Source organism: Manis javanica, chromosome 4 (assembly GCF_040802235.1).
Source record: "Manis javanica isolate MJ-LG chromosome 4, MJ_LKY, whole genome shotgun sequence".
Taxonomy (NCBI): Eukaryota; Metazoa; Chordata; class Mammalia; order Pholidota; family Manidae; genus Manis; species Manis javanica.
The window spans coordinates 99,304,827-99,365,774 of record NC_133159.1 but is presented as its reverse complement, the minus strand read 5'-3'; the positions used below and the strand labels follow the sequence as shown (position 1 = coordinate 99,365,774).

Sequence of the window (60,948 nt, the reverse complement as noted above, 5' to 3'; positions counted from 1 at the left end):
AACCCATTCTGCTAACAGGATCTAAGGCCTATGATTCTTAAAAAGCAGATATACAAGTTCCTTGAGGTAGGTGCCTTACCCTTCAGCTTTTTCACCTCCTTCCTCATAGACCAAACTAAAGCATTTAGTGTTACATAAATATTCCTTTTGGGTTACCGTATCTTTGCCACCGCCACCCCCTCTTCTTGGAAAAGGCACAGTTCACACAATAAAACTCTGTTTACTAGTTACATACTTTTCTATCTGGCAAACATTTATTCAGTGCCTACTATGTGCTCACACTGTTTTAGGTGCTTGGAATACATCTGTAAATAAGAAAAAGCTCCTATCCTTAAAGGGAGTATGCTAGTGAGGAAGACAGACAATAAAACACACACACTCACACATATACTACATGTCAGGTACTGGTTTAAGTATGGTGAAAAACAACATACATGCATACTCTTCTATCAAAGCTCAAAGGCTGAAGCCATGTATAATTCAAAATATTTGTATTGTTATAGTACCTCATACATATAGATGCTTTATATTTTTGAATAAATAATATTCTGGAGGATTTTTGATACTGTCAAATATTAAACTGCTAAAGACCAACAGGAGCCGTATACAAATTCAACAAAATGAGGTCTTCTGTGCCTGTTGTATGCTATTGTTGAGAACTTTAAAGGTGGAAGAGAAGATAATGTCCTTATTCTGTAATCCCTTAGCCTACACTACACAAATGCCAAATGGAGCAAATAAGAGCACCTCCCATATAGAGTAGCTGGTGAGAATTAAATGAGTTCCTGGCATATAGTAAATACTTAATGATGTTAGCTATTATGTTGTTATTATAGGGTAGGAGTATGCATATTTGTCTTAAATATCCATGGACACTTCTGTGAGGATGTATGTATTTCAGGAAGCTTCTGCAAGATGAGAGAGAGTAATTTGGAGCAAAGATCTTTAAAAAAAAAATTACAATGTGATAACTGAAAAAAATGAACATCACCAAGAGTTTAAAAAATCCCAAGGAGATCCAAGCATTCCTCCAACCAGATTTATTGAACATAACAAAATTCTTTATACAAAATGGCCTGGACCTGCTGCTTTAAAACATGATCCTCACTTAGTAATATTTTCATATGTCAGTCTATGGTGTGTCAAAAAGCAGCATGTGTACTCTAATATTAATAGAAAAGTACCCAATGCACACAAGATAAATGGCTGACCTATTGCAACTTTAATAATTCTATAAGATAATTACATAGGTAGGCTTGAGTCCCTGTGACGGGCTGCTGGAGAGAACTGAGAGGAAATGTCATGAGGCCATTTTGTGCACTGCCACTGTGATACCATCATGTTTCTGGATCATGATGTTCCTAAAAGGCAAAGCAGAAGATGTTACGAAAAATGTTACAAATGGGAGTCAATGTTTAAAAAGATGCTTTAGTTGAGGATATACCTAAAAGAAATATTCACCCTTTTTCGATATATAAAAGCAATATATAAATACAAGAAAACATTGTGGAAATACAGAAAAGTACAAAATATAAAAATAGAATAAAACCTATAATCCTACTTCTCAGAGACAACCTCTGTTAACATTTTCCTATTTTTTAAAAAAATTTGCATGTATACTATATGTATTTTCTCTTTTTACAAAACTAATAATACTGTGTAAAATTTTGTATTCTGATTTTGTCACTTATTTTGAGGACCCTCACTTTTATTGAGAAATAAAAGTATTTCTATTATTACAGAAATAGTTTCTGTTCTTTGGTTTCTTTTTTTTTTTAATAGACACCTCTTACACTTCATGTCAGTGACACAATGTTACTGTTTCTGAAAGCCCATTAGCTTCAGAGATCAATCTATCTGCTCCTGTAGTTCACAGGGTGGAGAACCTCATTCCAAGTACTTTGAATGAGGAATCACTGATAAAACACATGGGAGGCTCAGTCAAGTTTCCCAGAGATTTTTAGGAACAAAAACGAAAGGAAGAGATCTGCTGACATCTACTTACCCATTATCTGATTCTAGACACACCACAGGAGTATCAGTGGGGTCTGAGGTTAGCTTAGCTGCTTGCTGAGCCAGGACAGATACCACCCCAGCATGCTCATCGGACAGGGTCCCGCGGCCTGAAAGAGATGATACCACATTGCCTGATTGTCCAAAAATGAGTAGAGAGCTACACAAGTTACCTTTCATAGAATTACTCACAAAAAGAAGGGTCCGTTCATGGTCTCTTATGTTAGGTACTGACACGAAATGACTTTTCCCTGATACTCAGCTGGTTACATCAGTGAGAAAGCCAGATAACAGTTCTTAAATCAATAAAGCTGTAACAGACAATTTCCAAAGTCCCATCACCATCTCTAAGGAAGCTGTAATTTACGTAATTCTGAAAGTTATAAATCCATTTTACAGGGACCTTGCTGAAACCAACAAATTCAGAGGTGAGATTGACAAAAAGCTTGGGTGTCAGGTACAAAAAAGTTAATTACTAAGTTTACAACATATTTCTGTAGATACAGGTAACATTAGCCAACCTGCCTCAAACTAAATCAGGTCACAGACATGCCACCATGGCAGTCAATGGATTTACTACTGTCATATAAAACCCTGACCAGACAAATGCAGTACAGTGTTTGGGCCTTGAAGGTTTCTTGAAGAAACTCATGAAGTTTTTGATTTCCACACTTGAATTTCAGCCTTTCCATTAGTGAGCCTGCAAGCATCTCAAATAAATCTGCTTTTTTCTCACAATTAAATGGTTTTGTATAAAGCCTGGATTACACAAATTACCTCTTTTAGTTACCCTCCTAGCAAAAACTTAAAAGCTTTAAAAATTCCTGCAGTAAAGAGGAGTAAGGAGTCCTGGGTTTACTAGTTTGGACATTAATTAGCTGAAAGCTTTAGTTATTTACCTTTCAGGGTTTCCTTCCTCATCTGTAATTGTTACCACTTATTGAGCATTATGCCTGGATTCTGTGCTGTTTTGTACATATTATATAATATTGTGATTAAGAGGTTTTAGAGCCAGACTCAAATCCTCGCTCAACCACTTACTAGCTGTCTGAGCTTAAGCAAATTACCTCTGTGCCTCAATTTATCTGCCTCACAGGGTTATACATGTTATGAGGATTAAATAACAGTATATGTAAAGCGCTTAGAATGCTGCCTGACACATAGTATGAGCTCAATAAATGCAACTTATTGTCATAATTAACCCAGTAAAAAGAAACTAAGGCTCAAAAAGGCTGTTTTTAGTCCAAATTCATGCTACTAGCAAATGGAAGGGCAAGGGGATTAACCTCAAGTGTGTCCAATTGTGAAGCCCTGTTTTACTGTCTACTTACTTGTTAAAGGTAGGTGGACTGAAAATAGCACCACTCATCTTGCAGGGTGACTGTGAAAATTAAAGATAATGTTTACAAAGCCTAGCAGTCCCAGCATGTGGCATCCATTCAATAAATGGTAACTGCTGTCATTATCTGAAGTCCTTTCTGGCTCAATTTAGAATGATTCAAATACGATTGTAGTAGAAACAACTGTATAGTGCTAGAACCACAGGAACATTTCTACCTTTTTCAATACCAACTGAAAAGTTTCAATTTTTTAAGCTTGTTATTTGGAGATATTTCTACTCTCACAAAAGTACCCAGAAAGTGGCAAGGTAAAAGAAAATAAAAACTAGACAATAACAGCACTCTAGGCTCCTAGTCAACATCAAATAGAACACAATCCACCAAATGGTTGATGCGAGATACTTACAGCCCAGATTAAGTCCTTGTGAATCTGTGCAAAGGACTCCAACAATGGATGGGTTCTTCATTCTAATTCCAGGAACACCCGAAAAATGAAGCAGATGATGTGAGAAAATAAATTTAAAAGACTGTAAAAACATATTGGTTATTACCAGGGATTGTTGCGAATGCTTTTAATCAGTGTTTCTCAATTTTCATTGTTGTCTCCAAACCCTAAGAAAAATTAAATTATACTTAACTAAATTAATAGTTAAATCAGCTCAGTTTCTCTCTGATGAGAAGAAAACATTGTATCAGGTACTGTTGAGATTTGGGGAGCCACAAACATTGCCATATCTAGGATTTTGCCGCCCTCACTAAAAATGCAAGTTTTAGCATACTAACTCATTTAAAACAACTGTTGAAAACTCTTAAATAACACGGGTTGCCGCCTGGATAGTTAGTGGGAAACTGAGGGGCATCGTTGCGAGGGAGGTGTGTTCCTGTATGTGTCGTTCTCCTCTTCGTCTCCGACCCGCAGATAAAGGAGGTGACACGATGAGATATCGAAGACCTGAGTAGGCTGGCCAGGGGACTCAAGGCATACCAGCTCAAGAGTGGTGCTGAGAGGGCACCTCTCGTATTTATTAGTCACACAAATACATCCAAGGACAGTTGGTGATCTCATGCATACAACCATTGGCTCGTTGTGATCTCAGTGCACAACTCCCTCCGCAATGTTCCCCAGCACAACACAATAGGGGAGATAAACTATGTTGCAGAAACTGGCCTTGGCCAAGATACGATGTTCCTAAGGCACGTATCACTAACTGCAAGGAGAACAAGCAAGCCTTTGAGCCCACATGAATGCCTTCTTATACTTTTCCAACTTTGGATTTTACGTAGATATTACTTATTGGAATATTTAAGGAGTATCTTTCGTCTTCTTAAGCACCAAGTAACTGTTACACACGGAAAGAACTACGTTTTTTTATTACGTATACATTGCAGGGCTCGACTTTGCACACCTGGTACTTCCTTCCCCCAAATTAACCCATTTCCTCAAACTCTTGAAGAACGGCCTGCACACCGACAAATGCAACATGCCCGGTGATTTGGGGCGTGGCTTGGGCCGAGGAGATTCGTTCCGGGAAGGAATGTTCGGAACCCGACGCGATTTTAATTCCGGGTTACTGCCTGCTGCCCCAGGAAGGGGCTCATCGCCTCACCCTGGGGGGTAGCACAGTGTCCCTTAGACGCCCGCCTGGCACGCGCGTTCTTTGTTCCGCTGAAGTGCCCCTGCCGCGACTACTGGACTGGCCGAAGAGGTCGCCCTACTCACGTGTCCTCCAAGTGCTGCTCTAGGGTTGCCTCCATCCCGCCCGCCGTCCGCTCAGCCCAGGACTCCACAGCTTACCGCGTCCTTCTCTCGAAAGGGACCTGAGCACTTCTCCGTCACATGACACCAGCGGGGCGCAGATCCGGACGGCGCCTCCAAAGGGACAAACTTCGTGGCGCAACGTCCGCGTGTGTCCAGGAAGGCATCACGCCGCCCCGCCTCACCGAGCGGGGTCTGGGGTTCTGCTGGCTGCGCGGTGACAGGCGAGGTTACCCGAGCCGGGCTCTCTTCGGAACCAGGCGGCGCGAGCTGTTCCCCCCAGCAGTGAGGTCTGCACCCAGGCCTCAGGGCCTCGGTTCCTGGCCAATCACTTTGTCTCGGATGTAAATCACTGGATTCCGTTCGACCGACTTGGAAATATCAGGCCAGATCTTGAAGTTTTATAATAATGCGCCCGTCAGGCAGTGTCTCATCCAGGCGGTGGGACAGAGGCAGAGAAGACAAGAGACACCGGACCCTGGGATAGGGGCCCACAGGCTTGTAGGGGAAAAGACTTGCATACAATACAGGGACCAGAGGAAGAGGTGGAACAAGGTTAAGCCCCAAGCTATGTAGTATTGGAAGAGTGTCGGGACTCTAACGTTAAAGATATTGGTTCTGCCTTGCTAGGGCTCAGGAAAGTTCGGGAAAGAGGATGTCACTTGAGAAGACTGGGTAGGACTACCTAAAAGTAACTTAAAAAATTAATTACAAAAACAGTTATACAAATAAGGAAAGAAAGCTACCTGTAGCTTTCAACATCCAGAGATGACTGTTAATCCCTTGGAGAATATCCTCTCAGCCAATTCTTTTTGCCAATGTATGCTTTTAATGTTTTTTTTTTAAAGCGAATTGACACACATACTGGACATGCAATTCTGTAACTGACCTTTTCCACAGAATTAAGCATAATTGTCTTTCCATGTCAGTAAGTGCTCATTTACATCCTTTGTAGGAGTTACAAAATATTCCATGTTATTGCTGCACCTTAGTTGATTTAACCAACCCCTTATTAATGTGCAGTTAGGTTGCTTATAGATTTTATTTTCTTTCAATTTTTTGGCTATTACAAATGCTGGGTGAATATCCTTGCAGTTAAATATAGTTTAAAAATTTCTTTATAATAAGTTACTAGAATGGAAATGAATATGGACAGTTTTTAAACGTTTGCTACACAGTTACAAATTGCCTCCCAGAGAGGTGGTACCAATTTAGGCCCATATTGGTAGCATTTTTATGAAAATGAGAGTATGTCCATAGCTCTTCCATCCCCCATAAGCCTCTACCCACTCACTGTGCTTAAGTCTTTCTAACATCACTCCTGGATTAATATTTTCTCCAACCGCTCACCTCCAGCTTTTACTTACGGTCCTCCTGATGTGGGGTCCAGCTTCAGAGCTTTTCTAGATTTGAATTCAGAGTCCCTCTTCAACCCCTAAGTGGGACAGTGACACTTGCACTTTGCTGAAAATTCCAGTCTTGAATCCTTTAATTCAGGAGTTTTGAACCCCTTAGAGAATGTTAACTCTCTAGGGCAGGGGTCCAAACCCTGCCCTTTTATGATAACTTAGGGGTAACACAATATGGGACTCTTAATTCTAGAATAAGTTGTTTAAAACTACCTTTAAGAGAGAGTATTAGGAAATGCAAGGAGCCAGCTTGCTTCCTGCTAACGTCCCTGCCAGAGGCAGCTCGCCTCGACTGCACCGCCCCCTTGTGGTCCCATGCAGTTGTAAAGCTTTGTTGGGCTTGGGCTTCTCAGCTCTGGCTGTTTGATTTACCGGGCGGCACAGAGCAATAGCAATGTAAGTGAGCCACGTCTGTAGTTTTAAGTGGTCTGGTAGCCACACTAAGAAAATAAAATGGGTGGAATTAATTATAATAATATATTTTATTTATCCAAATAATATGTCCAAAGATGGTAATTTCGACATGTAATGAAATTAAAAAATAGTGAGATATTTTTCTCCCCATTCCCCACCCAACCCCCACCCCCAGTCTTCGAAATCCCGTGTATATTTTTCACTGAAAGCACATTTCAGTTCAGACTGGACATATTTCAAGTGCTCTTATAGCCACGTGCAGCTAGTGGCTACCATATCGGCTAATACAGCTCTAGGGTATCTCTGATTATCTCAAAGCCAGATTAGTGATTAAAGAACCTCAGAAGTGCAGATAATCACTTTTTAAACTTGCAAGGAAGGCCTCTCAAGGGAAAATGAGCAAGTAGGAAGAAAAGGACAGCTGGCCCCCACACCCTTGCCAATTGGAGGTGGGAGTGCAGGCTGATCCACACCACCCCCTTCCTCTGGCCTGTTGCTGTTTTGCCCTGTGCTAGTAAGGCAGAGGGAGCAGGGTAGCTTGTATAAACTGGGGAAGTGCTGGGGTCTGGTGTGATGGTTGGAGGTGTCTGACCCCTAAATGTTTTCTTCTTTCTTCAGTTTGGGTATTTGATGATTCTTTATTTTCAGTTTTGAGAGAGAACGATTCCTGGGGTGACAGGAAGTCCCATGACACCCATATTATACTAGTTTTCTCATTGCATTGTAATTTTTTATATGTTTACTTATCAAATGAAGAATGTCTTCTCCATTTCTGCATCCTGAATGTTGCAGAGCACAGTGAGAATTCAAAAAATATTTATTGAAGAATCTTGATGGGTCTTTTGAGAAATGATTCTGTATAAAGAACATTTAAGTCCTGAACTTTAACTACCTTTATCCTCTTCTTTCTACCCTCCTCCAAAAACAAGCTCTTGGAAAATGAAAATCCCAGGAGGGTGCAGCAGAGAATGCCCATGCCCACATGTCCTGACTGGGAAGTCAGAGCCGGGTTGGGGGATTCCAACCTTGTCTGTCATCTCACGCTGTTGGCCCCAGAGACCCTAACCCCTCTTCCTTGACCTATCAGGAGCAGAATCCTGCTGGGGGTCCTTTTAAGAAGTGCAGCCCTGTAGAGGGGTCTAGCTTCCCTGGGTGCAGAAGGCTCTACTTCTCCAGGGCCAGCCCCCTTGTGTATTCGTGCAAGTGCGAAGGTCATGGGCCTACAATGGAATGAGTCTGAAGCCTGGCGGGGAAGGGCCCTCACATGCCACTAGGGGGCACCATAGCCATGGAAAACCCTGCCCAGCCTGGAGGATTCTAGGTGAGGGAAAGGGATCCAGTCTACAGAGCCGGTAAGGTAGCACTGGGCAAGGTCGGTGCCTCAGGGTCAGACAGAGGTAGAAGTGAATCCTGGCTTGGCCATTGCATGTGCATGTGACCTCTGAGCCTCAGGGGCCCATCTGTGATGTAGGAGTACAATTACTTGCCTCATCAGGTTGTGGGGAAGATTATACGAGATACTTTATGTAAGAGGGGCTGTTGTGTTGTATGAGTCAATAGATGAGCTTTGCTAAACCTCAGTAAGTTGTCTCATTTCTTTCCTGCAGTTGCTTACAATCTAGGTGAGGACACACATGAGAAGATAGTGAACGGTTCAGTGACGGTAACAGCCAAATGTACCCCATACATGCAGCAATCTAGGGTTTGTGTGAGAGTGAGACCGCAGGCCTGGATTGATATATCTGTTCTATAAAGCTGCGTTAGATGAGATAATTAGACATGCTATATTTTTGTGTGGTATAAAAATTATACAATACAGTGAGAAAAAAATCACCTGAAATCCCAGCCCTAACCCTAATGACATGAATGTGCATGAGCTAAATAGGATGGGATAGGATTTGGATAAGGTGGAGGTGGTGAAAGACATGCTGCAAGATTCACAAGGGCCTTCCCAGCGAAGGCATCTCACTCCATGCAAGCTACATTGCGGGCGGGGTTTGCTTGGTATACCCCTGCCTTCTGATAGCAGACACCACCTTAGAGCTGATCCACAGCCTGACTCCTAATAATAACAGCAGTTCATGTACATGGAATGACAGCTATGTGCCAGGCATTTCACAAGCCTTAAAAAGTCCTCATAAGCATTTTTGAAGTAGCTACTGTCACTATTCCCGTGAGGCTCAAAAGATCCATACTTGCTCAAGATCATTCTGCTTTTAGGCGGTAGGGCCAAAGGTGTTGATAGTTGCTGTACTGCCCCAACTTCCTTCACTTCATCTATATCACAATCTTGGAAAAATGAGGGGGCTTTGGAAGCCTAGTACAGATCTCTTATTCTCTAGAGAGAAATCTGAGTCTCAGAGAGGGGAACTGGCTAATTTGAAACTTGTACTTTGGATCCTTAACCCCCTACCTTGAGTTCTAGCCTAATTGTGCTGCTGGAGTCTGTTTTAGAGCTTTAGGTAAACAAACTTAAGAGACATTCATTGTTATGGGTTGAATTGTGTCCCCAAAATTCATATGTTGAAGTCCTATTCTCCAGAACTTCAGAATGTGACCTTATTTGGAAACAGGGCCTGTATAGTGGTAATCAAATTAAAGTGAGGTCATTAGGGTGGGCCCTAATCCAGTACAACTGGTGTCCTTATAAAAAGGGGAAGCTTGAACACAGAGACACTTACAGGGGAAAGACTGTGAACAGAGGAAGAAGATGACCGTCTTGGGGGGCCTGGAGATCCTTCCTTCACAGTCCTCAGAAAGAACTAATCAATCCATGCCTTGATTTTGGATAGCTAGCCTTCAGAACTGTGAGACAGTATGTTTCTGTTGCTTAAGCTGTTCGGTTTGTGGTATTTGTTATGACAGCCCTTGGAAAACAATACATTCATATAGCTGTAAAGTCTACAAGTGATATCACAGACATTGGGCAGCCCTTGAATTGGCAGAATTCTATCCTTTTGCCAAAAAGAGCATATAATCTTGCCAGCTTGCTCCCAACCTTGATAGTTACTTTATTCATGTTGGATATTGGCCAACAGTGGTCACATGACCCATTTGACTGTGACCTTCTTGAGTCTCTTTTATATCCCTGAGCCTGGCCTATAGAAGGTCTCAGTAATGTCCTAATTAATTAATTAATTCAATGCTCAATGAACGTGTGTAGAGGGAATGAGTGGGAGAGTGGCTCCTGGCTGTTCTAATTCAAGCCTCTCCACACAATGAGTTAGTTGGTCAGGGATGGAGGGTGTGGGCTGTCAGTGGGTGGAAGTTGAAATTGGGAATTGTCTCCTAAAATTCAACTAAGCCCCAATTCTGGAAGACAGAGGAAATATATTTTAGACGATTGAGGGTGGGCTGAAGAAGTGCCAGCTCAGGAAGCTATTTTCTTGCTGCTGCATTAATTCTGTTGCTGAGGATAAATGAGATGCAGACTTCCATATCCAAGTGTTCATTAGATGCCCAGTTAATGCAGCCAAGACAAATGGAAATGAAGCCCTTATGAATAATAAAAAAAAAGATCAACCAAGCATAAAATATTGTAGATCAGAGAAAAGAAAATTTAGAAGAGCTGATAAAATATCATATCCTTAATTACACTGTTTGCATCACATATCAAATCAGGCTTAATGCCAAGATTTATTGGCCTTGGAATGGTGTGAATAAGTGCCTGTAAACGAATAGAAAAGAAATTACCTGTATTACAGTGTATTGGTGGTGAAGCCTGTGCATTGGTGCTTTTAGAGAAATGCAGCCCTTTAGCTGCTTTTGCTGTACATCACTGTCTACCCGACATGCATCCCCTCAGCCCCAGGTGGGTTTCAGAGAGCATGCTTGTGGGGTAACAATATGTTCCATTATCAGTAATTTCTGCCATTGTCCTGGAAAAGCCCTTGTTGGACAGTGACATATCTTTGTGTCTGTTTCACCATCTGTGAACATAGTAAGGTGCTGCTGGTCCTTACATTGGAGCAGAGAATGTTCTGAAGACAAGATGACTTACCTGGTTCTGCCCATCCCACCATGGACAGCAGAGTAAAAAGCTTTCTTACTGATCACTGCCTTCTATCCTGGAATCCATATTTACCTTCAACAGAGTATCTACTGTCAAAACATTTAATCACCCTCTTGTAAGACCTTGGACAAGTCCTCTAATGCCTGACATCTCAGTTTTATCCCACTACCAGTGAAGATAAGAAAGCATCCACCTCACAGTGGTGGTATGAGAATTCTATGAGCCAATGAATGTGAAGCCACTAGCTGGGCAAATGATAACTGCTGTCTTTGCTAGGACCTCAAGAAACTATAGCTGGGGCAAATTTGAACTAGACTATCCTTCAGGGTTCTTAGTTGCAAGCAACAGAAGCTGACTCTTTTGGAAGTAGGAAAGGAAGTTTTAAAATGATTGCAGCCCCAGGGATTGGGAGGGCTGGAAGGCTCAGTCTCAGTTTCCATCAATAAAACCTACAACCCCTCAAGGAAGATGCCCCTGCCGCTGGCCTGACTGCACCCACAACAGTCGGCAGCACCAATGCCCTTCTGTGTCAGAAACCTTACCCTATAGCCGCTGCACCCCTGGAGCCAGACCCCTCTACTGCTGCCCTTGCCAGCAAAGGGGAATTTTCCCAGGACTTCTGAATCAAAGTCCTGTGTAAGTAAATTGTAAGCAATGAAGCCTGGATCACACACCAGGCTTTTGCAAAGGAGGATAAGTTTTTTTTTTATAACTGTTTTGGAAGTGCCCCTAACATAGCAAAGGCATTCACATGGGACTGGGCAGCAAGAGAACATTTCAAGTGTCTCCTACAGGGAGCTTCCTGCTTTGCATGGGGGAGAGCTCTTAGGTCAGCACCCACAGTGCTGAGCAGATTTACTGGGGAGAATGGTCCACTTCCTGGCAAAGAGGAGGGTAGTTCTTTCTGCCTTTTCTTCTACATGAGCCCAGTATGTTTGCAAAGAGTTCGAGAGCGTTGGTCATTTTGCTTTATGCTTCTAGAGATAAGGGCAGTCTGTGTGTCTGCAGATTACTCAGTCTGAAAAGCAGCCCTGAGAGCTTGGCTGTGAGACCACTCTGCCGTCCTTCCACTCCCTCAGTCATTCCCTGGCCAGCCCCTTAGGGAGTCCCGCTGACTCCCTAAGGGGAGGTGCCCTTCATGAGTTGTAGAGGCAGAGCCAAGGCTGAGGCGCAGGGGTGCTAGGAGGCCTCAGTCAGAGGTCTGGGGAGCTGGAGGGGCAAGCCAAGACTTTGGGTCCCAACAGCATGCGGGGTCAGATTCTGGTGAGGTGCTTGCTGGTTACTGCTGTGCATGAATCTCCATGGAGGGGAGAGGAGGTCAGCTATAGTCTCTTGAAGGTCAGAAACTGGGATGGCCAGAATGTCCAGCCACAGTGAAGGTTGCCGTGGCCACCTGCACTGAGAGCCAGAGAAAATGCCATGGCCACGGGTTAGGAAGGCCTGGAGACCATGACAGTGTGATTGGAGAAAGTCAAGAAGGAATGTGCTCACCTGAGATCCTTAGAAAACACAGGTCTCAGTGTTAAATTTTTACCCTTTGCCTCAACCAGGATCAGAAGCACCTTCCAGAGTGGAGTCCCAGCCCTGGCTGGGGACACTCACTGCCAAAGCAAACATCACTTGAGGTCTGCAGTTCTCATCCTCTGTGGCCAGAAGTCAGTTTCCTAATCAACACCATGTTGGCTCTGACAGAGGTGGCTGCTCTGTCTTGGGCTTGTTTGCCGTTTATCCCTGTGATCGATGGTGGCAACATTTGGAGTCTGTCAGGGAGATAGTTCATGGACGCCCCATGCAGTGGGATTGAGGCAGCCAGGGAATATGATTCCCCAGTTAAGGCAGAATTGGAGATGAATCTGAAGTGAAAGAAAGGCCCAAGGTGGAGGCTGGGGCTTGGGAGGTGCTGCCCTGACCTGGAGCTGGAGTGGGGACCTGCTGAGAACAGCAGATGGGAGAGGCAGCTTTCTCCTGGGTTTTCTCATGCGGAAGTCTCAATCTGTGTTAGCCAGCAGACTTGGCTGGCTATAAGACACACAAGAAAGGAAGCAAATAGGAAGGAAAGCATTGCCCTACTGTTCCTAAGGTCTTTAATGCCTACCTCAAACCTACTCGTACTTACCAAAAACCCACCCACTAATCATAAGGCTGATCTCAAAAGTGAAAGGTTTTGAATCCTCCAACTAGAAGTGATCTTCACCCTGACACCCATAGTACTTTGTAGGCTACTGTCAAAGCATAATGTTCAAACATTTAAAAACATGGCTCTCATAAAATATGGAATGGGCTGGTGTCAAAGATTCAGTAACTCATGAATGAGGGAACCAGTAAGATGGTGAAGCTGGTTCAAAGAGCATTTTGAAGAACAGGGTATATATAAGTACTTGAAAGGAAATGTTTGAGTAAAATTTCTAGATTGAAAATAAAACTTGTTGCCTTCACATATATGGTCAAATCATTCTTGACAAGAGTGCCAAGACCATTCAATGGGGATAAGATAGTCTTTTCAACAAATGATGTGGGAAAATTGAATATCCACATGCAAAAGAATGAAGTTGGATTCTCACCTTAACACCATCTGCTTCTGTTTATTGCTTTGTTCAGTCAACACCAGATGGAAATGATATCCACTTCAGGTCAGTGAAGCCCAGGTTGACCAGGTGCTTGAGCAGGCGAATCCTGCAACTGTTTGCCCTGATGCCCCATCAGCACTGCATTCAGAGCCTCCTGAGTATGTTTTTCCCAAGCGTTTACATGGCTTACCCTGTGTAAGGAATTGTGGAGCTCAGTGCCTCTGCTGAACAACTATTTGCTTTCCCGTGGCAGCTCACAGGCCACAGTCCTCTGGTAAATCTTTTGTTTTTTTAATAATAGCAGAGCACAGAGGGAGCAGGAGGGCTGTGTCAGCCTTGTGTGTTTATTAGCTTTAACAGGTGTCAGATTCCCAGCATGAGAAGGTGAACTGGTTGCATGTTTCCGAGAGGTAAATGGGACTGGACTATCTTGCAGAGGTCTAGTGCACACCCTACCCTCACCAGGGACCTGGGCTCTGCTCCACAGCTTGGTGGGATGGGACCTTGACACCATTTGCAAGTACAAAGGCTGCACTCAAAGAAGCTTTTCATGCTAATTATTATTATAATGACCGACCATCCAGATGACATGTACTAAATATCCCTCTGCAGTAGTCCACTCAAAGCACACCTGACTATGTTCTTCTCCTGCTCAAAGCCCTTCAGGGGCCCCCATCACTTTGGACTTGGTTAAAAGTCCGTTTGGGCACTCAGGTCTTCCATGAGCTCCTGCCTGCTTACTGACCTGATCTGGTCTCACTCCTTGCACTATATTTTTGCTTTAAACACTGAACTAGGTTTGTCTTTGCATATCACAACCCTCCTCACACCCCAGAAATCAGGCTCTGCTCATTCCCAGAATACTATTCAACTCCCCTGCCTCCCAACCTGCCTAGCCTCTTGTAGGGATGATGGAAGTTTCATGGCCAGGATCCTCAGCTGATTCTAATCTACCCATTGTGTACATGCCATGATGTAATACTTAGCCTACTGTGCAGGCACGTGCTTGGATACCTGTTGGTGATAAGTCATTATTGCCTGTGTTGCTATAAAAAGAGCTCAGCCAGGTGCTAAGGCAGAGGAAAGCAGAACAGAGCCTGGGTGGAGACAGAGTCTGGAGCGGAGGCAGCGCCTGGGGTAGAGGCTGAGTTGGGGGGGGTGCGCAGAGACAGCTAACAGACTGCCCCAGAGGTAGTGGGATTCTAGCACTCCACCTACTGCCATGAGAATAAAGCTTGGTATAAGCCCCTTGTTACCTACAGTGTTCCTTTGTCATTTTATGGGCTCCCCAAGTCCAGAGTGAACTTGCCCATAGCTGAAATCCCCTTCAGTCAGGAGGTACACCCCTCCACCTACTCACAGCATTCTGTGCTGAAAGGCCATAAGAGCTCTATTAGGGGGACTGTCAGGCTTTTCCGGGTGACTGTCTTTCAAACACAGAGACTGAGCCTCTTGTCTGGAGCATGGTAATCCTCAAGAAGTGTCCATCAAGGGGATGCAGGGTCTCATGGCCAGTACTCAGTACCTCCTTTACCCCAGGCTGTGTTCTACCCACTGTTGGAGCCTACTAACCAATCCCCACTTCTCAGGACAGCTTCTATAATATTGTTGATTCACTCAACCAACAAGGACTGAGCATGTGTTGGCCTAGATGGGCTGAGGGGGCAGATGTGCTCACACTTTGATGGGAGGCCTGTGGAAACAGTGACAAGAAAATCCTGAGAGAAGAGGATGGAAGTGCAGGAGGAGCCAGAGGAGGCTGCTGCAGACATTCTCCAGTGGCCCTTCCCCGGCATCCTTCCTCAGCCTCCCCAGGTGTCCCAGTGTCTCTGTCCCTGCTATGCATTCTCTAGGAAATGGAGCCACCCCAAGGTATCTACCTGTCCACTGATGACTCCCAAGTATTCAGCCCCAGCCTCTCTATGAGCGTCAGAGTGGTTAAGTAACTTGACCATGGCCACATAGTAAGGAGCAGTGAAGAAGGGGCTTTCTCTGGCATGGCGCCTCACTTTGCCAAATCTGCTCTTTTCTGGGAGTGCACATTTGCTCCTCAAGTCCACTCCCCACATTCTCTGCTCCTGGAGGCTGACCTGTGGGACTGGCATTGTTGGGCTCCTGTGTTGACTGGCCTCTAGTTGGGTTTGGCTAATGGGGAACTCTCAGAAGCCTGGAGGAAGTGAAACAAGGCATTTCTCCTGCTGATATGCTCCTGGTAATGCCACTGGGGCGGCTGTTCCTTGGCTGAAAGGGCACAAATCCTCTCAAGAGATTTCCTCTTCCAGGCTCTCTCCTGTCCAGGTGACTGTTCTCTCTCTCCCTTGTCTTCTGGCCTGGAAGTGGCAAAAGCCTGGGCATGCTGCTGTTTCTAGCCCTGGGTTCCTGCATTAGCCCTTGTATTTACCCTGCACCTGCCCACACCTTTGTGAAAACCCCTCCATGCATTATCCTCATCTGAGTGGGTCCCCTGTCTCCTGTTGAGACCCTGACAAATGTATGTTCCTTTTCCTGCATGCCCCGATTGTCAATAGCATCGACATCTACACGGTTCTCCCCAGCCTCCCTCTGCTGCTACTCTTCCTTCTCCCTCATCTGGCTGCAGGTCCCCCAGGCTTCCAGAGCCTGTTCCTTCGGCCCCACCCCACTTCTGCTGCCTCAGGCTGGACGCTTTTCAATCTCATCCCATCTGTTGACATAGCCTCCTAGCTGGCCCAGTGTCCCTGGACTGGACCCCACTTATCCATCCCCCCCTTGCTGAAGGTCTCCTTATACACAGATTCCTTCAAATGGTTCTTCATCACCCACAAGGAGAAACCTAAATTTATTAGCTCAGCAGACCAGAATCCAGCCTCACTGCCTGCTTCTCAGCATTTCCAATCTCTATCTGTTTATTGCTCCCTAATGCCCTGGGCTCTGCCTGTCTTTCTGGCTTCAGAAACACTGCTTATTCTGGCCCGGGTGCCTCCATGTCTGCTGGGTGAACACCGCTCTCCTTTCAGCACCAGCATCCCCTCCTCCGTGAAGCATTCTCTTTCATCCACCATAGGACTGGTGCCTCTATGACAGTCTGTGTATCCTGGAATGAATCACCTGTTTGCCCACTAACTTCCCCAAGTTGAATCTAAGAGCTGATTGCCAAGCTTATGTCCTTTCTACTCCTTTGTGCCCTACTCCCCACAAGGATTTTTTCTTCGTGGGGTTATTGGGGGTGGTGCCTGACACATAGTAGGTGCTCAATAAATACTGTCATGAGTAGTGATCAGGCTGGGAGCCCCCTGCTTCATGTCCCATTTTTTATGTATTCCCTGGTCCCTCTGGTCTCCTGCCTCCCAAACCTAGAGTATGTTTCTGGTGGTTACAGATTGTTGAGGCTCCAGTTAGAGATGAGAATTGGAACTGGGTTCGCTGTCAGAAAGCCTGGCTTGTCAGGTCAGAAAATTAAAATGTTAGTGATAGACAGCACTTCTGGCATGTGTGTGTTTCAGCAGGAGGATTTCGTCAGCACGCTGAGGTGGTGCTGTCCATCCGAGCAGGAAGATGGATCTTGCCCCCCCAGTGGTCTTGCCTATCTGCTGGCCTCATTCAGCTCTATTTCCAAATGCCCACTTTCTTTGGAAATCTCACATAGACCCTCCCCAACCCTATAACATATTATGTTTTCTTTCTTTCTGAAATAGGGTGCCTTAATTCCATGTCTCTACTTGCCTACCCCTGAGAGATCTTGGCTACATAAAAGAATTCATTTATTTCCCAAATACCTGGCAAAATTTCATTTTAACAAAGTGCCTCTCCCCACACAGTTTTGTTAAATTGTGGTGGAATTTCATTTTTAAGGGAAATGTACTGACCCCCTGGACTTTCCTCTCCCAAGGACCTGCTATGACCTGCACAAGGGGGAAGAAATCTCTCCCAACTGCTTGTGGAGGGGGTTCCAGCCCACTACAAATTCCTTTGTTCTGGGCTTCTGATGTTTAACAATTGCCCTCCTTGCCCTCCAACGTGGGGGCATCTTCCCACTTGGCTGGGAGTAATCAGAGTGCAGGAGGCTAAAGTCATCCGATTATCTCCGAGCCCTTCCTGCCCTGCCATTAGCAAGGCAGCACCAGGGCTGTTTATGGCCATGCCACTTCAAAGACATTGCCAGACTCCCTTAGAGGGATGGCTTTGACATTTATAGGGAGACAATGAATTAATGAACCAGAGAGGTTTCCGGTGCCTGGGGGGTCCTCTTATGGGACAAAGGAATCAATCCCAGGGAGGAATGTCCAGAAATTCATTGGAAATATTCAGCCAAGGGCACATACTAACCCCATGCTTCATTTTGATGTGATCTCATGCCTAGATGGGCAGAGGGCTCTGTGCATATCCTTGGAGTGGAGGCCCTAGTGATGTGGCCTCAGACCACAGAGCCCCTTAGATGGGGCTCCAGCTCAGCAGGAGTGGCTAGGGGCCTGGGCTCTCCTTTCTGGAACTGCCTCTGGGTTCTGGAGGGAACATTCAAGACCAGTCTTCCAGAGGTCTTCCCACAAATCCGAACACAGTTCCTTTGAGAAACTGAGCTCACATGGAATTCCAATACATACAGCAGCTGGAGATGGTGCTGTGCTGTGAGAACAGCCAGGAGCCTGCTGGACCTCACCAGTGAGGGAGGCTCTTCTCCCTCCCAGGACAGTCCCTGAAGCTCAGGGTCTGAAAAACCCGTATTTTGTAGAGAAAGGAAATGAAGTCCTAAGATGTTGAGTAACATCTGGGCTTGGGGTCCCCAGCACAGAGCCTGAGGAAAGGCTTGGTTGCTGGTAGTTTATCTGGAGGTGATTCAGGAAATCAGAGGAAGCAGTGGGGAAAGGGAGGAAGAGAAAGAGGGAATGCCAATAAAGAATGTGTTTTCTACGTCGGAGTCTGGATTTTTCTAGGGCCTAGGCTGGAGCATTTATCTACGGGCTCCTGTCCCCCTGGTTGACGGATCCCCTGGAGTGGGGTCAGGTGAACTTCCTGCACTTGCAGACTGAGCTCCTGTAGTGCAGAGAAGATCCAGGGCCTTCAAGCGGGAAGGATGGCCTTCTGTAGGCAGACCCTGTCGGCACAGGTAGATCTGAGTTCACGTGGAACTTTCCACTCCATCTGCCCCTGCAGTCAGGGATGAATCCAGGAGACATGATGTCGTCGGGCCTGAGTTGCAGCTTCTACAACGGCCTTACTCAAAGTCCAGAAAGACACTGATCTGGACTTGGTGCCTAGGGCTCCACAGAGCAAAAATAATGTAAGAGATTTATGCAAATGTTTGTGGATATATATGACCTTACACAGACATAAAATCACAGTCACATTCACACACATACACCCTCATTCATTTGACTCTTAGCAGTTGAAAGGATTATGGAAAGAAACAAAGACCACATGAGAAATGCACAGGCTATTTTCAGGGCTTGCTATAGGAAGGGAGTCAGCCACCGTCGCTTGTGTCTTGGCAGATACTCAAGGTGGGAAGAGAAGTATGAAGCTCTTCAGTGGGAAGGCTAAAGCTGTGCCCTGAATGGAGGCTGTTAAATGGGGAAGCTGGAAGCTGGGTACCTAGAAGAGGGCATCCTATGTGATTGGTCAAGGGTACTTTATTTTTTTGGTTGCTCCAAGATGTTAAGTAAGAACAAAAATTAGGGAAGCTGTCAGTTATGAATTTAGGTCCTGACTACTTGTGCCTGATTGTTCACAGGGGCTGTTGTTTGGCTTCCTAATTGTTACTAGAGATAGCAATCTGACTTCTGACAAGCCTGACTTCTAGCGGGTGGGCTTTTGGGGCCAGTTACTATAGAAAAGGGGCTGGTTTCCTGGGCTGGTTGCTGCAGGTTGTGGGTCAGAGCTCTCTTCTGATACACGGTCTGGCCTTTGTCCATTTGTGTATTCAGTCTCTTAAAATCTTAAAAGCTTCCAAAGGCTAGAATCACCTCTATGGCCTCCCTGCCAGATGGCAAGCCAGAGGGCCTCTTTTTTTTTTTTTTTATTTAAATAATGATGCTAGTAAAATTTTTTAATGAGAAAAAAACATATTGCAGTACAAAAAGGCAGTGGATTAATAATTTTGAGTCATATTAATGGATTTAAAAATTTTTTTATCCTACGTATTGGACTAGCAAAGAAATGAATAATATACAGTTTTTTTTTTGTTTTTTTTTTTTGAGAGGGCATCTCTCATATTTATTGATCAAATGGTTGTTAGCAACAATAAAATTCAGTATAGGGGAGTCAATGCTCAATGTACAATCATTAATCCATCTCAAGCCTAATTCTCATCAGTCTCCAATCTTCTGAAGCATAACGAACAAGTTCTTACATGGTGAATGAATTCTTACATAGTGAATAAATTCTTACATGGTGAACAGTACAAGGGCATTCATCACAGAAACTTTCGGTTTTGATCACGCATTATGACCCATAAACAATCAGGTCAAATATGAATATTCATTTGATTTTTGTACTTGATTTATATATTGATCCCACATTTCTCCCTCTATTATTATTATTATTTTTATTTTTAATAAAATGCTGAAGTGGTAGGTAGATGCAAGATAAAGGTAGAAAACATAGTTTAGTGCTGTAAGAGGGCAAATGTAGATGATCAGATGATCAGGTGTGTGCCTATGGACTAGGTATTAATCCAGGCTAGACAAGGGCAGCAAGCCATCCACGGATGCAGAAGATTTCTCTCAAAGCAGGGGTGGTGAGGTTCTGAGCCTCACCTCTGTTGATCCCCAAATTCTCACCTGATGGCCCCCATGCGACTGTGCCTGTCTTAGGTTGTTCCTCCCTTGAGGAATCTTACCCGTCTCTGGCTAACCAGCCATCTTCCGGGGCCATACAGGGAAATGTAAAGTTGGTAAGTGAGAGAGAAGCCATATTGTTTGAAAAGGTTAGCTTTTTACTTCTTTGCAGATTTATGCCCTGTGGCTTCTATGCCTAGCACTTGTCTCGAGGTATCTTTACCACCTGGAGGAATTATGATACTTGGTAAATTCGATATGAGGCACGAATTCTATTTAAGGGTTGTAATTAGGAAGGAAGAAGAAAAGCTATAGAGGTAGCATATGGAAGGAAACATGGGAGGATTGATTATTTCTTTGACATATCTTCTTGTAGAGTACCTTAAGTATGTATAGGTTTTAAACTACTAACTAATTTGCACACACATATTAACATAATAGGAATACGGTGACATAAACAAAGCAAATCTATAATTACCATCCATCTCCAGTGAAGCCAAGAAAACCATTTAGGCACCCTAGGCATTTGTGAAAATTTATCTATGATATGATGGATATTGTCCAACTGTACTTGAACAATCAGACAAATTAAAGCAGCCCATTTCTGGGATCTGTTCGCATCCCATATGTTCTTTTAACCGTAGATAGTCTATAGTCATGAGATTTTGGAGTGCTACACCTTGCACCCCTCCCAACTCCTGGTTGAGTTCCAACAATACAGATCCGGTCAAATTCGTTGTCTCACTGTATGCACATGCCAGCCTAGACATCTGCCTCCTCATTCCTATGGCAAGTCCAGGAGATGGTGGGCTGGATGCAGCCACAACCGCAGCATCGTCCGGATCCCTGTGGAGGCTTTTTGATGATCATCCCCCTGACACAAGTCCTCCAGAGAGTGCTGATGCCGGAAGCTCCTCCTCATATCGTATCTTAGTTCATTTTCTGGGTATCCAAGCTAGGCCCTGATCTTCTGCATAGAAACAAACAGACCCTTTGCCCACACTTTGACATGCCCAGAGGGCCTCTTTTTAAACATATCTAGCAACAAGGAGCCCACTGCCTCCATGCAGCTCCTTCCTTTATCTGCCGGGGTAGTATTCCTGCACAAAAGATAAAATCCTTTTTCCAAATTCCACCGTTTAGCCCTACTTTTGCCTTCTGACACCCCAGAGCAAGTGTGCTCCCCTTTCCCTCCCCACAGCCTTTCTCAAACGTAAGAGGCAGTGTGTGTGGCGGTTAGGAGCAGGCATTTAAAGTTAGATTTGGGGTCAGCCTCTAGCTCTGTGATTGCCTTCTATTTGACCTTGGGTGGTTATTTCCATTTCCTCAGCTGTAAATGGGCTAATAATACCTTCCCAGGATTGTTGTGGAAACTAAATCTGATAATGCAGGTGGACTGCTCCAAATAGATCGTCATAACTTCAGATTGCCCTCATCATCCTGCTTCTCAGCCTAAACGTTGCAGCTCCTTCAGCTCTTCCTCATGTGCTTGGCTACCATTTCAAGACCTGCCCTAAAGCAGCCCACTTACTCTGGCTGAAAACGTGCCTGCGGTGAGGCAGTGTGATAATGCAGGTTTGGGGACCCTGCCATCTAGGGGTAGAAGTCTGGAAGCTGAGGGGTGGCAGGGTGGTGCAAGAGAGGACAGCTTGTGGGCTGTCTGGGTAAGAAGATGGTCAGGAGATTAGCAGGCTGGACACCTGGGTGGGACCTGAGGACTGGTGAGGTAGGTGGGGTAGGAAACTGTCCTATCAACCTGTTAACTTAACCTTCAGACTCAACCTCCCAAACCCACAGTTTGGGAACACGGCCTAAGAGGTAAGAACTCCCAGGCTTTCTCCTGGGTTGGGCCTTATGGGAAAAGCTCCACCAGGTCCGTGGGGCATGCCTCTAGGCTTGAGCTGCCCATCAGTCCTTTCCTTTCTGTGCCCCAGAGTCCCTTAAATATGAACCTCCCTGGAGATCCCCACCCAGGGGCAGGGAAGGGGTCTGGCTGCAGAGTAGAAGCAAGTTTGGTTTTTGGGGCAGGCAGAAGATGCCCTGGAGTGAGAGAGGGGAAGGGGATGGGATGGGAATGATGAGTGATGTGGGAGGACACAGTGGAGTTCATGAAAATCCCCCTGTGCCCCTTCTTCAGTCCTCACTGGCTGCTCAGTGAGCCTGGCAGTTCCTAAGTGAGCCTCCATCCTGGGCCTGATGTGTCCTGGGCATTGAGGACTCCTCCATGATGCTGTCCTGCCTGGCTGCCTCTCCTTCCTGTCCAACCCCATAGGAATTGTCTTCAATGAGTCCCACCCCCAAGACCTGACAAGACAGTTCTGTTACTTTCCTTTTCAATTTCAGAGCTAAATGATGAAGACTCCCATGGCGCTGAGGACCTCTGTCCCAGTAGATGAAGACATCCCAGTTCACAGAGTGTGTCAGCACACCCTCTCTCCTTTGGGCCCCTCAAGTCCACGTGTGGGGAGGAGCAGGGATCCCTGCTGAGTTAAGTGGCAGAGCCAGGACTCAATATCAGCTTCTCTTCTTCATTCTAGCATGACTCTCTTCTTCCTCTGTTATAGCTGGGTCAAGAGATTGGGTCTGCCGCTGCCTAGCTGTGAGACTGAAGGCAGTTCTATAACCTCTCTGGACTCAGCAGCTTCTCTGTGGAGTGGAGTGCAGGGAGAGACCACTTTGCCTTGGGGCTAACGCTTGATAGTGGAAGTGCAAAGTGTTCTCCTGGCGGTGGCTGCTGGGGATGTGCAAAGAAAGCCCTTTTTCTCCTGTGGCTGCCTTCTTCCTTGGCCAATCCAGACCTATCAAAACTCTGGGTAGGGGCATGAATACCCCTACAATGCCTGGCACTTTAAGTCCTTATCTTGACCCTAAGAATCATGACAGGTCTTAGTTAAAATACCCAGACGCCACAGACCCACAGATTTCCACAGGGAAAAATGTATTTCAGTATTTCCTAGAAGAGGTTGAGAAACAAACATCTGCTGCCCATTCCTGGGGGGTCTTCAGGAAACCAAGATACATGAGAACTAGTCGTCCTACTCTGTCCTTGGGTAGTGAAGCTGGCAGACTGGCTGCTGGGTTCCGGCCCCTGGGTTGACTTGTGCTGGAACACTGGGGCTCCTGTTCGCTTCCTGGGCAGAGGCTGGGGCAGCGTCTCTGTTCAAGGGAGGCCTTCTTTGTAGCGAGGGCTCATGAAAGACACAGGTTTTGATGTGCCACTGGCTGGCCAGGGCCTGGCCCCCCTGGTACCCTGTCTGGTAGCCTTCATGATGGGATCCCTGCTGGAGGGGATGAGGAAGGAGGGGGAGGAAGACAGATACCCTTTGAATGCCTGTGCTGCTTGCTGATGGCTGCCTAACAAGCTGATGTAAACTTGGTGGCTTAAAACAACAGAAATGTATTTTCTCACAGGTCTGGGATCTAGATGTTGGAAATCAAGGTGTTGGCAGGGCCATGCTCTCTCAGAGGCTCTAGGGGAGAACCTTCCCTGCCCCCTGCAGCTCCTGGTAGCTCCTAGCATTCCTTGGCTTGTGGTGCCATAACTCCAATCTGTCTCCATCTTCACACAGCCTTCTCCTCTTTGCTCCTTTTTTAAGGACACTTGCCATTGGATTTAGGACCTACCAGATAATCCCAGATGATCTCATGTCACAACCCTTAACTTAATTACATCTGCAAAGACCTTTTTACCAAATAAGATAACATTCATAACCTGGAATTGGATGGGGACAGGTATTTTGGTGACCACCTTTTAGCCCACTGTAGTGTCTAAGCACTCAGCTTAGAGTTATGACATGCAATTTTTACAATATACCTAGGGGGAGGATTTCCTTATTTTTCAGAAGAGAATACTGAGGTTCAGAGAGGTGTGGCAACCTGTCCAAATTTGTACCACCAGAAAGTGGCTGGACTAGGATGGAAACCTTGGGCCTCACCACCCAGTCAAGAGGGAAGGGGACCAGCATGGGAACAGTACAAAGGACAACAGGGGCTGGCCTAGCGAGGAACTCTGAGTAGTTTTGTGTTGCTGGAAAGGTGGTGTGTACAGGTGGGGATGACGGGAGATGGAGCTGAAAGGATTGTGGGGCCAGTTCCTTCCAGCCCTTGGATGCCAGGGCTGAGGAGTGGGGCCTGATCCTGAGGTCAGTGGGGGGTGCTTGGAGAGCTTTTGATCTTGCATGGCAGATGGGTTGAAGTGGGGTGAGCCTGAAGGTTGGAGGCCAGTCAGGAAGATGCTCAAAGCACTGGTGAGGACAGGAAGGGAGGGAAGAATTCGAGATCTAGGGGAGGTCCAAGTGATAGGACTAAATGACTCACAAAAGCAGGGAAATTCAGGAATCTGGGAAACTCCCAGGTTTGGTCACTGAGCATTTTGTGGCCGGACACACAGGAGGAAGAATGGACAGCAGGCGACCATGCTTTGCAGCTGCCCAAGAGCTTTGCATGCTTTCCCTGTGTTCAGTCCGTGTCAGGTACTACCCAGCGCCCCACAGGTGCGAGAAGAGGCTCTGCCGGCAGACAGCCCATGTGCGCCTGCAGGAACGTGGCAGCACAAGGAAAGCGGCTGCATGTGGGGCCTGCGTCAGCAGCACACCTGGCTTTGGGCAGCACTTCCCTCATTGGACGATTCTGTGGTGCGGCTCTGGGCATTGTTCTCAGATGCTCAGCTCTTTGCTCATTCTGAGGACACCCAACAATTCAATGAACAACTGGATCTCACTAGTTACTAATTCCCTTTGTGCTTAAGCCAGCCAGACTGAATTCTATTATTTGCAACTGAGAACCCTAAGCAATACAGGTGGGCTTGGGGGTGAGAGGGAAAAAGTGACTCTAGAGGGCACGGGCAGGTGAGTGAGGCACCAGTGGGGTGTTGCTGTGTGACATCCAAGGGGCTATTGGGTGGCCTGGCGTGAGGACACAGATTTGGGACCATAGCATTTAGGTGGCCATGGAATTCATTTGGGTGGGTGTTAAGGGCCAGGAGACTTGAATGTGGGTCCCCAGAGGACAGCCTTGTTTAGGGGATGGAAAGGAACAGAGGAACTTCTGGAGAGGATTGGGAAGTGGGGAGGACCTAAAGAAAACAGTGTTGGAAAGTAAGAGAGGAGATTGAAAGAAAGTATGTTGTCTGTGCTGAAAGTTGTGGAGGTGCAAGTGAGAAGAGGGTTGAAAACATCGCATCTAGAAGGACTAGGGCGGCTCAGGGAAGGCGTTTCCCTGGTGTGGTGGGAACAGAAGTGAAACGAGTGGGCTGGGGAGGGGACAGGATGAGAGGAATGTAGTCTGTCTTTCTAGAAACTTATGTGGTAGGAAGAGGAGGAATAAGGTGTAGGCTAAAGGAGAGAAGCAGGTTGAGAGAGCAGTGAACGTACACCTGGATGGTGTGGGGGTTGCTGTAGGTTGTCAGGTCTGGGATGTTGGGGTGTCGATTCTTATGCACTTGATGTTCCCTGGTGCTCTTGTAATGGGGTCTCTTTTTAACTGCATCCTCAAGATGTCGATGAAGAGGTCTTACAGTCACTGGAAACCCAGTCAGACAGCTGGAACACAAGTTACCAAAGAACCACTCAGTGGGGACTGAAGTTTTAAGGACTGATGGGAACCTGGATCTTCCACAGACCAAGGGGTTCTGAGGATGAGGTAGAGGTGGACATGTGTTGCGTGCAGCTTAGGGAGACGCAGAGCCCAGGGTGGAGTCTACCTGCACCCCTTTAGGAGCCAGTTTTCCTGTGCCCCCTCCACGTGGACGTAGCCCCTGCTCAGTCCTGTTTTCTGTCTGTCCCAAGGCCACAGTCTCCTGCCTGCTCTGGCTGCTGTTCCCTTCCCCTTCCCACTGCCACCCTCCCCCTGCTCCTCCTCCTCAAGGCTTCTCAGATGTGCCCGGGGCAAGGCGCTCTCTTCCGGCTGACCTGGGGCCTCCCTACACCTCCCTGCCCTGGGTCTCTTTTCTCTCCTCCTCCCTCTGCCTCAGGAGTTCTTAGCTATTTTTCTACCAGGGACCCCTCTGAAGTCCGTGACTTCTGCTCAGAATGATGTTTTTAAATGTTTAAAATAAGATAGGTAAGGTTATAAAGGAAATCAGTTACACTGAAATACAGTCATCAAAATTTATATTAAAAATGAATGTGTGATGTGGTAATGTATATCTGCTTCTTTATTAACACATCGAATGGCACAGTCAGGCCTAAAACTTACCAAGATTGCAGTGTGGAGAGGAGTGGAGATATTGCGAAGTATTTGCAATAACGGTGTTATGGTGTCAGAACATCCACATTTCCCTTGGTTACAAGGACACAGATACTGTTAATACTTGTTGTCGGTGGCCTACAGTTGGAAGAAAATGCTAAAATTCAGGAATAAGTCAGTGAAAATAAAGCACAATTATTTTCTCTGCCCATGTTCATGGATCCTCTGAGTTCCGTTCATGATCTCCTGAGGGCCTTGGTGACAGGTTTAGAAGCCCTGTTCGGATGCTGGGCTTTCCATTATTTGACTGTTGATTTCTCTCCTGATACAATTCTTAGATGAGTGTGAGTCAACTCTTGGTTGGTTCATCATTGCAAGGAACCAGTAATAAAGTGATCACATTCTGTCACACGCAGGCAGGAGCAGTGAGCCCCCCAGGCATGCGCCTCTTTCTAGTTCATGAAACAGTGACCTTGGGGTAGAGCCAGGAGGGGCCTCTCACACCCTCAGAGTCAAATTTATTCTACTGATGGAAGTGAACATCTTAGGGGAAAATGCCAGGTCGGGGCTGTCTGGACCCACAAGAGGGGCCTTTGCTCTCCCGCCCCACACACATGCTGACATTGGTATCAATGAAAGCAGAGAGGCAGGAGCCTGGCACAAAGCCTCCTCATACACACGCTGGGCAGCTGGCTGCATCCTGCCTCACTCCCTTTGGGCCCAGGGGGTCCGGGAAAGGTTGGCCCTCCACACCTCATAGCTTTCTCTCCCTCCAGGGGTGCAAGGCCCTTGCCGCACTGGGCACCACTTGTCCCTCTCACCACTCATGTCACCTCTGACTTCTTTTGTCTCTGAGGTTCCTGCCTGCTTAGTTCAGACTTCTTCTCCTTCCCACTCTTGTCTTCTGTGTGACATCTGCCACCAAAAAGTAACCCTAATCTGGCTAAAACACGTCAAGGATACTGCTGAAATCTACCTGCACACAGGAGACCTTTAAGTTCTAGAGAGAAAACAGACCCCAAACCATGAAGGTCCTGGCAGGGCAGTCAGTGAGTGTGTGCATAATGGAGTTAATGGGTGAAGAACCCTGAAGCAGTCACCATCTATCCCTTGCCTTCCTTTAATTAACCTGGCTTTTCCTTAAGCATCAACATTCAAAGTAAATAAAACGCTTTCAGTTAATGTTATTGGTTTGACTTGCAATAGTATTTCTTGCAACCGTTCTTCAACAGCTGTGTGGGACAATTAGTTTTGTGTGTTGCAGGGAATGGGGGATGGGAGAGGAATGGGAGGTTAACCCGAGCATCAGCCGTTATGTCACATTGTCTTAAAGGAGGCGACCCGTCTGAGGTGGGGCTGTCCAGGCAGGGCACCCAGAGCCCACAGGACTGCTTCTGGGAGCAGCCCCACGCGCCTGGCACAATGCTGCCTTCCCCTCCGCTGAGTTCCTGCCCGGCTGGGGTGGTCTGTGCTTCTGTGTACGTGGCTCAGGGTCACAGTGCACAAGTGCGCCATACAGACTCATTATTTTGATTCTCACCTTGCAGGAGATTTTACATTAAGGCAGACTGGCCTATCTTTTTATGATAAAGATTGCCAATAGTTAACAAACACGGCTATGAGCCAGGCGTTGTAATAAGTACACACATGTACCATATCACTTAATTCTCTGCATGCAGCCCGAGAGATCGTTTATACTTTCAGAGTGTAAATCACACCCTGCCCTCCCCTGCCCCAAACCCTCCCAGGGCTCCCGTTATAACTGCAATCAGGCCCTACCACAGCCTGCAGGGCAGAAGGCTCCTGGCCCCAACTGCATACCCTTCCTTCCTCTCCCCCATTCTGCATGCTCCTTGCAGCTCCTGGACTTAGCAAGGAAGACCCTGCCATGGGGCAGTTCACTGTTCTTCCCTCCAGGCCCTGCCCTTCACTGTCTCAGGCCTTCTCAAGTGTCTTCTCAGACAGACCCTCATCCCACCCATTCCCAACTCTGTCATCTTCTTTGCTGTCCTTTTTTAATAAAACTCAGCACCCTTAGCCATTTTATTATAAACTAGTAGTTTGTCTATTACCTGTCTCACCCCCCTAGAATCAAAGTTACATGAGAGCAGGGACCTTGTTTTGCTCACTGCTACATTTCCAGCACCAAGGACAGTGCTTTCATTGTAGTGATCACAAGTACATATGTAGCTGATGAATAAACAAATGGATGAATACTCCCCAAACCTCATGTCTAAGTGCTACTATTATCCCCATATTATAGATCAGAAAACCGAGGTTTTGGAGAGATTGGCAATATTCGTGGGGTCATGAAGCTAATGAGCCATCTGGGATCAGAGGTCAAAATGTCTGCCTCTGGGGTCCAGATTTTACCTACTGTACTAGGCCATCTCTCTGCACTCATAAATGCCTGTCAACATTTCTATGGGGGAACCCTATTCCCTTGAGATACTCTAAGAGAAAGTCATATCGTGGGTGAGTCCATTTGGAAAATAATACAAATTGCATTACTTAGCTTGTTGTTTCAAATGCATGGTAGCATGTGAAAGGCCCTGGAAGATTCTGCAGCAAAAAGGCTAGTTGAACTTGGTGTTGTAATTGGTGTTTTCTGAAGTTTTGACTATAGAAATCTTTATTTATTTGTGTGTGTGCACCTCTCTGGAGGTCTGGGACCAGGGGCTTCCCATGCCCCTAGCAGGAGGGGCCGTGCCCAAAGTCAACTTCCCACAGACTGGCGGCTGAGCCCGCTGTGTTTCTTGCCCACCCTCAGGCTCACCTGAGGAACAGGAAGGCAGCAGCTGACTCCTGGCACATTTTAGCTGCACCACAGCCCAAGCCCACTTCTCTACAGGGACCTGTGTGCTGGTTTATCTTTTGCCCTTTGGTTCCTATACCGAGTGACACTTGCTTCCTCCTGAGCCCTTTGGAGAGGAATTCTTTACATGTGTCTCTCAGGAGTACCAACCCCACAAAGCCTAACCTTATTTTCTCACTGTCTCCTGTCTCCCCGTTGGAATTTTCTAGAGGACCAGGGACACTGTCCTGTCCTACCCACTCGTGTCCTCTCAGGCACCAGCTCTGCATTGAGCAAAGGTAAATGCCCAGATAATTCTTGTTGGCTTGAGTGTGAGAGAGCCGATGACCCTGCATGTTGCATGGTTTGGTGCAGGGCGGGATAAATGGCGATGTGTGAGTCCCTTAATTCATTACCAGCACCCTCCCCCTGCCCCAAGCATAATACAGGGATGTTCCAGAGGCAGACTGGGCTGTGGAGTGAATAACAGACTGGATCACTGTGCTCCTGACAGTTGGGCAACTGTCAAAGCCTCTGATGTGTTCATTTTTATTAATTTTGATGTCATTAAGGGTTCAGGTCTCATCTTTATCTCTGAGATAATTGGAATACACCATGGGGAAGGGGAAAGCAGAACCAGGTGTCCACAGGCAAGCTGGATGGGACGCGTAGCTCTGGGGGAGGGAGGGGGCCGGAGAGCCCGGCCTTCCCAACTGGTGGAGAGGCTGCGCAGGAGACAGCGAGAGGCAGTGGAGAGGCAGTGGAGCCAGGCAGTGTTTTGCCTTCACTCCAGGTGACCGCAAGAAGCACCATATGAGTCTCAATCATGCTTGTCCTGGTGACTGTCTGACGTGCTGTGATCACGGGGTAAGACCTCTAACATTCTCTCCTGGGCTTCGGGAGGACATCAGGGTCTGCATGGGAGGCCGCCAGGAGCCACGCAGGTGGCAGAGCAAAGGGGCCGGGCAGTTGGCCATCAGGCAGCACTTTGGATTTCCACCTGATTTTCACTTTACTAAATGGGATCTGCTTTTGAGAAGCTGTGTGTAAATCAAATCCTGTTTTCAAGAGGAGAACAGAAAATTTTGAAATTTAGGCCTTTGGTAAAATGAAGATTCCTATTGTGTAGTAAGGAGTTCCTTTATAAAGCGGATTAGCACCCCATAATTTATCTTTTGTGTAAATTTTGGTTTTTCATATACAGTCTGGTCCACATGTCAACTTTAATTTACACAACATATCGACTTAATTAAAGGCAGTGACCTTATTAGCTTTTATTGGGTACATTTAACCTCTGCTTTCTCTACTCTTAAGAAAGGTTGCCTTGAAACTCTTTCTTTTCCTTACTATTTATGTGTTTTCACTGTGTGCAGTTCTGATAGGAATATGGGCAACCCCAGCATTTGGCTGAGTGTACCCCAAAGTAAGCAGATAACAAGGGGAAATCTGGTCTCATGGCAGACGTTTGGCACACAGACGCCGTCCATCTTAGCATTCCCAACGCTCAGCTGTGGTTCTCTGCTAGAAGTTTGGCTTTACCTGGAGCCACTGGTGAATGGGGCACATGTGTTATGACAGTGGGACCATTGTTATTACAACAGAAAGTAATACTTTACATGAGAACTTTCCAGATAGAAGCCACTAGAAAAAAAGAAGGAAATTCACTTTTATTTCAGTCTCCTCCAAATTTTTACATAGAGGATGGATAGAAAAATGCCAAACAATCCCTGGAATCAGGTTGTGGATACAATTAAGGTTCTTGTGGCCAGGATTCTCACCTGGCCCTGATCGGCTAGCTAACTACACATGTGTGGGCAATATGTTGCTATTGACTATATAAAGAGCTCACCCAGTGCTCTGGGCGACACAGTGGCATGGCTGGTAGGTTGCAGGAGAGCAGAGCAGAGGCTGGAGTGGTGGCAGTGCCGAGGACAGAGGCCCAGAGGATGGCTGTGTGGACAGAGAGGCCCAGAGGCAGAGACCAGCTTGCTGCATGCAGACTCTGAGTGGATGGGATTCTAGTGAGTGACCTGCCACCTGGAAATAAAGTTGGGTATAACCCTTTCACCCCCAAAACATTCTATTGTCATTTCTTTGGTCACACTGAATCCATGGTGAACTTCCTGGGGCTGAAACCCATTGTCAAGACACAGGTCAGTTTTAATGTTCACAGGAAAGAAGACTTTTTTCCCCCCTTTTTAAAGGAAAAAAAGACTGAGTTTCAAAGAACAAATATTAAAGGCAAGTCAATGCTTTTGAGAATTAAACCTAATGAGAGAGAATTAAACCTAATGAATGTAAACCATTGAAGGCTGTCCTCCTATTGTGTGGCTTGATGAAGGGAGGAGGGGGTGGGGGGATGGAGGATGTGGCGGGGTGAGGGGGCGGTAAGAACAAAGAAGAGAGGTCATGGTTACCCCGCAGAGAGGGATGGGAGCATCGAGTTGCCACCAATGCCCAGGGTCACCTCACGTGTGAGCTCCAGCATCTGGCCCGGGGGTGGCAGGAGGCAGATCTGAGAGGTGGGAGAATATCTTCCTAGGAAACCCCTCAAGTGGACCTTTCTGTGAGAGAGAAATGTAGGGTGGGAGAAAATGCACGACAAATGTGACAAGGAGTGGTTAGACTGGGTGCTGAGGGGAAGTCAGGCCCTCCCTCCCCCAACCCTCTCTGAGTCCTGCTGCTGCCCCGAGGCTGACCCTCGGGAAGAGGCTGGGGGACATTCCACCCTCCCCTGCTCCCTGGACTGTGACCATCCACAGAGACGCCCCTCCTCTGTGGGAGGAGTCAGGTGAGGTCTCCTGAGCTTTCAGAGGCTGGTTGTGTGTAACCCGTGCCCTGGCTGGGCTGGAGACCGGCGTGGCCGGGTGACTGTTGCACCTCCTCTGGGTGACAAGGAGACCCGGCATCCCCCACTTTCCCTCCAGGGGCTGAGCAAGTTGACGCCTTCTAGTTCCTGCCAGGTGGCACACAGGCAGCCAGGGTCCTCCATGGCCTTCCGGAGAAGAGCGAACCAGAACCCAGCTCCAAATGTCAGCTCAGAAAAGCCACTTCTCTGGAAGCAGAAAGGTTTGGCCGCTTCTCCACCCGGGCCCTACTTGAGTTCTGTTTTGCCCGGCTCAGGCTTTTGTCTAAGGCGGGCTTGTGTGGCCTCTACAAATGACACCTTCCAGAAGCCAGGCAGGGCCACTGGGACCTGCTCTGGGAGCCCAGCCCAGAGGGGTCTGTCCCTATCCGGGGATCAGCGAGGCCAGCGAGGTGTGCACCCTGCTGGGGCGGGAGGGGAGAGGTGGCACCCCGGTGGCCACAGGGTACACAGCCCTGGACAGAGAGGGCTGGACATGCATTTCTGACTCCAGCTGCAGGAAGATCGCACGGGGCAGGTGCTACCTCCTTGCTGTTGGCAGTGGCGTGGGGGCCACTCACATGGCCTGTTAGACCTGGGGGCTGTGGCCCGGCTCCTACCTGCTGGTGGCCCTGGGCAATTGGTGTGATCGCCCTGGGCCTCAGTCGCCTGACTTATGCAGTGAGTGGAGTAAACTGATTACCCTAAAGTCTTGTCTGGGTCTGATAAAATGCTGGCCAGGGCAGTGCTGACCAAAGGCCTGGCCTGGGAGGCCCACCTCCCTTGGGTGAAGGAGTCGTCCTTGTCCTCCTCTCTCCAGATCCCCTTCTTCAGAAGGCACCAGCACCACCCCTGCCCCTGCCTGTCCAGCCTGCTGTATGGCAGGTGCTGCTGCTCCGTGGAAGTGAAGGACAGCAAACTTAGGAGCTGGCCTGTCCTCCGGACATTCACTGGGCCTTCCTGAGCACAGCCTGGGTGATCTCTTATGGAGTTTCATTTCTGCCACATGGCCCAGCTCTCCCTTCCCCTCCCCATGCCCCAAACTGCCTACCTGGATCCCTCCTTTCTGGCACACATATATGCACACACACAGACACATACCACATGGTCACATGGTCCACCAGGCTGGCCTGAGGGTGTCCCAGCCCATGCAGAGGGCCTGGAGACAGCCCCGTTCTCTTTGTTGCAGAAGGTTGTGGGTAACAGGAAGGGTACCCTTCTCCCCTGGCACCTGCCTCTGCCCCTTCCACTCTGTAGAGGTGACCTGTCCTCTGTCCCGGGCTTGGCCTTCATCCCTCCCCACACCTGCCTTCTGTTTGGAGCACAGTCTTTTGGATTGTGTGGAGTCCCAGGTCCTGGCAGCTGAAAATCAACCCAGGAGTTGTTCATCTTCCTTTGACTAACTCCTCATTTTTAGGCCACATGTTCAAGGTCAGCCCTTCCCAGAGGGCAGTGAACTGTGACCTTGTGTTAGGGGTGGGGAGCAAGGAGTTCAGTCAGTCCCCAGATGGCTCCTGCCCTGGCCAGCCTGCCTCCTGCCCCCAGCCCAGAAGTGCAAGCCCTCCAAGACCCTCCTACACACTTTACTAGGTGACCAGTGAGCACTCCAATTGCCACCACCTCCCCAGAAAACCCAAATGGGGGTGTTTGGGTCTAATCAGCTGTTGACACTTGGGGAGGTAATTAGGGAGTTGTTTAAACTGCTCCTTTCCAAGGATGAGCCCCTTGAGGATGTCTGGCCTCTACCCAGCTGGGGGAGGGCCAGAGGAGGGAGGGGAGGGAGCAGGGGCACTGATTTAGAATGCAGAGAGGCAGTACCACCAGGCTGCACAGGCCCACACCCAGGAAGGCACCATCTCTAGAGAGCAGGGACCTCCTGAAGGTTGAAGCCATTTGCCTGGGCACTGCGTCGCCAGCCCCTAAGCACTCCACATTCAGACCCTGCCCGAGGCTCACCCAGGGCAGCACATAATGCTGGCGGCTGTGCACACTGACAGGCCAGTTGCAGAAGAAACACATGAACAAGGGGTGAGTGGCCATGTGTTCCTGCTAAACCTGCATGTCGCCTATGGGTGTGGGGTGGGCAGGACCAGACTGTGCCAAGTTGGGGAGGGATGTGACTAGTGTTCCTCCTTCCAGCTCCAGCAATTTTTGGAGAAAGTGGATTCAGAGTCTCTGTATGAAGGGTGAGTGGCAGCTCAGTGGCCTCTGGGCAGAGAGGGTGCAGCTCAGACAGCTGGAGGCAGTAAAGGGGCCCTAAGATGGTATCTGGGCGGGAAGACTCCCCTGGTGAGATCAGGATGGGCTGCAACTCCTGCTTATGTAAGTTAGTCCCTTTTGCTTAGTGTCAAATACTTGATACCACCAGACCACGTGTGGAACAAGGAAGTGCCTCCGTGGTGAGGCCCTGAGCCTGTATGAACCCAGGTCTGGGACCGTCCCCTACGTGCCAGGCTACTGACCCTGTGGCCCCTTCTCACCTCAGTTCCTAACCTACAAAAGTGAAAAATGTAAGATGCAAGTACATTGCGTCCTATTGTTTCTCAGAAGTCTCCAAAAGGCTGTGTTTTCTGAGGCCTGGGGTCCTGCCCTTGGTCCCCTCAGAGCCCTGCTCAGTGGGTGCTCAGAACAGGCTTTTCTCCAGGACCACCCAGGCCAGGCGTGGGCCCCACACAGTGCCACTCTGTTTGTGGCTTCTTTGACAGACGTAGTTGCCTACTTGACTGACTCACACCCTTTCCTGCAGCCCAGGAGTCTCCTCCCATTCCAGGTTCAGGTTCCAGCCCGCATCCAGGACCCCAACCTGCCCCTTCTTGTCCTTTGGCTGCCCAGGTACCACCAGCTGCTGCCTGGGTCATGCTCTCGCGTGGGGCCTTTCCTGGGCATGCTGTGCCCTCTGTAGGCAGAGCCATTCTTGAAAAAGCAATGACTACATACCTCAGCATGGCACAGGGGAGGTGATCGCATGGGCACAGGGGTGCCGGTGGCACGGTGCGCACTGACACGCACACGTGGCTGCCCCCTTCATCCCCATCTGGGAGCTGGCCACTCAGCAGACCTGCAATGGCCTGAACCACCCATTTATTCTAACTGGACTGATTCTCATTTCTTATATCAGACTTTCAAGAAATGTGTAATTGGTCTCTGCCCCAGTTCACTGCTTTTTTTTTCTGAAGACTGAAGAGCAGAGAGGGGAGGCTGGGGAGGCTAAGAAAAGTATATTTGTGAGAATTTGTATTCAGCAACATATTCTTCACAAATATCGTTACACAAAGAATTTACTTATAGAAACAATATATCCATAGTAAGAATGTGTTCTAGAAGAATTATATTAAATTAGGAGTAGGTGAAACGAACGACCCTTCAGGATGTGGGTCCTTTCTGTGACGGCCTGACCTGTCCTACCATGCCCAGACCCTCTCCCCCTAACTGTGGAGTCTGGCCCCATCTAGTGGCCACAATGGGGATCGCAAGAAGCGCTGAGGTGGCAAGATGAGAGTGGGCAGAACGCGGCACCCAGCTGAAAGCAGATAGAGACCAATCCCCAGACCCAAGTGTTCGGTTCAGTCAGAGGATTAGAGGGACAGTGTTTCCACCTGAGGAAAGCGATGTGACCCCGTAAGGAGCACAGCAGAAATGCTTGCCCCTTTGGGTCCCATTCTACCCTAAGTACTTCTTTCTGTGAAGCGGCTGTCTTGCTGTGAGCTGCCTCCTCCATGGCCTCTCCAGGATTAGGAGAGTGGAGGTGGTGGGGGTCAGGGTGAGACAACGGGACGCCCCCACCCCATCTGTATGGCCCAACGCAAGTTCAGGAGGAGCTACCTCTTTCCCAAATCTCTCTTTGCTGTGCTGGTTGGCTCTGCTGGTTGGTTCAGCTGGCGCCGCCCCCAGACCCCGTGTCCAAGTGTGAAGCTCAAGGTCAGTCTAGAGCTTTCTCTCTGCTATTGCCCCTTCTTGAACTCGGTCAGCTTGTCTCCAAGCTCTGTTTCTTTTACCTCCTAAACGGCTCTCAACCATGGTGTCTAAGCAGTCTGCCCATCATGGTCTGTGGCAACTCCTTCCAACCTATTCTCTCTGTTTCGAGTTTTCCCCTTAAAATCCACCCCTGCAAGTCTACCAGTCACCTTTCTAGGCAGAACATTTACCAAACTGATTTCCCATTGAAAATTCCCCAATGGCTCTTTGCACCAAAGGAGAAAGCCCAGCCCTTGGCAGGGAGTGAAAAGCCCGTGATCCTGCCCTGCTCACCCTTTCTCTGCTGCTCCTGCCCTCAGAACTGTCTACAGTTGTGGAAGATGCTTCTTGTGCCTGTGCCTGGGTTGTTCCCTCTGGGGGATGCTCTGCTTCTCTATTTTCTGGAGACTTCAACACACCCTTCAAGATCAACTCAAAGGCCCTCACCTGCATCCATCAACACAAAAACACCTGGGACGCACCCAGGAACCAAGCTGGCACTTGTTCTTAGCATCCATGCCTAGGTCAGCCTGCACCCGTGAGAGGAGGAAGGGCAGGGTCTGAGTCTGAGTCTAAGTCCTACTGTGTCCCCAGAGCTGAATGGTGGGGGCTGGGGCTGGAGGCCTCACCTGGGGGCAGACCCAGTCCCAGGCTGTCCTCTCAGTGGCTTCACTTCCCCAGGCCCTGGGATCCTCTCCCAGCAAGGCGCCAGGCCCTGGCCTTACTCTGCCCTCGTCCAGTTCCACCAGCTTCTCCTTCTTCATCTCAGAAGCAGCTCAGGGTTTTAAAAGTTGCTTGGGCATGGATCACATTGTTCTTTTCAGCCCAGCCAGAACCTTGGCAGACTGACCCCTGAATGCTTGGAGCCCAGGGTCCAAGGGAGACCCAGGCCTGCAGGTGGAGGTGGGGGTGGAGAGGAGCAGAGGAAGAATAGCCTCCAGGTCTAGTCCTCTGCCGGCTGCCTGCAGCCTCCCTCAGTGTCACAGCCCATGGGCAGCAGATTCCTTCACTCACCAGGGCCCAAGGACACCCAGCAATGGGACTGGCTTTTGGGTTTGGGGGCCAAGCTGCTGCTTCTCAACACAGACCAAACCCAGGCCTGCCTCAGGTGTACTGAGCACTCGGCAAAGGATGTCACTGGGCTGCCTGCTATGTGCAGCAGCCTCTGTCCAGACCCTCAGTGGCAGAAGGCCATGCCCTCCTGCTCGCAGCACTGCAGTCTGTCACTCACAGCAGCGAGGAGCTGGGAGAGGAGGCAGAAGTGTTCGGGCTGGCCTGCCTGGCCCAGATGCCCTCTAGTGTTTGGGGTGGGGAGGCTGGTCCTGGGAGGCTGGCCTTCAGGAGCCACGCCTGGGTACACGTTGTGACCGAGAAGGTGGCGAGGCATGTTAGCAGATCTCAAGGGATGGCCCAGAGAAGGCTGAGAAGTTTCTGTCAGCTGAAGTGGAACAGCAGTTACATCTAGTTTACTAGCTAAGGGGTTCCTTTATTACACATGAACAGAAGACTATAAGCTGCTCAAGTATGGAGACTCAGGTTTTTTCCTGTGTCTGGTGTGTGGCATATAGCAGTGCTCAATAAACATTCATTGATGGCAATAAGGAAGATCGGGAGGAGAGAAGGCAGAAGGGAAGGCAGGAGGGAAGGCAGGAGCAGTAGCATTTTTTCCTAGGACGAGATAGGCTATGAAGGGCTTGGGGTCTCTGGGACCTGGGGTTCTTTAGTTTCTCGCTGTCATGGCCTTTCCATAGTCCCCACACCCAGTGCTCACCCATGGTCTTTCTTACTGGAAGGAGGGCCTCTGGGGTCCTGGAGATTGGAGAGCTGGAAAACAAAGCCCACACAGCCCCAAGAGAGCAGGATGAGCTTCAGAAGGTGGGACAGGAGGAGAAAGTGCAGAAATGCCCAGTGCTTGTGAGCAAGATGAACTTAAATTATGTAAACTGCATGTAGTTTTGTTAGATGGACTTCGTAGTGGCGTAAACAAAGACAGAAAAGGGCCTCCCAGTCTAAGAGAATGGTCCTTGAAGGTGAGGTGGAGGAAATGGGCCCCAGCGCAGGGACAGGGCCCAGTGTTGGGATAGAGCTGGCGCTGAGCCCAGGGGTTGGAGGGCAGCTGAGCGAACCAGCAGGCCCAGTGCCCAGGACCCTCCGCAGAGAGGCTGGAGGACCGGACACAGACGAGCAGAGGGTGGAGAACCCACCTGGGAGGTCCCCTGAGGGCCTGAAATGCCAGAAGATTTACTGGGAGTCTGATGCAAAGCCCGGCTCTCCCTGAATATGTAACAGTGAACAAGAGATAGTGTCAATAAAACGTATTTGGCCGGCAAACAAAGCAAGTACGTTCGTACTGATTTCTTCTCTTCTACCCACTTCTCCAGTCTGAGGGACCTGGCCACCAGGCTCCGGGGAGCAATGCACAGAGGCGAGACTTGGGAAGGAAGCAGGAAGCGCCTTCAGCCAGAGAGGAAGGTCAGCTCAGTGGAGGCCCCAAGGCTGCGGACTTGCCTCAGAGTTGAGTTTGCATAGCAAACACCTTGTTTCACTTAGACTGTGTTTATCTAGGGTGGCTTTGGTTGGAAGGGGTTTGAGGTGGGACCCAGACCCTCAAGACCCCAAGGGCAACACTTGGCATTCTTATTCCTTCAGAACCTTGACAGTGCCAATCCTTGGGTTCGAGAAATTGCTACTTGAAAATTTGCCCTGTGTCATCTCTCAGACCAGTAAGAGTCAACCTGGAGGATTTTCTTAGACTGTACCAAAAAATCAGATCTTACTAGAAGGGGACGGAAGCACAAGGTGGCACTGGGGACCTGCTGTCTGTTGGGGTTTCTTCAGGGATGCCCTTTCTAATGGGGACTTAGAAAGGAAAGGGAAGAACCATCTTTACACAAATAGTTTTTCTCCATCAACTCCTAAATGGATGAATAAATATGCTATATCCATGTAGTGGAATATTATTCAGTCATAAAAAGGAGTGAAGTATGGCTACATGCCACAATGTGGACAAACCTTGAAAGTATTATGCTAAGTGAAAGAAGAAAGGGCACAGCAGGACTGGGGCATTCTGAGCTGCCAAAGCATTTGGCACCTCTTAATGTTAATTTAACATTTATTTTGTGGGAGTGGGGGTACCAAATACAGCATTTGTAATAGGTAGCTTTCTATCCCAGACAACTTCCTGAATGGTAAACTGAGCTGCTTACAATTTAGGTAATAAACAACATCCCTCATTAGCAGTATGCACACTATGTGGGGCACCGTGCAGCTTGGGGCTTCGGTTTATTGTGAGTGCCTCTTAAAATGAATGTCAGTTGGCTGTGCGCAGAGCCAGGGATGCTCTAGGAACAACACTGCCCCACACCTTAGGCCTCGCTTGTGCACTGTGAAAATGTCTCCTAGATGCAGGATGTCCATCACCTTCAAAGAATGTGCTAATTTTTTTCCACTGGGGGGACACTGCTGACATCGGAGCAGAAAAGTTCTATGTCGCAACTGAGTTATTTATTCCAGGGATGTTTCCTGCCTCTTTCAGAACCGTACCCTGGGCAGCTGAGCCTGGGTAGGAATAAGGTTGCAATATGTTCACTCCTTGTTCCGATGCTGGTCAGGAGTCTTTCCCAGACTCAGGAGCCCAGAGCTGTAGAGTCACTGAGGAGAATAGCTTTTAGGTATTGTCATCCCTAAAAATTAAACAACAAAGGCAATCAAACAGCAAATGGGTTTATTTGGGAACAGTAGAGGGATTAACTCAGGACATGCAAACTGTGTTGAGCCACAGGCTAGTCTGGGACAAAGGAGGAGAGGGTCCTTGTACAGAGGCAAGGAGGAAGTTGGGAGGGTTTGTTTCACCCAAAAGTTCATCGGAGGAAAATGAGAGTTTGAGGTGGTGGTAGCTTCTCACTGGCTGCAGGCAAGGGCAGCTTGCTGTTCCTGGGCTAAGAGGAAATCTTCCTTCTTCCTGGCTCTGCATGCTGGGGCAGGCGGAGGTGTGTGAGAGCTCCGCCTCAGGGCTTCCTGACTCCAGTTTGAAGAAGGTTTTCTTTATTAATTTTCAGGCTGGGGAAGACTTGGCTTCCCCCTCAGCCCTCCTGAGGTAACTTTTGACTTCTGCAAGCCTCCACTGAGGCCTTCCATTCAAAGCTGATAAAGAGAGGGCCCAGGGGGAGCCTGTGGCCAGTCACACGAGAGAACAATGCTTGGGCCCCTAGAAGACCTCTTGGGCCAGGCCACTGGATGGATACAACTGATGGCCCTCCATCTCCTAACCTGTCTCAGCCTCTGCCTACTTGGAAGGCTCTGCTTGGGCAGGTGGAAGCGCAGATCCTAGGGACATTTGTGTCACTTAAATATTAGTACAACTTGGAGGGAAAACATGGCTGTGGCTCTTAAAAGGGATCAGAGCTCCTGGACAGCCTTGCCCTGTATAAGGCAGGAGGAAACTCCTGGCCTCGTGGGGACAGAGGGGCCTTTGTTTTGTGGCTGAAGATTAGTGAAGAAGATTAACTGGGTCTACACAGAGAAAAACACTGATGAGTAAGAAGCTGTGGGCACAGTTCTGACAGAGACAAGGCCTAGAGAAGTCTATGAAATTCTGCACAAAACTAAGCCCCAAAGATGAGGAAAACAAATATGTTGCATGACAGCTCAGCATTTTCTTGTCATTTTGCATTTTACTCAGTTGGCGTCTCTCATGGACTTAGCCGCAAAGGTACCTTGTTTCCTGGCAGGCAGGTAGCACAGTGGTGGTTAATAGCACAGGTTGTATGGGTTTGAACCCTGGCCAGGCTACTTACTAGCCAGGGACTTTGGGCAAGTTACTAAACCTCTGTACCTCAGTTTCCCCATCTGTAAAATGGCAATAGTAATAATAATAGTACTTACCTCTTAGGGTTGCTGTGACCTGGTGCATGCAAAGTGCTCAGGACTGGCCAGCACACAGAAGCACTGAGGAAATGTTTTACATCCTCTTGTTTGCCTAGGAAGATGTCTGGGACAGTCAGCACTGGGATTGCTCTGCCCAGGGCCTCTGTCTCTTGGAGCCGGCTCACTAAGCTCACGAAACTCACTGGCACCTCCTCAGTGGGCAAACTAACAAAGCTGTCAGGAAGGACCAAGAATGAACTTTCTCCTGGATGTGCTTCAACTCCCCAGAATTTGAATGTGGTAAGAAGAAATTGCAGTTTGTCCAGATCGTGTTCTGTTAATATCATGAAGTTTTGAAATACAGGTTTATGAAGGCAAAGCTCAGGAAGAACTCTGGTTGGGAACATAGATATGAAATCTTATCTACATGCTTCTTAATATCTTGCTTAAACGCATGAGTCACAGTTTCAAAGTGAAATGGAATCTTTGCTCACTATGGGCTGTGACCTTAACACTGGGCTCTTCAGTTTTGTTCCTCATGAAAGCATGAGGAGAGCGGGCTCCGACTTCTATCCTGGCTTTTCTCAGAGTGTGTTCAGATGAAGGCTGCCAATGCAGGAGTGTCCCCCGAGAGCCATCACTGTGGCTGGTGGCTGCCCCTCAGGGGAACGCAGGGCTAGGAAATGGTATTCGCCCCAGAGACTTGCAGTTCCCAAACTTTAATGCACATGGAAGAAACAAAGGAGGATGTTAGAAATGCTGATTCCTGGGTTACCTCCAGAGATGCAGATTCAGTGGGGCCTTTCACAGGCTCCCTTTCCTGCTGTGACACTACAGATGGTCCCTTCACCTCCACCCCCGGAGGAACACCGCCCTGTCACCCTAGCCTTTGGAGGAAATAATTTAATGTACAATGAAAATTCTACTTTTCTTTCCAAGGGAGAGAGAGGCTAGTTGCCATTAGGAAAAGCTCTGGCCCAGCTACAGTGTGGTCTAAACGCTGAAACGAGGACTAAGGAGATGGGGAAAGTGGGGAGGAAGGGGCGTGGGGGTGTGCCCAGTCTGCCTTCATCCAGAGCTAGGTTTCAAAGGTGGTATCACTGTCCCTGCGCAAACCTCCATCACCAAAGTGGCAAAGCGGGATGAGGAATACAAAGAGGGGTGACCATGGGGAGAAAAGGAGGCCCTCTAAGGGGCTGTAATTTCCGCTCCCTTGAAGGCCAACAGTGGGCCTGCACCTGGATGCTAGAAAACCCTGCAGGTGAGGAGGTGGCCCTGGCTGCCCCAAGGGCCTAGCCAGGGGGCAAACATGTGTTCTACATGTGTTCCCCAGCCCCCATCTGGGGTCCAGCTGGAAAAGGGAGAGACAGGGACCTGAATGCCAGATGGGACACTGGGGGTCTGAGCTGTGTCAGGGACTCAGCCAATGGAAAATGGGCCCAGGCCCCTTGCTGACAGTGACTGGAGTGGGGCTAGGGGCAAGGTATCTTAGTAAGTAACCCCACACTTCCTCTCAGGGCCCAGGGAAGGAACTGAACACGCGAGAGCCTACTCTGTCAGGCGCGCCATAGCCCGTGTCATTAGCTTCAAGCAGGGACACCGAGAAGGGAGGGGCCCGGGTGCAGGCCCAGGGATGGGCAATCAGCACATTCTGAGGAACTAAGCACTGGGAGGGTCAGGCCCAGCAGGGCTGCAGAGCCCCCGTTGGAGAGAGGTGGGAGTAAAGGCGCCTTCTTCCTCAGTGCAGTCTCAGGTAGGTAAGATGGGCCTCTAGAGCCCTGCCCAGAAGGGGCAGCTGTCAAGGACAAGTGGTGCACACTCTGTGGTCTGGTCTCTGGATATTCATTTTCTTTTTCCCTGTAGGACATGGGTGCCTCTGATCATGGGAAAGGTTGCGTGTGGCTACTGCACCCCCTGACAGCCTGCACCCTCCTAGGAGCTGTGGACGCAGGGAGACTCCGGGAGACAGCCTAACTGCAAAGTGTGTGGACTTGCGGGGCTTTGCTGGGTTGAGCCCTTGGGGAGCTGGGGACGATCAGAAATGGGGCCACGTGCTGCTCCCAGAATCTCCAGCCCTCCTTCTCAGATGCTGCCCTTCCCACCCCACCTGCCTCATCCCCTCCACGAGGTGCTTTGCCCTTTGCCTGCCCTCCTATCTGGTGGTCCAGCCCCTCCCGGGGCACAGGAACCAAAGGCTCAGACCCCCTGCTCAGCCCCCTGAGGGGCCGGGCAGCTCTCAGAGTCTGGTCACACCTTGGTACATGGGGACCATAATTCCTGCCCCCTCACGGATGTCATGAGGAGCGCCCTGCGGAGTGCTTCCCCAGCCTTCCTTGGGGCTGGGCATTACCCCAGGGTGCTTGTTAGGTATCCAGAGCCTTGTGCCTCATCCCAGAGCCATCGGATATGAATTGCTAGTGAGGAGGCCTGGGCAGCTGGAGTTTTAGCAGCTTGAGAACCGTTGGAAAGGGATTAAACGAAGAGACCCCAGGGACTCACTCTCCTTGGTTTGAATCCTGACTGTGCACCTCTTACTGGCTGGATGACCCAGGGGAAGCAGCTTCTCTAACCTCAATTTCCTCCTGGGTAAAACAATGCTCCCACTAGAACTTACCTCACAAGGTTGTGATGGGGACTAGATGAGACGGTGCCAGCTCTGTGCCAAGCATATAGTGAACACACAGTAAGTGTGAATTGCTCATTGCCCAAGCTCGGTGCAGACTGAAAGTGCTCTGTAGGCTGACAGACAAATTTCTCTTTTGTTTATGTAAAGTGGGTTCTGCCTCTCTTTAATAAACAATGGTGTCTGCTCCAATCTGTCTGCAAAGGGCAAGTATAGAAACTGGACCATGACCTTAACGATGGAATGATACAGCCCTTGCCCACTCCGGCCCCTGATGGATCCTGAAATGGGCTGGGTGGGATGAGGCTGACCTCCCCACCTCCAGGAGGCAGCAGGTCAGAGCCCCTCTTTGCTCATGTTTTTCTATTACCCTCCCTCCCACTCCACAATTGCTGTCTTTTTTTGCAGAACATTTTAAACACTACCCCAAATAGACCCACCCAGAACTTGACCACACGCTGCAGCCCTCTGCATTCTGTAAACCACCCTATGGAGTCAGTCTATTCAGTTCAAAGTGAAGATTTCTAACTTGGGCTGTTTATAATTCCTGCAATGGACAGGGTGTTAATTTCTAAGCAGTCACACCAGATGTCGACTTGGAAGTTGAAAGGGAGACAAGCATTATTAGAAATTAATTTTCTAGTGATTAATATTTGATATTTTTAACACACACTCAACTCAGAAGAAAAAAATCCTCTTTAATTAATGTGGCTGGGTGTTGTGCTGTCTTCCCACTGACGAGGTTGCCAAAAATCTTTGGGTGTAGCTTCAGGCAAAGATCTGACAGAAGAAAACAAGTGATGATTAGAGGAGAGAAGAACAATAGAAGGACTTGCATTCATCGAGGGTCTGCTGCCTACCAGGCACCTTACATGGCCTCACTGATCATCACAAAAGGCCTATGTTGTGGAAGATGCTTACAGATGTGGACAGTGAGGCCAGAACGAGTGCCCGCTACAAAACACAGGGCAAAGCTAGGGTGGGCGGCTCACAGGGGTACTCAGGGACTGAGGGTCTGTGACAGGCGTGGCTAAGGCTCCTCCAGTGCTGATAACCCTGTGACTCAGACCCTGACCTTTTCACAGTGATAAAGGTTCCTGGGGAGCCAGGTCTGGGAGGGGCTGACTGTCCAGATAGAAGATATGACATGTGAAGTTGTCTGTCTTTTATATCATGAGTTTTAAAGAGACATATTTACATTTATATTTGGTTTACAAGAGTGTATTTATTTTTATTTATAAGTAAACTTTAATTGTTTTATGGGAAAATATCCGTAACATGGAAGTTATCATTTTAATCATTTTTAAGTGTACTGTTCAACAGCAAAGTACATTCACATTATTGTACAACCACCACCACCATCCATCTCCAGAACTCCTTCCATCTTGTAAAACTGGGACTCTGTACCCATTAAACAGTAACTCCCCATCCCCGCCCCTCCCTCCAGACGGTGGCAGCCATCACTCTGCTTCGTGTCTCTATGGATTTGACTATGCTAGGTTCCCCATACACGTGAGACTATACAATATTTGTCCTTTTGTGACTGGCTTATTTTAGTTGGCATAACATTCTCAAGGTTCATTCAAATTATAGTATGTGTCAAAATTTTCTTCCTTAAGGCTGAATAATATTCCATGGAATGCATATACCACATTTAGTTTATCCATCCATCCATCTATGGATGGAAAGTTGGGCTGCTTCCACCTTTTGGCTATTGAGAATAATGCTGCTTTGAGCATGGATGGACCCATATCTTTTTGAGGTCTTTCTTTCAATTTTTCTACCCAGAAGTGGAATTTCTGGATCATATGGCAATTCTGTTTAATTTTTTGAGGAAATCACCACGCTGTTCCCAGTAATGGCTGCACCGTTTTATATTCCCACCAGCAATATACAAGGGTTCCAATTTCTCCATGTCATTGCCAGCATTTTGTTATTTTCTGTTTTTTTTTGATAGCAGCCATCCTCATGGGTGTGAGGTGATATCTCATCGTGGTTTGATTTGCATTTCCCTAATGATTAGTGATGTTGAGCACCTTTCATATGTTTGTGGGTCATTTATGTATCTTCTCTGGAGAAATGTCTTTTTTCAAGTTCTTTTCCATTTTGTAAAAAAATAGGCTACTTGCTTCCAGTGCATGTTGTTTAGTTGTAGGAATTCTTTATGTATTTTGTTAAGCCCTTGTCAGATATTCGATTTGCAAATATTTTCTCCCATTCTGTAGGCTGCATTTTCACTTTGTTGGTAGTGTCCTTTGATGCACAGAAGTTTTTGGTTTTGATGTGGTCTAATATATCTGTTTTTTTTCTTTTGTTGCCTATGTTTTTGAAAGAAATCATTTCCAAATCCAATGTCATGAAACTTGTGAAGTGGAAATTTGGAGGCAAGTCTTCCTCCTCAACTATTTAATGATTCCTTAAAACTGTCTTTGTAAAGCAAAGCATTCATGCTCTCCAGCTGGGTGACACAGTAATTCTGTCCCACTGTCCTGCAGTGGCCTCATGTTCTCCATGTCACCTTCAGCACCCCATGTTAGCACTGCCTTGTCAGGTCATGACGTGTGGGTGCTCAGTGGAGGTGGAGGCACAGCTGGGAGGGGCTTGTTTTCTGCTAGAGAATCTCCCCATCATATTTTTCCTCTCTCCCATTCTGCTTTTCCTCCTCCTCTCATCTCCCTACTTAAAAAACAGCCCGAAATGAGAGTTAGGACCCAGCTCCCTGCTGAGCTTCCGGCAGGCTCAGCGGAATGGCCTCCCCATGGGGCAGGGCCTGGGTGGCCCGAGTGGCCGGCTCTGTGTTGGTTTCCATCCTCTTCCTTCTGGACATGCTGGATGGCATGTGTCAAACTTATAAATTTGGAATTTATTTGGAGACGTCTTGGAATTAATCTCAGTCTTTAAAATACTTTTATTTAGAAATAATCTCAGGCTTTTAGAAAGAGCACAGAGAATTCCTACATACCTTCACAGAGGAAACCCAAATGTGGACGCCTTGCCCTATTTCCTTTGTCTCCCATTCTCTTTCTCTCTTGTTCTCTCTATATTTTATAATCTGTTAGAAAGTAGGTTGTGGAGATAATACTCCTCTACTTCAGTATGTCCCCAAAATCAAGGATATTTTCTTATACTTATTAAAATTAAAATCAGCACACATATCAAAGCCAGAAAACTGACATCAATCCAATACTTACTACTTAAGGTTTTGACCAAGTCCACTTCCTCAGTTATTTAGTGAGTCTGTAAAACTGTATTCTTAAAGCAAAGCATGATCTTAAGACGTGTGTCACAGTGATCTAGGGGCCCAAGTCTGCCAACAGTCCAGGGTCCTGCATCAGGGCGGGGTTGCCTCCCAGCCCCCGTCTCCTCCTGCTCTTCTCTCCCATTCAGGAAGCTGGAATGTGCTTCCCAGTCACTGCTGCCCGTCACCGATAATGTGCTCTCCTGCGTGTAGGGCGGGATCCTCAACCCCATCCTTCTCCCAGTTCCATGATGCATTGGGCAGAGGGTTCCAGGGCTCAGGTCACTTGATGCAGAACAAATAGAGGTGCAGGTTTGGAGCCTGGGAGCTGTTCTCTCCCCAAAGCTCTGCTGACCATGGCTGGTGGGCAGGCCGGTGTGTCACTTTGGGAGATCACTTCTGAGGCAGGAGGGGGCAGGGTGGGTGCCGTTATACATGTGCAGGGCAGCCTTCTGGTGCGTCAGGTCTCTACCCTCCAAAGGTCTATCCCAGCTGGTTGTTGCTGTTCTTCTGTCCTACATTAAAGACCCTGGGTCCCCTTGATCTTCAGCCTGAGGCTTGTCGGGAGTGGACATGATTCAGTCATCTTTGCTGAACTGCAGAATTTTGGTGCTGGGAGGGTCATGTGGTCAAATGGAGAGAATGTACAGTCAAGAATTAAATAGTTTAAATCCTAGGTCCATTTGCTATTATCTGAGTGACTTGGAGAATTAGTTATGCTTTTTATGTTTCTATTTGCTCATCTGTAAAATGGGGTATTTTAAGATAGTAAATGCAAGGTATCTGACACTAAGTAAGCGTACAATACATGGTATAGGCTTTTAAAGTGGCTGAATAATATTTTGAGGGACTGATTTATGATTTTTAAAAATCCTTTCATTTTATTCTTTTTCTTCCTCAGGATAGGACAAGCCAGCTCCACCCTTCTTTCCCTCGGGAAAGGTGTGGGCAGGGCAGAAAGCAGAAGTGACCTGCAAGATGTCCAGGCTGGGATGTTTTTGCCTGCAGTCTAAGATCATAGGAGAATGTGAGGCCCCTTAGAGGACTTAGAAGGAAAAGAAGGGGAAGCAGGTAGGTCCTGAGTGGTGGGGGCTTGGATCCTCCTCCCTGGTGGCGGCCGACTGCATGCCCACCTCTTCTGCTGCCCAGCCTGCTCTCCTGCTCCAGCCTGCCTCACTGCGTAGATGTCTGTGTAGGGGGCAGGGTGTCAGCGCTGTGGCCTCCTGCGCACCTGTGGTCCCGAAGCTCCTGCCTTACCCTGACTTGATCCCGATTTTGCAGCTTATGGGCTCCCCTGGCCTCTGGGATGTGACCTTCTCCACCACTCTCACGCCAAGTCTTTGTTTCCCTTCTTGCCATCATTCTCTCAAAGGCTGCAGGCCTGGGATCCTACCTGTACCCTGGGTCCTCTCCTCATCACAAACCCCTGCCTATGTGCTTCCCAGGAGCTCTGCCTAGACTTCCCTGTGGGACTCAGGTACCAAGTTTTGGCTTGATCTGTTCCCTAAGCCTGACCGTCTTGTCCTCTCTTCCCCCATCCACTGTGTGTGTGGCACACGCTGCATCCCCAGTTCACCCTCCCCATCCTCCCAATTGCTCATGGGATCTGCCATCTACCCCCTCACCTTCCCAACACTCTTCTCATGGAGTCCAGGGCCACAGCCCTGGGGGTGCAGGGGGCTTGGGCCTGCCATCCCTCTTAGACCCAGGTGACAGGTTGGACGTGTGCTCTCAGCCGCAGATGCCCCTTTAGGATGAGAGTGAGTACCAACGGGGGAACAGCCGGGAGACTCCGGGCCAGGGCAGGCTGCTGGCTCCCCAGGAAGGGGGGCAGCCAGGGCAGGAGTGGGGTCCACTGGGAATAGGCCTTTTTACAGACCATAAGGTAGAACACAAGACAGTTTCTGGTGGTGGCCCCACTTATGTTAACTCAGAAAGTCCTGCTGGGGCGGAGAACTCTGATAAGGGAGGCCTGTCTGGCATTTCCTGGCCTGAAGATCAGGTATGTGCACCCTTTGACTTTGAACTCCCTGGAGTGGTGGAATTTATGGCCCTTATCACAGTGCACTGGGTACCCTGGGAGCAATCTTAATGTGCTTGTGTAGTGGCCTGAGTCAGGGGCTACCTCTGCAGCCTGGGCTTCCAGCCAGAGGGAACTGCACACCCTCTATATAGGCTGGGGGAATGTGTACCAGCTCCAGCAGTGGCCAGCCTGTGGCCCAGGATGCGGTGTCTTGTGGCGCTACTTGCAGTATTAGCTCTCTCCCAGGGCAGTGGGACCAGCAGGTGGGTGTCAGGCCCCAGGGGAGGGGAGGGCATGGCATGCATCTGATCTGGGCAGGTCTCTCCCTGGCCTTCCAGCCATGGGTTCCCCTGGGGAGTCTTTGGAGGAGATGCCGCAGGGTCCCAAGATAAGTGCTCCATCTGTTTTCTCTTTGCATTTGGGACCTTTTCCTCTAAGGGGGCCCCTGCACTTCAGGGTGTGGTGAGCTACAACACAGGGGCAAGTGGGCAGCCTGGGAGACTGAGGGTGCGGCTTCTGGAATCATGCGATTTGATATCGAGCTCCACCACTCTCCTAACTCTCTGTGGTTGGTTTCCTCATCTACTGTAAAATTAGGATACAGAAGTATCCATCTTCTAGGGTTGTCATGAGGAGGATATGAGTTAACATCTATAAATTGCTTTGAGCAATGGATAGTACATGTAAGCGTTATCTGCATTTGTCAAAGTTCTCTGTTGTCTCCATGCCTTTGTGGGTGAAGTTCCCAGGTTCTTCTCCAAAATTAATAACCAATATTGATTGAGCTGCTTTCTACCAGGTGCTACACATTTAACTAGGTCTTCACAAATTCTCTTGGATTAGTTAGATACTATTATTTGCATTTTACAGATGAGGAAACTGTTGTTCAGGGAGGGTCCCTGAACTGCCCAAGGCCACATGGTCGGTAGTGGAGGAGCTAGGACGTGGTCTCAGGTGGGCTTGCACTCTTGCCATGACATCACACTGCCTCCTGTTCCCAATTTCGAGCCCTGTCAAGCTCCAAGCCCAGGGAAACCTGAACCCATCCCTGGGAAGCCGTATCCCTGAAAAGGAGTCAGGGTACCTTTGACCAGCCTGGGCTCCTTGTAGTGGTCCTGAAAAGTGAAGTTTTTCCAAGTGCCAGGCATCGGTGGCCTCAGCAAGGGACTGGAGTCAACACTGGGTGGGAGGTTTCCGTGGAGGATTGCCCCCCTGCTCTCCGCGTGGGGGGCAGACTGCCTCTGAAGCTGTGGCTGCCCTCTGAGGGAGGCTCTCTGGCGCCTTGTGCTGCCATGGGACCGCTCAGCTGACACAGCCCCACTGTGAGAGTCACCAGGCGGAATGAGCAACTGGATCCTGAGCTGAGCAAGTGGGGAGCTCTGGGGGCCTGGATGGGAAAGGGCAGCCACGGGCTTGGTCCCTGGAGCCCCGCCCAGCCTCCTTCCTTTGGGCTGAAGTCCTTTCCTACCATCAAAGAGAAAGGCCAAGAAATGTCTCAAGGACTTTTCATTTATGTCAAGTCCAGTCTGAAGTCACACTTGAGGGTGGGAGGCACCTGAGGAGAGACTGTAATTCACATGTGAGCCAGTTCCCCATGGGACCCATTTGGAATGTGAACAACATGAGAAAACCTTTTTCTTTATCGGTCTTAAAACTACAGCCGTTTTACTACTTTCAAAGCACTTTCACATCTGTGGTCTCCAGTGGTCCTTAAATCAGCCTGAGGCCACGTGACGCTAAGTGCTGGGAGGGGTGCTGGGCCCCTCAGCTCCGTTCCTTCATCCTGCAGGAGGAGCAGCAGGAGCCAGAGGGGTGAAGCCAAGCAGCTGGTCAAAGGTGGGGACTGGCTGGGAAGGGAGGAGTTAACCGGGTTTGCCATGAATGAGCTGCAGCTTGTGGGCTTCTGGGGCTCCGTGGAGGGCCACAGGGGGCAGAGCAGGGTCTCGGCTCACAGCCCTGTTCCTGTTGATTTACCTCCATCATCCAACACCTGAACTCTGTCAGGAGCTCTCTGGGGACCACACTCTGTCTGAAATCCCTTGAAGAATTTCCACCCACTTTCGGCTACTCAGGGCTTGCAAGGGGTGGGGGCATTGTCATAGCATTTACCACAGTGTGGGGGGCACCATTTTCCTCTCTAGACATTGCTCTGGACAATAGAGACTGTGCCCTTTTCACTATTGTGTCCCCTGTGCCCCATACAGTGTCCGGCACATAGTAGGTACACAGCAAGAATTTGGAGACTGAATGAATGACAATGTGCTTAAGTCTCTCAAATCTCAGAGCTGCAAAACTTACTAGTGGGTTATAAAATAGATCTATTGAGTCTTCACAGTGTTAAAAAAAGAAAAAGAAATAGGAAATTACAAGAGTGCACTGCATTTCGTAAGGGCAAGCATTGATTTGTGAGCTGATGTAAAATAGAATTTTTACTTGGGGTCATAATTTTTAAAAAGTGGTGGAGTGGCTTACAGAGCCCAGAGGCTCTGGGCACTTCTCAGAGGCTGGGCAGTCCTGGGGAGATGCCCACTCTTGTCCTTAATTCCTCCACATCTCCTCAGAATCCCTCTGCACAAAAGCAAGTCGCTGAGAAGGGCCCTGAAGGAGCGAGGGCTCCTGGAGGATTTCCTGAGGACTCACCATTATGCCATCAGCAGGAAGTACTCCAGCGGCGGGGAGGTGGCCAGAGAGCCCCTGACCAACTACCTGGACGTGAGTGGCCCTGCCAGCCTTCCAGTGATGATTCTCATGGATGCCAGGATGCCATGAAGGCCCCTCTGCCCCAGCCCCTGGCTCTTCCCAGCTTGGAGCCCCAGGGGTGTGGAGGCATCTCCCTGCCCCTTGGTCAGCTTCTCAGAGGGCCAGAGACCCAGCATGGACAGAGCTCTTGCCTTCAAGCCTCTGGAGGGTCAGAGCTCAGACGACCTGCCTGCCAAAAGCATCCCTCGGGGGGACGTAAATCTGCTCCTGGATCCACCCTCAGGCCTATCTTTCCCTGCCCAGGGAACCTGGGTCTTAGTCTGGGCTGGGCAGGGATGGAGCAGCTTGTGCCCCAAGGAACACCCCTTGTACCCTCTTCCTTTCTGGAGCCTGTCTCTCATCCGTCATTCCTGGATGAAAACAAGCAGCCTTTGCTCTCTTCTACGCTCTTGTCCCCTCATCCAGGTCACCCTCATCCCCGCTCCAGACCTCGTTCTGAATAGGGGAGAGCTGGCAAGGACGTATGGATGGAAAGCTGGGGTCAGGTCTTGGGGGCCTGAGCCTTGCCAGGACTCATCTCTACCCCATCTCTATGTCCTGGCAGGGGTGGCCCCATCATCCTACCAGGCAGGCTGAAGGTTTGGTCTAATGTCTGCTTCTGGGCTGATTCCAGCAGCGGTTGTAGGGCTTGTTTGTGGGGAAGCAGGCCGAGCCTGGCTTGGGGCAGGAGCCCAGAGTGGGGGCTGGAGGTGAAGAACCCTCCCCTGTGAGACTCATTCTAGTTCTCCCCCTCAACCTGCCCCGTCTCTGGGCAGAAGGCATGGGGGCTACAAAACTGAATAGTCTCCATGCCAAGCACCAGTCCTCCCCGCCCTGCCATACCCCAGCCCTGACCGGGTGCTATCTGTCCTCAGTGTCAGTACTTTGGGAAGATCTACATTGGGACACCACCCCAGGAGTTCACCGTGGTGTTTGACACTGGCTCCTCAGACCTCTGGGTGCCCTCTGTCTACTGCAAGAGTGATGCCTGCCGTGAGTGACCCCCCTTTCCCGCCCACCCCTCCACTCAGACCCTGGAGCCACTCTGCCAGCCTAGGAAGGGTGGCTGTGGAAACGTGGGGTGGCAGGAGAGACTGCTTTGACATTCCTAGCCTCCCACTTGTATCCTCTCTCCTTGCTTAGCTCTTGCAACTGTCCAGACTGGAAAGGTGTGCAAATAATGGTCTAATGTGTAAAACACCAGTTGGAAATGAGGGGACTGTAGGTTCTTTGTTTGCTTGTTTATTTATTTTATTTTATATTTTATTAAGGTATGATTGATGTACACTCTTATGAAGGCTTCACATGAAAAAACAATGTGGTTACTGCATTTACCCATATCATCAAGTCCCCACCCATTCCCCAGTGCAGTCACTGCCCATCAGGGCAGCAAGATGTTCGCTTGTTTGTTTCTGTCAGGAACCAAGGCAAGCTGCTCACCCTGCCGGTCCTGTTTCCTTCCTATGAGCAGGGCTGTGATGGCTGGGAGGACAGAGTGAGAGGGGCATTAGTAATGAAGAGGAACATCTAATATATGCTCATAATTGATTTCTCCAGCTACCCTGGGAGGTTGGTGCTCTCTTTATCCCTAAATACCAGATGAGGAACCAACGTTCAGAGAAGAAAAGAGACTTGCCTAGATCACGAAGTTGGGAAAACTAAAATGTCCATGGAAGCCATAGGGATGGCTTTTCCCCCCTTTTTTGTTTGGAAGCTATACAGGTAGCTGAGGGTTGGCAAATATAAATTTCTTTACCAGGCTCTGTAGGGGCAAGAGAGATTGGGCTGCTCAGTTTCAGTAGAGAGAATGGTTAGTATTTAGAACATATTCTTACAAGGCCTGGTGAGGGTCTTGGTGCTGGCTGGCACTGTCCAGTGGCAAGAAGATTCTACAGGTCTCACTAACCCTGGGTCTGTGTTCCAGAAAACCACCACCGCTTCGACCCGTACAAGTCCTCCACCTTTCAGAACATGGGCAAGCCCCTGTCCATCCACTATGGCAGGGGCAGCATGCGGGGCGTAATGGGCTTCGACACTGTCACTGTGAGTGGGGCTTTGGGCCAGCCAGGGCTCACCCTTCCTTCCCCACCAGCCGCTTGCCCGCCCAGACCCCCTGGCTCTGGTGGGTCACCCTGCCGGCCCTTTGGGTCCTGTCCCCCTGGGTGGTCTGGTGGGTTAGATTTGGAGAGGATTTTAGCCAGCAGCAGCTGGGGGCTTTCCCTCCGTGCATCCGCCCCTTCCCATGTCAGCCCCCGAGCTCCACCTGAGGAGCTTCTCCAGCTTGTTTCCATCTTCCCAATCCTTCTTTCATCTGCCCTTGCCATTGTTAGCTCAGAATCCTCAACCTGCCCCAGCACTAAGCTCTTCAGTCTCACATGTGTGACCTTATTTTAAATGTAGTTCTTCCAAGAGGCCTTTGAGGAAGGTTCTATTATCTCCATCGTTCAGTGAGGTAACTGAGGCTCAGACGAATTGCTAACATGCCTGAAGTCACACAGTTGGTGTCTCTGAGTGTCTCTGACTCTCTGAACTGTGCTCTTGGCTTGACCTTACCCTTTACAAGTCAGAGCAGCATCTTCTTCCAAGTCAGAGAGCACAGGGCTCCCCATACTAAAATACCGAATTCAGATGTGGGCCCAGTAGGTGACCAAGGTGTGTTAGCTTCTCTTTCCCCATCCACTGTCCAAGATTAAAGGCCCAGTGACATCCCCTGGTGCTGACTACCTTGCTCTTCTTTGAGGTCCTGCTTGGGTCTGACCAGTCTTTTTTGCTTTGAGCCCAAAAGGACAGAGCCTTTCCCTGCTGACAACCCTCTCCTCAGCTTCGTCCCTTGGCTGGCAGGGGCCCGCCAGCTCAGGCCTCCCCAGGAATCAGGCATGCTGGCTGAGGTGGCCCAGCAGATAGGTCTCTGGAAAGCGAATTCCCTGCCCAGCACCTTCCTCTGCTACCTGAAGCGATGTGCTTTCTTTCCCCCATGTTCCCGGAGCAGCTGGCCCTTTCCTGTTGGCTATGGCTCTGGTGCATCTGCCCTTCCCTCACGCCCCTTGGGCAAGAGGTGGGAGAGAGCTCCAGGGCTCAGGAGCCCCTTGGCTCTCTCCTGTGGATGTGGGGACTAGTTGAGGCATCCAAGGAAGAGAGAGAAGATCAGTGTGGGTGGAAGAGTGGGTTCAGGGGTCAGAGGAGTGAGATGAGGTGTGAGGAGCAGGACCAGAACCCAGGGGGACCCTAGGACAAAGATTTTATCCTGAGGGCCACTAGGACCCTCTGGAGGGTTGTAGCAAGGGGTGGCATGGCTGATGTTGATTTTCAAAGATTACTTTGGCTACCTGTGTGGAGGATGGATTAAAAGGGCTAGAGTTGAAGGGAGGGGTCCTGTGAGCCACTCTGGTAGCTCAAAATAGACTGGTGGATGTGTCAGCCCTCCTGGGAAGTGGGCAGATGAATAGGATATTCTGGAGTTAGCTCTTCCTTACCATAGTGCCAATACCTGCTCAGTGTCCAAACATCTGGTCACTGCTCCACGAATGTGCAACATTAGTGCTTTTCCGCCCAGGCACTACCTTGAGATGCATTGTTATTTATCCATTTAAGAGATAAGGAGGTTGAAGCTCAGAAAGCCACATGTCCAAAGTCACAGCACACAACAGAGCAAGGACACACATCTAGGTTTTTTTTATTTTTTAAAATTTTGGTATCATTAATACACAATTACATGAGCAACACTGTGATTACTAGATTCCCCACATTATCAAGTCCCCACCACATACCCCATTAAAGTCACTGTCCATCAGTGTAGTAAGATGCCATAGAATCACTACTTGTCTTCTCTGTGCTATACTGCCTTCCCTGTGCACCCCCTGCTTCATTATGTGTGCTAATCATAATGCCCATTATTCCCCTCCTCTCTCCCTTCCCACCCCACCACCAAGTCCCTTTCCCTTTGGCAACTGTTAGTCCACTCTTGGGTTCTGTGAGTCTGCTGCTATTTTTTTCTTTCAGTTTTGGCTTTGTTCTTATACTCCCCAGATGAGTGAAATCATTTGGTGCTTGTCTTCTCTGCCTGGCTTATTTCACTGAGCATAATACCCTCTAGCTCCATCCATATTGTTGCAAATGGTAGGATTTGTTTTCTTCTTATGGCTGAATAAAACTCCGTTGTGTATACGTACCACATCTTTATCAATTCATCTACTAATGGACACTTAGGTTGCTTCCATTTCTTGGCTATTGTAAATACTGCTGCAATAAATATAGGGGTGCATATATCTTTTTCAAACTGGGCTCCTGCATTCTTAGGGTAAATTCTGAGGAGTGGAATTCCTGGGTCAAATGGTATTTCTATTCTGAGTTTTTTGAGGGACCTCCATACTGCTTTCCACAACGGTTGAACTAGTTTACATTCCCACCAGCAGTGTTGGAGGATTCCCCTTTCTCTGCATCCTCACCAGCATTTGTTGTTCCTATTCTTTTCTGTGTTGGCCATCCTAACTGGCATGAGGTGATAATCTCATTTTGGTTTTAATTTGCATTTCCCTGATAATTAGTGATGTGGAGCATCTTTTCATGTGCCTGTCGGCCATCTGAATTTCTTCTTTGGAGAATTGTCTGTTCATATCCTCTGCCCATTTTTTAATAGGGTTATCTGCTTTTTGGGTGTTGAGGCATATGAGTTCTTTATATATTTTGGATGTTAACCCCTTGTCAGATATGTGATTTACAAATATATTCTCCCATACTGTAGGATGCATTTTTGTTCTGCTGATAGTGTCCTTTAGCTGTACAGAAGCTTTTTAGCATGATGTAGTCCTATTTGTTCATTTTTTATTTTGTTTCCCTTGCCCGAGGAGATGCATTCAGGAAAAAGTGGCTCATGTTTATATGCAAGAGATTTTTGCCTATGTTTTCTTCTAAGAGTTTTATGGTTTCATGACTTACCTTTAGGTCTTTGATCCATTTTGAGTTTACTTTTGTGTATGAGGTTAGACAATAATCCAGTTTCATTCTCTTACACGTAGCTGTCCAGTTTTGCCAACACCAGCTGTTGAAGAGGCTGTCATTTCCCCATTGTATATCCATGGCTCCTTTATCATATATTAATTGACCATATATGCTTGGGTTAATATCTGGAATCTCTATTCTGTTCCATTGGTCTATGGATCTGTTCTTGTGCCAGTACCAAATTGTCTTGATTACTGTGGCTTTGTAGTAGAGCTTGAAGTCAGGGAGCATAATTCCCCCCTCTTTATTCTTCCTTCTCAGGATTACTTTGGCTATTCAGGGTCTTTTGTGGTTCCATATGAATTTCAGAACTATTTGCTCTAGTTCATTGAAGAATGCTGTTGGTATTTTGATAGGGATTTCATTGAATCTGTAGATTGCTTGAGGCAGGATGGCCATTTTAACAATATTAATTCTTCCTATCCATGAGCACGGGATGTGTTTCCATTTGTTAGTATCTTCTTTAATTTCTCTTATGAGTGTCTTGTAGTTTTCAGAGTATAGGTCTTTCACTTCCTTGGTTAGATTTATTCCTAGGTATTTTATTCTTTTTGATCAATTGTAAATGGAATTGTTTTCCTGATTTCTCTTTCTGCTGGTTCATCATTAGTGTGTAGGAGTGCAACAGATTTCTATGTATTAATTTTGTATCCTGCAACTTTGCTGAATTTAGATATTAGATCTAGAAGTTTTGGAGTAGATTCTTTAGGGTTTTTATCTACAATATCATGTCATCCACAAACAGGGATGGTTTAACTTCTTCCTTGCCAATCTGGATGTCTTTTATTTCTTTTTGTTGTCTGATTGCCATGCCGAGGACCTCCAGTACTATGTTGAATAAAAGTGGGGAGAGTGGGCATCCTTGTCTTGTTCCTGATCTTAGAGGAAAAGCATTCAACTTCTTGCTGTTAAGTATAATGTTGGCTGTGGGCTTGTCATATATGGCCTTTATTATGTTGAGGTACTTGCCCTCTATACCCATTTTGTTGAGAGTTTTTATCATGAATGGATGTTGAGTTTTGTCAAATGCTTTTTAGCATCTGTAGAGATGATCGTGTGGTTTTTGTCCTTCTTTTTATTGATGTGGTGGATTATGTTGATGGATTTTCGAATGTTATACCATCCTTGCATCCCTGGAATGAATCTCACTTGATCATGATGGATGATCTTTTTGATATATTTTTGAATTCAGTTTGCTAATATTTTGTTGAGCATTTTTGCACCAATCAGGGATATTGGTCTGTAATTTTCTTTTTTGGTGGTGTCTTCGCCTGGTTTTGGTATTAGAGTGATGTTGGCCTCATAGAGTGAGGCTTTAGATTCATGGTTTAGAGTGAGTTTGGGAGTATTCCCTCCTCTTTTACTTTTTGGAAAACTTTAAGGAGGATGGGTATTAGGTCTTCACTAATGTTTGATAAAATTCAGCAGTGAAACCATCTGGTACAGGGGTTTTGTTCTTAGGTATTTTTTTGATTACCAATTCAATTTCCTTGCTGGTAATTTGTCTATTAAGATTTTCTATTTCTTCCTGGGTCAGCCTTGGAAGGTTGTATTTTTCTAGAAAGTTGTCCATTTCTTCTAGGTTATCCAGTTTGTTACCATATAATTTTTCATAGTATTCCCTCATAATTCTTTGTATTTCTGTGGTGTCCATAGTGATTTTCCCTTTCTCATTTCTGGTTCTGTTTATGTGTGTGGACTCTCTTTTTTCTTGATAACTCTGGATAGGGGTTTATCTATTTTGTTTATTTTCCCAAAGAACCAGCTCCTGCTTTCATTGATTCTTTCAATTGTTTTATTCTTCTCAATTTTATTTATTTCTGCTCTAATCTTTATTATGTCCCTCCTTCTACTGATTTTGGGCCTCATTTGTTCTTCCTTTTCTAGTTTCATTAATTGTGTGTTTAAACTGTTCATTCAGGATTGTTCTTCTTTCCTGAGGTAGGCCTATATTGCAATATACTTCCCTCTTAGCAAGGCCTTTGCTGCGTCCCATAGATTTTTGCAGTGTCGAGTTATTGTTGTCCTTTGTCTCCATATATTGCTTGATCTCTGTTTTTCCATTGATTATTTAGGAGCATGTTATTAAGCCTCTCCATGTGTTTGTGGGCTTTTTTGTTTTCTTTGTGTAATTTATTTCTAGTTTCATACCTTTGTCATCTGAGAAGCTGGCTGGTACAATTTCAATCTTTTTGAATTTACTGAGTCTCTTTTTCTGCCCTAGTATATGATCTATTCTTGAAAATGTTCCATGTGCACTTGAGAAGAATGTGTATCCTGTTGCTTTTGGATACACAACATTTCCTGTAGATGTCCATTAGGTCCATCTGTTCTAATATGTTGTTCAGTGCCTCTGTCTCTTTACTTATTTTCTGTCTGGTTTATCTGTCCTTTAGAGTGAGTGATGTGTTGAAGTCTCCTAAAATGAATGAATTGCATCCTATTTCCCCCTTTAATTCTGTTAGTATTTGTTTAATGTATGTAGATGATCCTGTGTTGGGTGCATAGATATTTATAATAGTTATATCCTCTTGTTGGACTGACCCCTTTATCCTTATGTAATGTCCTTCTTTGTTTCTTGTTACTTTCTGTGTTTTGAAGTCTATTTTGTCTGATACAAGTACTGCAACTCTGCTTTTTTCTCCCTAATAGTTACATGAAATATCATTTTCCATGCCTTTACTTTCAGTCTGTGTATGTCTTTGGGTTTGAAGTGAGTCTGTTGTAAGCAGCATATAGACAGGTCTTGTTTTTTATCCATTCAGTGACTCTATGTCTTTTGATTGGTGCATTCAGTCCATTTACATTTAGGGTGATTATCCATAGATAGGTACTTATTGCCATTGCAGGCTTTAGATTAGTGGTTACCAAATGTGCAAGGGTAATTCCCTTACTATCTAACAGTCTAATTTAACTCACTTAGCATGCTATTACAAACAAAACCTAAAGGTACTTTTTTTTACTCCTTTTTCTTCCTTCTCCATTCTTTATATGTTAGGTATCATATTCTGTACTCTTTGTCTGTCCCTTGATTGACTTTGGGGGTAGTTGATTTGATTTTGCATCTGCTTAGTAATTAATTTGCTGTGGTTTTATTTCACCTGGTGACAGCTATTTAATCTTCGGCACACTTCCTTCTATAGCGGTCCCTTCAAAATGCATTGTAGAGGTGGTTTGTGGGAGGTAAATTCTCTCAGCTTTTGCTTATCTGAAAATTGTTTAATTCCTTCTTCAAATTTAAATGATAACCTTGCCTGGTAGAATATTCTTGGTTTGAGGCCCTTCTGTTTCATTGCATTAAATATATCATGCCACTCCCTTCTGGCCTTTAAGGTTTCTGTTGAGAAATCTGACGATAACCTGGTGGGTTTTCCTTTGTACGTGATCTTTTTCTCTCTCTAGCTGCTTTTAAAAGTCTGTCTTTATCCTTGATCTTTGCCATTTTAATTATTATATGTCTTGATGTTGTCTTCCTTGGGTCCCTTGTGTTGGGAGATCTATCACAGCTAGGTTTTTAAGACACGAAGCATGTATGTATTCTTTCCTCCCACCGTGCTGCACCCATGGCTATTCCCTGGGGGATGCCCGGGTCTGGCACATGGCAGGGCTGCAGGGAGGCACAGGGCCTTGGAGCAGCCCTCATCCCACCCCTTTCTTCGGGCTTGTCCCCCAACTTCAGCACACCATGAACACTACTGCCTGCACCCTCCTCTGCGTCCTCTCTTCTCCCTATCCCCTGTCTCATTGGACCAGTTCCCCCAAACCACAGCCCAGAGCTGGGAAAGGAGGGGCTTTCCTTCTTAAGCTCACATGACTGTGCTGTCTGTAGGAGGGAGGGTGGGCCAGTGGAGGCTGCCCTGAGACCTTTATGCCTCTGGCCAAAGGGGCCCCTGGTGGAGGTCACACTGCTTCTCTTGCAGGTCTCCAGTATTGAGGACCACCACCAGACCGTGGGCCTGAGCACCCAGGAACCTGGTAATGTCTTCTTCTACTCTGTGTTCGACGGGATCCTGGGACTGGCCTACCCCTCTCTTGCCTCCGAATACTCTGTGCCTGTGTTTGACAACATGATGAACAGGCACCTGGTGGCCCGAGACCTGTTCTCAGTTTACATGAGCAGGTAGGTGCTGTCCCCAGCCAGGGCTAGACTTCTGTGGCCTGGCAAGGACTGTCATTCTGAGGAAAGTGTCCCCTTCAAGACACTGCAACTCAAGGGTGGTCACCAGCATCCGACCAACCCTCTCCTTATTTCCAGGCACATCCAATTCTTGTTCAAGGGTCCCAACATAGTCACGAATGCAGCCAGGGTCCTCTGGGCCAAAATGTGACTTTCATTTCTGGTGTCTGAACATTGAAGCCTATCCCCGTTTCTGCTCAGGGGGCCTTTAACCTCTTTTTCTAAAATGGCAGGCCTCAGTA

At 47.9% G+C, this 60,948-nt stretch overlaps 2 protein-coding genes across 3 annotated transcripts in view; one reads left to right on the top strand and one right to left on the bottom strand.

Annotated features, from left to right (window-relative positions):
- Positions 1–1,201: 1,201 nt before the first annotated feature.
- On the bottom strand, positions 1,202–5,226 carry LAMTOR5 (late endosomal/lysosomal adaptor, MAPK and MTOR activator 5). The gene is made up of 4 exons (XM_017664985.3): positions 5,074–5,226; positions 3,760–3,821; positions 2,006–2,123; positions 1,202–1,361 (listed from the first exon to the last, which is right to left on the bottom strand). The coding sequence occupies exons 1-4, from the start codon at positions 5,106–5,108 to the stop codon at positions 1,301–1,303; spliced, it is 276 nt and encodes a 91-aa protein (XP_017520474.2). The 5' UTR covers positions 5,109–5,226; the 3' UTR covers positions 1,202–1,300.
- A 43,727-nt stretch (positions 5,227–48,953) lies between these two features.
- Positions 48,954–60,948, top strand: part of LOC108399923 (chymosin-like) — a 15,838-nt gene continuing 3,843 nt past the window's right edge. For both annotated transcript variants that reach the window (XM_037004830.2, XM_017664973.3), the window contains exons 1-5: positions 48,954–49,055; positions 51,354–51,504; positions 52,407–52,524; positions 53,456–53,574; positions 60,450–60,649. In XM_037004830.2, the coding sequence (XP_036860725.2) occupies positions 48,994–49,055; positions 51,354–51,504; positions 52,407–52,524; positions 53,456–53,574; positions 60,450–60,649 (650 nt within the window). In that variant the 5' untranslated portion in view covers positions 48,954–48,993. The remainder of the gene's footprint in view (positions 49,056–51,353; positions 51,505–52,406; positions 52,525–53,455; positions 53,575–60,449; positions 60,650–60,948) is intronic.

Excerpts from the sequence above, each read along its gene's own strand:
- LAMTOR5 (XM_017664985.3), bottom strand. The coding sequence starts at position 5,108 with ATGGAGGCAACCCTAGAGCAGCACTTGGAGGACAC. Across the intron at positions 2,124-3,759 it reads ACAAGGACTTAATCTGGGCT|GCCGCGGGACCCTGTCCGAT; the intron begins GTAAGTATCTCG and ends CATCTCTTTCAG. Across the intron at positions 1,362-2,005 it reads TGTCTAGAATCAGATAATGG|GAACATCATGATCCAGAAAC; the intron begins GTAAGTAGATGT and ends TTTGCCTTTTAG.